This window comes from Peromyscus maniculatus, chromosome 3 (genome assembly GCF_049852395.1).
Source record: "Peromyscus maniculatus bairdii isolate BWxNUB_F1_BW_parent chromosome 3, HU_Pman_BW_mat_3.1, whole genome shotgun sequence".
Lineage (NCBI taxonomy): Eukaryota > Metazoa > Chordata > Mammalia > Rodentia > Cricetidae > Peromyscus > Peromyscus maniculatus.
The window spans coordinates 145,161,445-145,231,937 of record NC_134854.1 but is presented as its reverse complement, the minus strand read 5'-3'; the positions used below and the strand labels follow the sequence as shown (position 1 = coordinate 145,231,937).

At 45.9% G+C, this 70,493-nt stretch overlaps 3 protein-coding genes and 1 non-coding gene across 4 annotated transcripts; 2 read left to right on the top strand and 2 right to left on the bottom strand.

Moving 5' to 3' along the window:
- Positions 1 to 533: 533 nt before the first annotated feature.
- LOC121828387 (U6 spliceosomal RNA) lies at positions 534 to 640 on the bottom strand. Its single transcript, XR_006070871.1, has one exon. It is a non-coding gene; the product is annotated as a U6 spliceosomal RNA (small nuclear RNA).
- A 12,915-nt stretch (positions 641 to 13,555) lies between these two features.
- Dppa3 (developmental pluripotency associated 3) lies at positions 13,556 to 17,237 on the bottom strand. The gene is made up of 3 exons (XM_076566109.1): positions 17,150 to 17,237; positions 14,752 to 15,005; positions 13,556 to 14,023 (listed from the first exon to the last, which is right to left on the bottom strand). The coding sequence occupies exons 1-3, from the start codon at positions 17,235 to 17,237 to the stop codon at positions 13,934 to 13,936; spliced, it is 432 nt and encodes a 143-aa protein (XP_076422224.1). The 3' UTR covers positions 13,556 to 13,933.
- Positions 17,238 to 31,811: 14,574 nt separating this feature from the next.
- Positions 31,812 to 37,921, top strand: Gdf3 (growth differentiation factor 3). Its single transcript, XM_042274060.2, has 2 exons — positions 31,812 to 32,082; positions 37,046 to 37,921. The coding sequence occupies exons 1-2, from the start codon at positions 31,812 to 31,814 to the stop codon at positions 37,861 to 37,863; spliced, it is 1,089 nt and encodes a 362-aa protein (XP_042129994.1). The 3' UTR covers positions 37,864 to 37,921.
- Positions 37,922 to 52,268: 14,347 nt separating this feature from the next.
- Positions 52,269 to 64,925, top strand: Apobec1 (apolipoprotein B mRNA editing enzyme catalytic subunit 1). The gene is made up of 5 exons (XM_015987734.3): positions 52,269 to 52,479; positions 56,792 to 56,819; positions 60,733 to 61,130; positions 61,684 to 61,802; positions 63,863 to 64,925. Exons 1-5 carry the CDS (start codon positions 52,464 to 52,466, stop codon positions 63,989 to 63,991), a joined length of 690 nt encoding a protein of 229 aa, XP_015843220.1. The 5' UTR covers positions 52,269 to 52,463; the 3' UTR covers positions 63,992 to 64,925.
- Positions 64,926 to 70,493: the final 5,568 nt, after the last annotated feature.

Sequence of the window (70,493 nt, the reverse complement as noted above, 5' to 3'; positions counted from 1 at the left end):
TCATGAGTATTCTTTTTCTTTTTAAGATTTATTTATTATGTATACAGTGTTTGTATGCCTGCAGGCCAGAAGAGGGCACCAGATCTCATTACAGATGGCTGATGGCTGTGAGCCACCATGTGGTTGCTGGGAACTGAACTCAGGACCTCTGGAAGAGCGGCCAGTGCTCCTAACCTCTGAGCCATCTCTCCAGCCCCAATGTCACTGGTATTCCTGCTGGTAGCTATTCTGACTGGGGTGAGATAGAGTCTTCCTTCCTTCCTTCCTTCCTTCCTTCCTTCCTTCCTTCCTTCCTTCCTTCCTTCCTTCCTTCCTTCCTTTCTTTCTTTCTTTCTTTCTTTCTTTCTTTCTTTCTTTCTTTCTGTCTCTCTCTCTCTCTCTCTCTCTCTCTCTCTCTCTCTCTCTCTCTCCCTCCCTCCCTCCCTCCCTCCCTCTTTCTTTCTTTCCTTCCTTCCTTCTTTCTTTCTTTCTTTCTTTCTTTCTTTCTTTCTTTCTTTCTTTCTTTCTTTCTTCCTTTCTTTCTATTTTTAATGAAAAATACAGAATACTTCCTGAATCTGCATGCTAGCCTCAAGTAGGGGCCATGCTTATCTTCTCTGTATTGTTCCAATTCAAGTCCATGTGCTTCTGAATCGAGCACTGAGATGAATCCGAAAGAGGTCTTAATCTTCATTTTCCTAATAGATAAGGATGGTGAACACTTTTAAGGGTCTCCTGAGGAGGCAGAGGCAGGTGGATCTCTGTGAATTCAAGGCCAGCCTGAAGGGAGCAGGCAAAAGCAGCTGGCTTGAGTACTGCCATTTTGACTTCAGACTCCATTTTACCTGTAGGATGAAATAAAGTTGAGGTTCCCAGGCCCCAGAGGAGCTGAGAACTTTCTAATGGCCGATCAACCTCCTCCCTAAACCATAGAAATAGTCGCCATCCATCTTTAGTTCTCTGAAACATTATGGCTGCCCCTAACAACAGAAAGAACAAATGCATCTGATTGGTTGGACTGAAGGCTTGCATTGTATGTCGGTTGACAATGACGGACCACACAAGGGAAGTCCCTAACCTTTGATTCCTGATTGGTGAAAATTGTCACTGTAACTTGGTGACAAATGGGTTTGTGATTTTTGTGCTTATAAACCTCACTTCTGCCCCTGCTCGGGGATGTCGGGAGGAAAAAGACTCCCGAGTCCTTGTCCTGCAGCCCTGATGGATGATCAGTGCCCTGCTTATGTGGTGGTTTAATAAAATCTTTGGAACCCATAAGCGTTGTTTCTCTCCTTCTTCGTGGCGCAAAACGGGCCAGGTGTAATGAGCCAAAGCTATATAGTGAGATCCTGTCTCAAAACAAAACAAAACAAAAATGTCTCCTAGCCATGTGCATTTCTTCTTTTGAAAACGTTGTGCTTAGTTCTGTAGCCCACTTCTAACTGGGTTGTAAAGATTCCCATCAGGGCCGCCTCTTCCTCCACTGAACGTCTCCTTTGCTGTGCAGAAGGGTTTGAATTTCCTGGGATGCTGCTGTCAGCAGCTGGTCTTCTTTCCTGGGCTATTGGAATCCTGGGTAGAAAATTACTACTGGACTGGAGAGAGAGCTCAGCTGACTGCTTTTCCAGAGGACCAGGGTTCGATTGCCAGTACCCAGCTGGGAACTCAGCCAGGAGGCAAAGGAAAGCAGATCTGTGAGTTTCAGGCGAGCTCTGTTTACATAGTGAGTTCCAGGACAGCCAGGACTATGTAGAAAGACCTTGTCTCAAACAAACAAACAAACAGACAAACAAAAACATTCCTAACACACACACACACACACACACACACACACACACACACACACACACACACACAGAGCTGTTCACAACCAACCTGCCCCTCTAGTTGCAGTGGATCTATTGCCCTCTTCTGGCTTCTGGGGGTACTGCACACACACACACACATGGGCAAAACACCTACAGATATTAAATATATAGATAGATAAATAGATAATATAAATAAATAAATAAATAAATAAATAAATACATTACCTATACCTACATGTTGGAGCACACTCCCTACCTTTTTCTCTAGCAATTTCAGAGTATCCAATCAGGTCCAATCCACTTGGGTTTGAGTTACAAGGTGAGAGACAGGGATTTGGTTTCATTCTTCTATGTGCTGACATCCACATTTTCCAGCATTGGCTGCTGAAAATGCTGTCCCTTTCTCAATGTTCATTTTTTGGCAACTTTGTCAAAATCAGATAGTTGTAGTTTCATGGACTTATATCTGAGTATTCTCTTCCAGTGATCTATATATCTGCTTTTCTGTTATTAACATGCTGTTCATAGTACTATGGCTCTGTAGAATGATCTGAGATCAGATAGAATGATAGCTTCCATGGTGTTATTTTTGTTTAGGATGGCTTTGGTTATGCTTGGTTTTTTGTTTGTTTGTTTGTTTGTTTTCTGCTTCCACACAAACTCTAAAAGTATTTTCTCAGTTGGTTAGTGGTGCACACCTTTAATCCCGGCACTTGGGAGGCAGAGGCGGGTGGATATCTGGGAATTCAAGGCCAGCCTGGTCTAAAGAATGAGTTCCAGGATAGCCTGGGTTGTTACACACACACACACACACACACACACACACACACACACACACACACACACACACTAAAAAACTAAAACCAAAACCCAAAAATAACCCTGTCTCAAAAAAAAAATGTTTTTTCTACCTGTGAAGAATGGCCCTGGATTTTTTTTCTGGGCAGGGGATGTGGCATGTTCTAGTCAGGGTTATCATTGCCGTGATGAAATACTATGATCAAAGCCACCTGGGGAAGAAAGTGTTTCTTTGCTTACACTTCCACAGCACTGTTCATCACTGGAGGAAGTCAGGACAGGAACTGAAACAGGGAAGGAACCGGAGGCAGGAGCTGATGCAGAGGTCACGGAGGGGTGCTGCTTACTGGCTCAATTCCCCTGGTTTGCTCAGCCTGCTTTCTTATAGAACCCAGGACCAGCCCAGGGATGGTACCACCCACACTGGGCTGGGCCCTCCCCATCAATCACTAATTAAGAAAATGCCCTACAGACTTGCTTACAGCCCCATTTTATGGAGGCATTTTCTTTTTTTATTTATTCTTATTTTATGTACATTGGTGTTTTGCCTGCATACACGTCTGTGTGAGGGTGTCAGATCTTAGAGTTACAGACAGTTGTTACCTGCCATGTGGGTGCTGGGAATTGAATCCTAGGCCTCTAGAAGAGCTCTTAATTGCTGAGCCAGCCCCCTGGAAGTATTTTCTTTCTTTCTTTCTTTCTTTCTTTCTTTCTTTCTTTCTTTCTTTCTTTCTTTCTTTCTTTCTTTCTTTCTTTCTTTCTTTCCCTTCCTTCCTTCCTTCCTTCCTTCCTTCCTTCCTTCCTTCCTTCCTTCCTTCCTTCCTTCCTTCCTTTCTTTCTCTGTGTAGTTTTGGTGCCTTTCCTGTATCTCGCACTGTAGACCAGGCTGGCCTTGAACTCACAGAGATCCGCCTGCCTCTGCCTCCTGAGTGCTGGGATTAGAGGTGTGGGCCACCTCACCCAGTGGCCCTGGAATTTTACTGGGATTGTGTTGAATCTGTAGATTACTTTTGGGTAAATTGGCCACTTTCACAATATTAATTCTTCCAACCCACGAGCATGGGAGGTCTTCTCATTTCTGGTGTCTTCCTCAGTGTGTCAACTTGACATGCCTGAGAAGAGGGAGCCTCAGCTCTCAGCTGAGGAAGCGCCTCCATCAGATAGGTCTGGGAGGCATTTTCTTGGTTTGTCCTCGATATGGAAGTGTTCAGCCCACCATGGGCAGTGAGTGACATCCCTGGCCAGATGAGCCTGGGCTGTATAAGAAAGGAAGCTGATGAGCAAGCCAGGAGAGTGAAGTCAGAGCAGCAGTCCTCTACGGTCTCTGCTTCAGCTCTGGCCTCCAAGTTTAAAGAGGAGAGATCTCCTTTGGTAGTCTTGAGACTGCTTTCAGACCCCCACTCTACCCCACCTCGTCCTGCCCTGAGACTGCCTGCCTGAGAAGGGTGATCAAGCTTCACGTCTCTTAAATCTCCTCTCCCTCTCTAAAATCTAACAGTCTGCAATGACCTGGCATCCAGGAGGAATTTACTTTCCTGACACAGAATTAAACTGCTGAACTGTTGATGTCTGCTTTTGTAAGCCAGCTTGCCTCTTCCTCTTTCTGGGGAAGAAAAAAAAACAACAAAAATAAAAAAAAAAAAAAAAAAAAAAAACAAAAAACATAGGTCTGTTCTTCTTCCTTTGGTGACCAACACCAATAGCTGCTTAAACAGCAAATTCTGTTTGCTAAAATAAAATTGTTCTAAGGAAACAAAACCTGTGACCTCTGCTTCGGTTAAGATTGCCTCGGGACAGGGCGGTGCAGTGCATGCTTTTAATCCCAGCACTGGAGAGGCAGAGGCAGGCGGATCTCTGAGTTTGAGGCCATCCTAATCTATAGAGTAAGTTCCAGGACAGCCAGGGCTACACAGAGAAACCCTGTCTTCAAAAACCAAAAACTAAAGGAAAAAAGACTACTTATACATTGAGTTTTGTTTTGGAGATAGTAAAGATGTTTTTGTAAATTTTGGTTTGGTTTTTCCCCCTCTTTGGTTTTTGTTTTTTTTTGAGACAGGATTTCTCTGTGTAGCCCTGGCTATCCTGGGATTTGATTTGTAGACCAGGCTGGCCTCAAATTCACCGAGGGCTGAGATTAAAGGCCTGTGCCACCACCTGGCCAGGAGCTAAACCATACTTGTGGGGGATAGAGAGATGTCTTAGAGGTTAAGAGAACTGGCCGCTCTTCCAGAGGTCCAGAGTTAGATTCCTAGCACTCATATGACTCATATTCTTCTATAAGTCCAGGCCAAGGGTATCTGATGCCTTCTTCAGCCTTGAGGGCACTAGGCATGTACTCGGTGCACAGACATACATGCAGACAAAACACACACACATTAAATAAATAAAATTAAAAACAACAACAACATGCTTTCGGAGCCAGAGAGATGGCTCAGGGGTTAAGAACACTGGCTGCTCTTCCAGAGGACCCAGGTTGAATTCCCAGCAACTACATGGCAGCTCACAGCTGTCTATAACTCCAATTCTAGGGGATCTGACACCATCAGGTAAATGTGCAGGCAAAACACCAATACACATAAAATACAAATAAATAAATAAAATATTTTTGAAAACCTTTGTTTTGGAGGAAGTGAGAATTTTAAGCATATAAGTAAAATATTTTTTTTTCATTGTGTTGATTCAAATGATTCCAAACATAGGAGAATGAAGAGATGGATTTTATGCTGTTTGCACACAAAAAAAACCCTGGCCAGTTGTGTGGGTTCACAAAGAAAAGGACAAAGCCTGACTGATCTGATGTGTGCGACATCCATAACTGGAAAGACTGGAAAGATGGTTCAGATGAAGACTTGGCTAATGTGACCTGTTATGCCCAGATCACCACCCCAAAGAGACCACTGAAGACCAAGGATGTCCAGAATGCAACAGCAAGGTTTATTCTATAGATACAAGCCTAAGCAGAGAACTCATTCCTACACCCAATACAGTGAGGCAGGGAGGAGTTGTTCTTTCTTTGTGAGGCTGGCTTTTTAAAGGCAAAAACCACAAGCCCTTCAGGGTGGTCGGGGGGGGGGGGGGGTTGGGGGTTTGGCACAGGTGCAACTCGGATTGGTTTATTTTTATTTTTGAAGATCTCTGTTCTCTTTTAATTGGGTGAGGGTATGTAACCTTTGAATTTACTGGTTGAGGTTTACAATTATCATTTTGGGGGCTGTCCAGGACAAGTCCCAGGCTCTGTCCTTAAGCTGCCATGGAGGCTGGCTGGCCTTGCACATGCTTACTGGGGGTGTGTGTGTGTGCTGACTCAGTGGCCCAGACTCTGTCCTTGAGCTGCCTAGAGGCAGGCTGGCCTAGCATGTTCACACTGACCCATGCATGTAGCTCTAAGTTGGTGAGGGGTCCCAGACAGTAAACAACTGGCTGAACCTTGAACAGTCAGAGTACGTGCAGAAAGGGAGCTACTGCAAGGACTGTGTCTTTTGTTCATGGCCCTCCCAGAAACTGCTTGCTTAAGTCTCAGGAAACTGAAATTGAGGCCTGATCTCTGAGAGAAGACTGAGCAGCCTGTTATGGCATCTGCTTGGTCCTTTCAACTGTTTTTCCCATATGTTGGACAGACACATGGTGGTGTGTAGATGTAGATTTGCCAGTAGGTGGAGCAGATGATTCACAAAACAGCGATAGTTAAAAAAAAAAAAAAAGAAAGAAAGAAAGAAAGAAAAGAAAGCTAGATCTGATGGGAGTAGGGACTATAAGGTCCACTGTCATCATCAGGATTTTGAGAAACTAGAATGACTCCTGCAAGATTTCACAATTGAGAGAATTCCTGGCTTGATACCCCTAAAAGCAAACGCTGTATTTATCTCCTTTATCCCATTTTCAATATCTCTCTCTTTTTTTTAGACTTGATATCAATTATGGGTTGATAATGGATCACTGTATGGGGCAATTCAAATCAGCTAAGGCAATATCCTTATGCATGAATAGTCCCCAGAATTCCATATGTTGAGATCCTGGGCAACCAATTCAGCAGCTGTGATGAGTGAATGAATTTCCCCCAAGTCTCCTTCCTTACCTTCACAAAGCTGCTGACATGGCAGCCGGCTCTTAGCCTAGGGAAGGATAAGTACCTTGAGAGGCTAGGACATGGACTTTAAACGGGCTGAAACCAACTGATGGATACCTTAAACAGATGCCCTGTTAATCCTCCAGTGTATCTTTCAGGATCATTCCACTCGTGTATTTTTCAAAAACAAATGATGCATTTATCTAAGTTATTCTAATATCAATAAAAACTCAGGAGTCGGGGGCTGGAGAGATGGCTCAGTGGTTAAGAGCATTGACTGCTCTTCCAGAGGACCTGAGTTCAATCCCAACAACCACATGGTGGCTCATAGCCATCTGTAATGAGATCTGGCGCCCTCTTCTGACCTGCACTCATACATGCTGTATACATAATAAATAAATCTTTAAAAAAAATCAAATATCCAGATAAAAACTTGACTGATTCTAGAATCACCCATGCCCCTCTCCCTCTTTCTCCCCCTCCCTCCCTCTCTTCCTCTCTCTCCCCCCTCCCTCCCTCTCTCTCTCTTTCTCCTTCCCCTATCCAAAAGGCCCTCAAATCTTTCTAAGCTCCTCCCTACTACTTCCTGTGTCTCTCTAAATGTATCCTGGGTCCTCCAAAACCTCTGCAGCTAATTTCGGTCAGCCAATCACTGACTTGACGCTCTGATTCAAGGTAAACTTTATTGGCTGTCTTGAACAATAATCCTGCAACACCATGTGCTTCACATTATTGTATGTAGATGACTTGTCAGGGTCTGATGTATGTTAGCTAAATGTAATGGACAGCCTGAGACTGTTGTTGAAACCCATATATTTGGGATCATTTGGCCTTTAAGCTTTTACATCTCTTGGCATGGAGGACAAAGAGAGCTGTACCCTGTAGCTTAAGAGTCTACATTTTAGACCAGATTTATATTTTCACTGTCAGAAGGGCAAATGAGTGGAAAAAATTGTTAGTACATTATTGAGTTTTTAAATTTTCCTGTTTTGTTTTCAGCTTGTATCTTGGCTGAAAAAAAAAAAAAACTTTTTTTTTTTTTTGAGACAGATTTCTCTGTCTCAATTTATGTTAGTTAATAAGTATTTTTTTTTTTAATGTCTACATTCTTCCTAATAAACTGTTGCAAGATTTCTTGGGGGGAAAAAAAATTAAAACCTCTAACAATCTAACAGACTGTGAAGTAAGCAGCTTTTGTTACCATGAGCAGATACTCCAGAGAATCAATTATTTGGGGTGCCGAATTTAAAAATTTGAAGCTGGGGGTGGGGGATTGAGGATTTAGCTCAGTGGTAGAGCTTGCCTAGCAAGGCCCTGGGTTCGGTCCTCAGCTGGGGGGGGGGGTGTTGAAGCTAGGGTCATTACCCCTGCTGCTTTGGGGTCTGTGGTGAGGCATTACATCAGGTGGCAGTGTAGACGGAAGAAATGATTTACCTCACGGCGGCTGGACAGGAAAGAGAAAGAAAGGAAAGGAAAGGGCCAGACTCCAATACCGAGGCCACACCCCGGAGACCCTACTTCCCGGTACCAGGCTACGTCTAGAAGGCCCACCACTTCCTAAGTTTCATGGATGAAGTTTAAGTCTTACACTCATGGGCCTGGGGAAATCTGCAGAGCTTAGGTTTGGCCCTAACGCCGTAGTAAAAACAACAACAACAAAAAACCTCAAATTAAAAGAAACAAAAGTTAAGCCAGGCATGGTGGTACACACACTGGGAAACATGAGGATTTTAAGTTTGAGGACAGTCTGGACTACACACTAAGACCAGACATAAAAAAAAAAAAAAAAAAAAAAAACCAACAACAAGCCGGGCGAGGGTGGCGCATGCCTTTAATCCCAGCACTCGGGAGGCAGAGCCAGGCAGATCTCTGTGAGTTCAAGGCCAGCCCCGGCTACAAAGTGAGTTCCAGGAAAGGCATCAAAGCTACACAGAGAAACCCTGTCTCGAACAAAACAAAACAAAAACAAACAAACAAAAAAAATCAACTATAGGCCAAGACACCAGGCTGTGCTTGGCCCTTGTCCAGTGGGTGTGGCTGAAATTGAGCAATTATATGGTGGAGAGATGGGAGAAAAAGAGAAGCCAAGTCTGTGTTCTGTGAAGAGAGGTGGAAATGGAGTCACGATGGCGGTGAGGAACACGTACCTGAGGCCACGTGATGTCTGGGCCTGTGCTGCCGACCGTGTCTGTGTTCCTACTGCAGCCGGGGTCAGTGGAGATGATGTCCGTGGCTGTGTTACCTAGGAAGCCTGCGGATGTCTGAGGTCTGTACTGTAGCCTGAAGCAGTGTTGATGTCTGAGGGCTGTGCTGAGCTGGCTCCTCCCATCCCGGCCACCTCCAGGGGGCACCACAGGTGATGTGGGTGTGGGAGAGCTGGCCCTTTCACCCCATAGCAGATGGAAGGAAATGTGGCAGTGGCCATGAGCCCAGGTGTAGAGATTTTTTTATAGGAAAAAAAACCACAAGCTGGGAATTGGCAATTTGGGATTGAATAGAAGGGATTTGGGGCAAGGTAATTTTTTTGAAACTATTGGTCTAGAATTTGGGCGCAAAACCACATTTGAAACCGCTGGGTTAGACTTTTGGCAGGGAACCACAACCCGATGGACAGGATTATCTGGACTGCTCAGCAGGATTATCTAGATATCTTCAAGGGCCATAAACCGCAGACAGGAGGATACTGCCCTGTGTCTGTTCTAGTCGTCATGGCACGTTCCTGAGGTCCTTCCTGGAACTGAGTACAGCAGGTGGTCTGAGACGGGGGCCCTCTCCCTAAGATGGAGCCTGTGCAGTCAAGTCTAGGCCATCACACTTCCCATTCCCAACCTTGCTTCCTGTCAGCTGCAGGACCTACAGCCTGTCTAACCCAGGGCTTCTTTTGTTTTACCTTTAAACTCTAATACATTGTCCTTCTGTTTTGATCATTCTTAACTTCTTTCATTACCGAAAGTAAGAACCTCAACAGGGGACCCTGCTTCCCCGGTATCATAAAATGGCTCTCCCCAAGACTTTCCGTAACTTATTTTTCTGGGGCGTGGGGTGGGGTGGGGTTTCAAGACAGGGTTTCTCTGTGTAGCCCTGGCTGTCCTGGAACTTGCTCTGTAGACCAGGCTGGCCTCGGACTCAGAGATTGGCTTGCTTCTGGCTATGTTGGGATTAAAGGCTTGCGCTGCTGCTGCTGCCGCCGCCGCCACCGCCACCACTGCAGGGCGGTAATCCTTTCCTGCCTTTTAATTATTTAATTAACTAGCTCCTGAGTGCTGAGATTAAAGGAGTGTGTCACCACACCCAGCTATTATTTTTGTTTTTTGGTTTTTTTTTTTTACTCTTTTGGGGAGCCCTCCACCCAGCTCCCAAATAAATCACACATGAGGCTTATGATTATTTATAAATGTCCAGGCTTAGTTTAGCTTGTTTCTAGCCAGCTTTCCTTAACTTATCCTGTTTACCTTTTGCCTCTGGGCTTTTCCTGTTCTCTTACTTCTGTAAATCTTACTCTTACTCCGTGGCTTGCTGTGTAGCTGGGTGGCTGGCCCCTGGATCCTCCTCCTTCTCTGGCTCCTCCTTTTCAATCCCTCTTCCCAGATTTCTCCTTCTATTTATCCTCTCTGCCTGCCAGCCCCGCCTATCCTTTCTCCTGCCTCGCTGTTGGCCAGTTCTTTATTAGACCATCAGGAGTTTTAGACAGGCACAGTAACACAGCTTCACAGAGTTAAACAAATGCAACATTAAAGAACAAGTAACACACCTTAAAATAGTATTCTACAACTTATTTTTGTGTATGGATCTTTTGTCTCCATCTGTCTGTGTACCAAAAGCCACCCCCTCCACCAGCAGCAGCAGGATGGGTGACAGCCGAGAGCTGGGAACCTGGTGCACTCACCGAGAGTAGTCTCAAAACCCAAACGGAATATAGCTCCGTAGCAATGCGCTTACTTAGGTGTGAAAGCCCTGGACTCACAGCATCACAGTGGCCATTTCCAACTCACTGTTTTAGAGTCAAGATGGAATATGTGCTTTAATAACAATGCAAATAGAAACTGATAACACGTGGAGAATTTTTATCTGTAGACCTCGTGAGGCAATGTGGAAAGCACCTTGCTCACCCACGCTCTTAAACACTAAATCCCATTCATAAACTGAGTGTGATTGTAGCCAAAATAAGTTGGCTGTTTTTACCAGTCAGCAACTCAAATTCATACAGAAAAAAAATGTTAAAGGTGGAGCACTTTTTCCACACTGGTGACTTGGGCTATTCTGAGTAGGGCAATACCTACTGATGTAGACTGGTGATGAATGTCAGTATTCCTAAAGCATCTCCGTCAGTGTGGGGCTTTGGCCATTGTTAGAATCAATCCCCTGGGTCTGTACCTAGTGTTAACTGTTCTGACCTCTTTTCTGGATACCAACAGGCCAAAACTTCCTTATCCATCATCCTGGCCTTTGTTTACAGTGTTCTGCCTGCATGTCTGTCTGAACCACTTGCAAGCCTGGCATCCAGAGGCAGAAGAGTTATCAGATTTCCGGAACAGTAGTTGTGGAGCACCCTGTGGGTGCCAGGAACCAAACCTGAGTCCTCTGCAAGAGCACCCAGTGCTCTTAACCACGGAGCCTTCTCTGTATCTCTTCACCTCAGTTCTCCAGCTGCTTCTCTGGTACTGTATTTTTTTTTTTTTCATTCCTAGCACGGAATTGGAAGGCATAGGACAAAGTTTAAAGAACATTGGGTTTAGCCCGGCGGTGGTGGCGCACCCCTTTAATCCCAGTACTTGGAAGGCAGAGGTAGGCAGATCTATGTGTTCGAGGCCAGCCTGGTCTACAGAGTGAGTTCCAGGACAGCCAGGGCTACACAGAGAAACCAAGTTTTGAAAAACCACACATAAGCCGGGCGTTGGTGGCACACACCTTTAATCCCAGCACTCGGGAGGCAGAGGCAGGTGGATCTCTGTGAGTTTGAGGCCAGCCTGGGCTACCAAGTGAGCTCCAGGAAAGGCGCAAAGCTACAGAGAAACCCTGTCTCGAAAAACAAAACAAACAAAAAACCACATATACACACATACACAATGTTGAGTCTTATGTATTCATTCTTACAGATTCAATTCCCTCTTGTGATACTAATAACTGTATTTGTCCTGACTCCCCACTTCATGTGCATTGCTTCCCCCTATCTACAAAGGGATAGTCCAGACCCTAGTGGATGCCTGGAAACACTTAGTATTGACTCTTAACACTGTTCACTCCTAGGCTTACACACCTATTATAAACTTACAATTTGGGCACAGTAAGACATTGTTAAAAAGAACAATTTTCCTAGTAACTTATTTCTACAACTTCCCATGTTGCAATAGTCCCTAACTCCAATATTTTGGAGACATGGGAAGATCAGAAGGTCAAGGTCATCCTTGTTATAAAGCAAGTCTAAGGACAACTTAGAACATGTAGACTTACAATGTTAAAGATGGCTGGGCAGTGGTGGGCCCAGCCTTTAATCCCAACACTCGGGAGGCAGAGCTAGGCGGATCCCTGTGAGTTCAAGGCCAGCCTGGTCTACAGAGTGAGTTCCAGGAAAGGCACAAAGCTACACAGAGATAAAGAATGCTAACAGAGTGAAAATGCAAAACAAAACAAAAACTGTAGTTTCCCTACCCCTCCCCTGCGAGCTACAGAGAAACCCTGTCTCGAAAAACAAAGTTAAAGATGTTTCTGGGGAGGTCTGCAAGGGTTGATAAACTAATTGGTCAGTGATTAAGTCCATCATCTTTGTAATGCTTCTATTAAACAGGAATAAGTTCTGGGCCGAGCTGGCTGGTGGGCCAAGGGGCCTACTACCGAGCCTGATTTGATAACCAACTCCAGCAGGCTGTCCTCTAACCTCCTCCTGTTCCCAGAGGTGCTGTATGTCGCCTTTTCCTGTACCTTTGCCTGTGTCTCTTCCACCTGGCTGCTTGTCTACAGGCTTTGCATAGCCTTAAGCATTTGCCCAAGGACTACGAGCTACTCCAGCACATTAGCTCTCTCTCCTCCAGAAGAGGGGTCATGAGATTACCAGGTACAGCTGTTTGGTTGGACACTTAGGCCACCACCCTGGGCTTGTAACATCTGAAGCGGTGGCCTCAACCTGAGGGCAGAGCTAATCTCTAGGAGTTTTAATCAGGACACCTAGCTGGCCTTAGCTCCGGACTCACCTAGATCCCAAGGAAAACACTATATATATCCAGCAAGTGCCTGGGGCCATCTTTCTAACTCCTTTCTTGACACTCCTTGCAGAAAGTTAAAGAAAGCAGGAAATTGTTGTGCTCTGCCTTCTAGTGAGACAACCACAATAAGATGCCACATACTTGCAACTTAGAATCTATTGATTGATAAATTGTGCTTCAAGTCAAGATATGGCAGATCTTGCTGACATATGCCTGTGGTAGAAAACTTGGGAGCTAGAGACGAGACCAGGAGTTGAAGACCAGCTAGTCCTTGTGGAGACCCTGTCTCAAAACTAAGCAGGGTTGGTAGCACACTGCTAATCCCCAGGACCCTAGAAGCAGAGGAAAAGATTTCCATTTAATTTGATCCTCTCACCCTCCTTGTCTTACAGAATGAGTGCCAGCCAGGGCTGCATATTAAGACCTGTCTCAAACCTATCAGGTTGCCAATATGGCTGGAACACTTGAGTTTGATCCCCAGATTTTACAAGGAGAGAACTGACTCCTGACACATGTCCCCATGGAGTACACACATGCATGAACAAGAGGCTATCTAGATTACTCAGTCATGTGCTTGTACCAAGCCTGGTGACCTGACAACCTGAGATCAATCCCAAGGATGAAAAATACTGACAAGTTATTATGACCTCCACATGTACTCTGGAATGTGCATACATACAGTAAATAAAAACAAGTAAAAATAATTCCCAAACTCCAATGGTTCACTTTTATTTGTTCTGGTTATTACTAAAAATTAAGATAACAAGAATTTATTGCAAAATTGCCTTTATTACAAATTTCTGTGAATTAGAATATACAAAGATCTATTCCATCCAGTTATTACCTTCCAAACCAAACCATCCCCAAATTCTACTGACATTCTTTAGAGTCATTGTATTTAACCCCAGACTTTGAGACTCATTCTTGTTTCTTTGGGTCAAACTAAAGGCATTCTTGTGCATTCCAACTTCACAAATCTTTACGGTTTAATGATCTTTTTAAAAAAAAAAAGCTTTTCACACCTGCTGTATGGCATCAGCAGCAGTAAGGGCAGTGCACACGTCAGCCCTGAACCGGCTGTCCTAATTCTGACCTATTTTAGCGTTCTCAGCAGGATCCCACCCTTGATACACGCAGAAAGTGCAGAGGCATCTGAACGGCTCACTCTCATCCTGAAACAAATAATGCCATACATAGGTTAATCAGGATATTGAAACCCAAATAAACAAATCCTCGACTGTGTGTGTGTTAAGTACTGGGTTTAATAACCAGAATTCCTAGGGGTTGAGAGCAGACACTCCCCCCTACACCCACCCACCCACACCCACCCTATCCAAACCAAATAAAACAGACACCCAAATCACCAACATGTATTAGCAATAAAAAGTTATTTACCCTCTCTCCATTACGGCTTCTTAGTCTCTTTTCAATCTTCAGGAGAAAAACAAAAACAAAATTATTTAAAACTCAAGACAAAGTCAGAGCAACTTATGATGTGAGAAGTTGGTTTTTGGCAGCACTGTGAAAGCAAACGGGAGGACCACCCCCAGATTAAGGCCAGCCTGGTCTACACAGAGCAACGGGCCAGCTATGGCTCCGAGATCCAGTCTAAGTTTAGCCATGCATGGTAGCTTAAAACCTGTATAATCCCAGCACTGGGAAAGAACAAGGGGCAAGAATTGGAGGCCAGCCTGGGCTACAGTGAGACTCGCAAAAAAACAATAAAAGTTATATCCAGAGTGACCTATTGCTTACCACTGCTTATTTGCATGTAGCTCAGGCTGGCCTAAGACTATGTAGCAGGATAGAAGCAGTTACTACCTTATCATGGTAATTTAGGCTTCATTCCCCAGAGGTTGGGATTGCTATCTAATAAACCCTGTCCACAAATGCAACTCACCCGCATAAATCTTTTCATCCTTGCTACAGGATCTCTCTGCACAGACAGCAGCGTGCGGACTCTTCTCTTGGGAAAGGCACTTTGGACCGCTCTCAAGATTTTTTCACTGTTGTTCTCCACCACCCTCATCTTCGGACGGGGGCGGCGATGCTGGCGGCGACGATAACGTACTGGCTGCAAAGAAGAGGACTTCTCGGCACTGGGGTTGAGCGTCAGCTTTTTCAGGTCCTTTGCTAACATTTCTGACTGTGAGACTTCAGAAACAGAAGTAAAGAGCCATTAGTGTGAGGTGCTCCGTTCTCCAAGGCATTACTCCAGACAGATACCCATTCTTTTCCTTCTCAAGGGGCCAACCAGATGTACTTCATGAGCAGAGGGTCCGTGGCCGCAAAGCCCAGGCAGACACCCTAGAGTCTGTGTAGAGATCCAGGACTTCTTTGCCCTGTGCTATCCCAGGCACTACATTGTTCTAGCGGCCTATCTGCCTGTCACTAGGTCCAGGGGTTCTGAGACCTGCATTCATGTGCAGGAACACACACACACACACACACACACACACACACACACACACACACACACACACACACACACACACACACACACTTCCAGAGAATCTGTACCCTAAGCCAACTGTGCTGGGAATGTGGCTTAGTTGGAGCTTCCCCAGGTGGGGCTCTGGAAGTCTTCAAAATAAAAAACCTAAATAGAATTTAGTTGTCCAAATGCTTCCTATTAGACTCTAAACAGCATGTTTTAGGAAACCAATTCTGCTTTCTCCCATTTGAACCATTCACATCTAGTAGATAGACCTGTCTTAAAGATGGGCCTGGGCGTGGTGGGTGGGGTGGGTTTAATCCCAACACTTGGGAGACAGAAGCAGGCAGATCTCTGAATTCAAGGCCAGCCTGGGCTACAAAGCAAATTCTATGACAGCTACAGAGAAACCCTGCCTGGGGTGGGAATGGGTAGGGGGAGGAAGAGGAAGGTCACCAAGTGTCATCAAGGTTGAACTGTCACAAGATTAAGTCAGGTCATGGTGGCTCACCTTTATTTCCAGGTTTGGGACACAGAATTTGGGTCTAGCCTGGCCTAAACACAGTGGATTTTAGGCCAGTAGGGGCAACAGTCTCAGAAATAAAAACTAAAGCCCCAAAACATAAGGGCAAAAGAATTATCACATGGAAATAAGGAGGCCACATGCAGCTGTCAGGTCGGGCAGAGGTGGGGCAAACATTTCTTTTCCTCTCAGATTGGATTCTTTCGAGACAGGGTTTCTCTGTGTAGCTTTGTGCCTTTCCTGGAACTCACTTTGTAGACCAGGCTGGCCTCGAACTCACGGAGATCCACCTGCCTCTGCCTCCCGAGTGCTGGGATTAAAGGCGTGCGCCACCACCGCCCGGCCTTCAGATTGGATTCTTAACACGAAGATCTAGTAGCACAACAGAGGGCCCCTCCCTAGTAACCCCCACGCACCCCAGGGCCAGGAGATGGTAAACCTGGAGGTCCTCAGGCACAACTTCACCTGCAGCTGTTCCTAACCACCCAAGTACATGACTCAGCTGGTCCTGGGACATTTCCCCTGGAAATCCATTCACCTGAAATGTAATTTAACTAGAAAGCCGCTACCAGAAAAGTGGGTGAGAATAAAAAAAAGACTAAATTCAAGTTAAGTTTAAGATTGCTGTGTAGCCGGGCTGGGGTGGCACACGCCTTTAATCCCAGCACTCAGGAAGCAGAGGCAGGCGGATCTGGGTCTGGTCTACAGTTAGTTCCTAGACAGCTGGAGCTACACGGAGAACACAGTCTCGAAAAACCAAAGATTCCTGTGTTTGAAATAAAAACCTGCAGCCGGGCCGTGTTTAATCCGAGCACTCTGGAGGCAGAGAGGCAGGAGGATCTCGAGTTTGCGGCCAGGCTGGGCTACAAAAAAATGTTCCAGAATGGGGCTGGAGATGGCACTGGCTGCTCTTCCAGAGGACCCGGGTTCAAGTCCCAGCACCCACATGGTAACTCACAACAATTCAGTTCCAGAGGATCCAACACCCACTCACAGACATACAAAACATCAATGCACTTAAAAGTGAATATAAATCATTGGGGGCGGGGTGGTGGTGAAGTCATAGGATACCCAGGACTACATAGTGAGACCCTGTCTCAAACAAAAAGGATTTTTGCGCCAAAACAGAGCAAGAAAACACAGAAGCCCGTCCACACCTTTAATCCCAGGACTCCACCTCTGTACCCCACGCCAGGTCCTGTAAGGAGAGTGACCTGGAACTCCTGGTCCTCCATCTACACGTGTTGGGATCCCAAGCACCAGCGGCCTACCCGCCCAGCAAGAGGAGGAAACATGGCGGCCCAGCGACTTCCCGAACCCCGGGCCAAAAGGCCGGCCTACCTGAATCATCACAGGAGTCTTGATCATCGCTGGTCTCAAAAGGCTCTGAGTTCAGAACTGGCTCGAACATCTCTGATGTCTCCTCCATGACGATGGGCAGAAGCCTCTAAAGCTCCAGACAAAACCGCTTTGTCTGGAAAAGACCGAAAGCAAACTGGCTCGCAGGGACGGTCCGCTTGCTTTTTATATTCCAAGCCAACCACTCCCCCAGGCGACTCCAATGCTAATGCGGCGGAGATTAAAGGCTCCACCTGAGTTCAAGCCTTTGAGTTCGCCTGCTCCGCCTTAACACGAACTCCAACAAAACACTAGAAATTTGGCTGGGTGTGTCAGTCTCCACCCGTTCTAGGGAGGCTGAGGCAGGGGGATCTCTGTGAGTTCTAAGCCAGCTTTGGTTTACACAAAAAGTTAGATCCTGTCACAAATAGAAAAAAAAGGCAGGCAGTGGTGGCACACGCCTTTAATCCCAGCACTCGTGAGGCAGAGCCAGGCGGATCTCTGTGAGTTCGACGCCAGCCTGGACTACCAAGTGAGTCCCAGGAAAGGCGCAAAGCTACACAGAGAAACCCTGTCTCGAAAAACAAAAACAAAAACAAAAACAAAAAAAAAAAAAATAGAAAAAAAATTGTGAAAATTTTATCTAGAGTCACTTTTGGTTTCCTGAAATATGGATTTTATTTTGTTTATTACACTCTTGGAGGTGGCTAGTGATGGGAGAACTGGACTTAAATGTTCTAAAATAAGCATGCAGTTCTCTGTCCGCTGATTCCTAATTAAGTTCATTTGAAAGTTTCCTTTACCTGCCTCATCTTAAATCGTCAGAGACTGTTCACTTTGTAATGCTACTAAACATGTATGCTACACACACTTAAATAGGTTGACATTTTATTGACATATATATATTTAAGCATGGAATTTAAGCATATATAATGAATTGTGAATAGTGAATTGTTTCATACATAGAAAATACATTTGAGACTTTGTCTCAAAAAATAATAAATAATAAATTTAATTTTATAAATTGCTATCTCTCCGCTCCAAAAATACTTGGCTTGAGTTATGTCAAAGTATGGGCCACTGTCCTCAGAAAGTAGAATGAAACCCCAAATTCCCACAGCTTTTGTTTTCTTTTTCTTTCTTTCTTTCTTTTTTCTTTTTTTTTTTTTTTTTTTTTTGTTTGTTTTTCTTTTTTCTTTTTTTATTTTTCCAGAGCTGAGGACCGAATTGTTTGTTTTTCAAGACAGGTATCTCTGTGTATCCCTGGCTGTCCTGGAACTCACTCTGTAGATCAGGCTGACCTTGAACTCACAGAGTTCTGACTGCCTCTGCCTCCCAAGTGCTGGATTAAAGCCAGAAGCCATGAAGTTTTTTGTTTTCCTTTAGACAAGGTCTTTTACTGTGTATCCTCAGGTGGCTTGGAACTTAAAGACTGGCTTTGAAGTTGCAGGAATCCTCCTGCCTCTGCCTCTTCTGCCTCCCACAAGGCTGGGATCATAAGAGCGAGGCGCCACCAGGATAGCAAACTATTTTTCAGTACTTCATTCAAGTAGTTTTCTGGTGTTGTTTTCAAAAGAAATTATCAACAGGACCTGGCTAACTTCTTTGGTATGCAAATTGGAATCCCTAGGCTGAATCTTGTTAAAATGCAAATGGTCTACTAAGTCCTAGACAGGAGTCCAGGCCACCTGTGCTAGAGTTTAAGCAGAACTTAGTGCTTTACAGCCCCTTGGACCTGTTGATCCTCTCTCATCTGAGAATTCCATTGGAGAAGCTAGAGAAAAAAAGTCCACAGTGGGTGCAGGTGTTCTCCTGAGGCTCAGTGATACAGAGCTTGCCCGGCAGGCAGGAGGCCTTAGTTACAGGTCTCAGCCCTACCAAAGTAAACAGGCAAGCACAGCTAGCTGAGATGCCACAACTGTCCAGTTCACGTTATCTTTATTTGGTTTTACATCTTTAAAGTTACATTTATTTGTGTATGTGTGTGGAGGCCAGGAACAATTTGTGGAAATCATGCTCTCCTATTGAGTGGGGCCCAGAATGGAACTCAGGTTCGAGAACAACTGCCCTGGAGCTAAAGGTGAGCTCCATCCTACCACAAGGGGCAAAGAAATCTCACTCTCTACCACACTTGACCCTCCCCACCTCTTTCTCCTGCTGCAGAGATGGGTGGGAAGTGTGGCCTGCCTGACAGTCGACTTCCCATTTCTGTCACCAGCTACTGAATAAAATTTTCCTTGGACTACAGAGAACTCTGCTCTTATTATGGGCTCTCCTCTACAAAATGAAAGGCCGAGATCTGACCGGGTGAAAAGTGGTTTACAGCTCTCTGTTTGTATGAAATCAGATTTTTTTTCTTCTTGAGACAGTCTTGCTCTGAAGACCTAGCTGGCCTGGAACTCACCATATAGACAAGGTTGGCCTTGAATCGTCCTGCTTTGCCTCCCTGAGTGCAGGGATTAAAGGACATGCCGCCGTGCCCAGCCCAGTTTCCAGCTGTGTCCTCTTCTGTCACTTCTTCACAGTACCTTAGCCATAGTTTATAACTACAGTCATTGCTACCGACTGCTGCATGTGTGAGCGTGTTCTTTTTAGCTTTTTCTTTTCACTGCTTTTGGCTTTTTGAAACAGGGTATTGATTTGTAGCTCTTGCGGGCCTCAAACTCCCAGCAATTCTCCTGCCTCTCAACTTTCCAAGTTCTGGCATCACATGCATATACTATCATGCCTGGCTTAACTTTCTTTCTTTTTCTTTCCTTTCTTTCTTTCTTTCTTTCTTTCTTTCTTTCTTTCTTTCTTTCTTTCTTTCTTTCTTTCTTTTTTAATTTCACTTAACATAATGATCTCCAGATACATTCATTTCTGCAAATGCTGTGATTTTATTCTTTTTTCCCCAATTTTTATTTATTTATTTTTCTATTATCAGCTTGATACAGTGTAAATTCTTATCCTAATAGTGAAATGTTTGATTGAGGCTTGCCCAGTAATTGAGTAAAACCAAAATTTATTATAAACCACAGTCATCCTAGGGTGCCCCCTGCAATATAGCCTCCCTGGTTCTGTGGGTTGCGGTCTGATTGTTTTTTGCTTTATATCTAGAATCCACTTATGAGTGAGTACATATCATGACTGTCTTTTTTTTTTTTTTTTTTTTTTTGGTTTTCGAGACAGGGTTTCTCTATGTAGCTTTGCGCCTTTCCTGGGACTCACTTGGTAGCCCAGGCTGGCCTCGAACTCACTGAGATCCGCCTGGCTCTGCCTCCCGAGTGCTGGGATTAAAGGCGTGCGCCACCACCGCCCAGCCATGACTGTCTTTCTGGGTTTGGGTTGCCTCACTCAGGATATTTTCTAATTTCATCCATTTGCCTGCAAATTTCATGCTTTCATTGTTTTTCTCTGCTGAATAGTACTCCATTGTGTATATGTACCACATTTTCTTTCTTTCTTTCTTTCTTTCTTTCTTTCTTTCTTTCTTTCTTTCTTTTCTTTTTTTTTTTTTTTTTTTTTTTTTTTTTTTTGGTTTTTCGAGACAGGGTTTCTCTGTGTATCTTTGCGCCTTGCCTGGAACTCACTCTGTAGACCAGGCTGGCCTTGAACTCACAAAGATCCGCCTGCCTCTGCCTCCCAAGTGCTGGGATTAAAGGCGTGCGCCACCACCTCCTGGCTCACATTTTCTTAATCCATTCTTCATTTGATGGGCATCTAGGTTGTTTCCAGGTTCTGGCTATTACAAATAGTGCTGCTATGAACATAGCTGAGCATGTATCTTTGTGGTATGATTGAGCATTCCTTGGGTATAAGCCCAAGAGTGGTATGGCTGGGTCTTGAGGTAGTTCAATTCCCAATTTTCTGAGAAACCACCATACTGATTTCCACAGTGGTTGTACAAGATTGCATTCCCACCAACAGTGGAGGAGTGTTCCCTTTGCTCCACATCCTCTCCAACATTGACTGTCATTAGTGTTTTTGATCTTAGCCATTCTGACAGGTGTAAGGTGGTATCTGAGTCGTTTTGATTTGCATTTCTCTGATGATTAAGGATGCTGAGCATTTCTTTAAATGTCTTTCAGCCATTTGTGATTCTTCTTTTGTGAATTCTCTGTTTAGCTCCTTAGCCCATTTTTTAATTGGATTGTTTAGTATTTTGATGTCTAGTTTCTTGAGTTCTTTATATACTGTGGAGATCAGTCCTCTGTCAGATGTGGGGTTGGTGAAGATCTTTTCCCATTATGTTGGCTGTCTTTTTGTCTTATTGACTGTCTTTTGCCCTACAAAAGCTTCTCAGTTTCAAGAGGTCCCATTTATTAATTGTTGTGCTCAGTGTCTGTGCTGCTGGTGTTATATTTAGGAAGTGATCTCCTGTCTGGCTTAACTTTCAAAAATCAAAATGGGCTGGGTGGTGGTGGTGGTGGTGGTGGTGGTGGTGGTAGTAGTAGTAGTACACCTTTAATCCCAGCGCTCATGAGGCAGAGGCAGGTGGATCTCTGTGAGTTCAAGGCCAGCCTGGTCTAGCGAGAGAGTTCCAGGACAGGGTCCAAAGTAACACAGAGAAACCCTGTCTTGAAAAAACAAAACAAAAAAAGAAAGAAAGAAAAAACAGAACAAAACAAATCCAAATCAAAATGGCCTCAGGATATATTTTAATAGTCCAGTATCTGTCATGCACACGATGCCTGGGACTCAATCCCAGGAGGAAAGGGGGTGGGGGAGAAAGAGTGAGAAGGAAGGAGTCACCAGAAGCTGAAAAAAAAAAGTTAAAAACAACATGGTGGCACATGGATCTCTGTGAGTTCGAGGCCAGCCTGGTCTAGAGAGAGAGAGTTCCAGGACAGCCAGGACTACACAAAGAAACCATGCCTCAATAAACATATACATTAATTATATCAACTAACCTGGTGGCAAATGCCTTTAATCCCAGCACTCCAGAGTCAGAGGCAGGTGGGTCTCTCGGAATTTAAGTCCAGCTGAGCTAGGACTACAGTGAGACCCTCTCTCAAAAAAAAGAAGCAAGCAAACAACCAAAAAGAATGAAGTCCTTTGGGTATGCATATTACATTCATACCCTTACCTCAGATCACATCACAATACTCAAAAAAGTGGACAAATTTCTCATTTCTCTTAATATTTTTTCTTTTGTCCCCCCCCCCTTTAAACTAGTAAATCCCTTTGGTGTTTGAGTTGGGCTCATATCACCTAAGCTGGCCTCAACTCAAGCACAAGCAGTTCTTCTCCTCAGCGTCCAAACTGTGGGACTACACTCAAATGCCAGCATTCTTTTCCCCACACCCACCCCGTGTGTGTGTGTGTGTGTGTGTGTGTGTGTGTGTGTGTGTGTGTTGGCATGTGTGTGCCATAGCTAATATCTTTCTGAATGGCTTATCTTTGAGATGGAGACCTACGAAGAAGCCATCCTTGCGGTAAAAATGACCCCTCTGGTTCTTATCAGCTGCAGACTCGGGGAGGGGAGGACCACTCTTTGGTTTCCTCCGCTCTCCCGTTATCAAGGACATCTTTCCATCTTATTTCTGTAGTCCTCGGGAGGGAGCTAAGCAGGCCTGTCTTTTAGATGAGACAGGCCCTTTTCCTTACAACAGTATCTGGTAAACTGTAGACCAGGCTGTCCTTGAATGGCCCATACTCTTGCTTCAACCCCCTGAGTGTGAGGTTACAGTTCAACACCCCTAAGCCTGGCTGGCAGTGTAGACAGTTAAACAATATCTTGTATCGTTAGCCCCCAGAGAAATAGAGGAGTAAAGTCTGTTATCCTGAGGAGAATTGATTCAGACTTTTTTTTTTTTTTTTTTTGAGACAGGATTTCTCTGTGTAGCTTTGCGCCTTTCCTGGAACTCACTTGGTAGCCCAGGCTGGCCTCGAACTCACAGAGATCTGCCTGGCTCTGCCTCCCGAGTGCTGGGATTAAAGTCGTGCGCCACCACCGCCCGGCTTTTTTTCATTTTCTTTCTTTCTTTCTTTTTTTTTTTTTTTTTTTTTCGAGACAGGGTTTCTCTGTGTAGTTTTGGAGCCTTTCCTGGAACTCACTCTGTAGCCCAGGCTGGCCTCGAACTCACAGAGTTCCACCTGCTTCTGCCTCCCGAGTGATGGGATGATTCAGACTTCTTTGCTTAACATTTACATTGCCAACAGAGAACATACCAGAAGATACTGATCGAGGTCTGCATGGCTTAGGGGTGTGTGTGTGGTAAAACTTCCATCTGGGTGGTGATGAGCTTCATGGAGGCATGGACCTTAATGAAAGATGGGAGACATCACAATGACAGAGTTCTGTAATCCCAGGGCTCAGGAGAAGCCGGCTTGAGAGTGACAGAAGAATAGATACCCTGTCAGAGAGAGAGAGAGAGAGAGAGAGAGAGAGAGAGAGAGAGAGAGAGAGAGAGGATGGAATACAGGTGAGCACTGATGCTCTCACACACTTAAAGCCTCAAACCTTCCTCACCTAAGTGGGTCCAGAGAGATGAGATGGTGCCCCACCAAGGCAGCCAGCTAGAGCCAGGAGAACGACACTGGGCCTCTTAGGCTTGGTGTGTTTCTGCATGGCATTCGTCATGTGCTACATGGCCGGACTGCCATTTGAGGACGTCAGGTTGACATGCACTCAGTTGCCCCGAAGTTTCTCACTGTAGGGGTCCCCTGTAGACTGTTCTGAGTGGCAAGAGTTTGCCGGGACATAGCTATTACCAGGGGCTCTTTACAAAGTTTTCTTGGGCTTAACACAAGAGAGAGGCAAGAAAATCCAGAGTTCAAGGTCCTCCTTGGCTACATAAAATTTAAATAGCCACTTAAGAAACGACATCCAGGAACTGGAGAGGTGGCTCAGTAATTGCTGGTGCAGAGGACAGGGGTGTGGTTTGTAGCACTCACTTTGGTTTGGCTCACAACTGTCTGTCACTCCAGTTCCAGGGGATCCAATGCCCTATTCTGGCCGCCTTGGGCATCCACACATGTGTGTGCATATAGACACACAGACACATGAATGAAAAAAGAAAAAAAGCAACTACTTCTAGCTAGGCAGGGATTAAAGGCATATGCATTCTGGAGGCAGAGGCAGCTGGATCTCAGTGAGTTTGAGGCCAGCCAGGGTGCATAGTAAGATCTGTCTCAGGAAAATAAAATAAAATAAATTATATATATATATAAGTGTGTGTGTGTGGTGGCCCACACCTTTAATCCCAGCACTCAGAAGGCAGAGGTAGGTGGATCTCTGGAGGCCAGCCTGGTCTACAGAGCAAGTTCCAAGGACAGCCAAGGCTACACAGAGAAACCCTGCCTCAAACAAAACAAAACAAAAGCTGGTGGTTTGAGCAGATGTCTCTGCTGTTTAAGAGCACTGGCTGCTCTTGCAGAGGACTAAGGTTTGAGTCCCAGCACCTACATGGTAGCTCCCAACCTTCTGTCACTGCAGTTCCAGGGGGTAAAGTGCCCTCTTTCAGCATCCACGGGCATTGCACACGTGTGGTACACAGATACACTTGCAGACAAAACATCCATACACATAAAATAATAATAAAATAATAAGATAAATGCCAGGCATGGTGGCACACACCTTTAATCCCAGCATCAGGAGGCAGAAGCAGGAGGATCTCTGGGTTTAAGGCCAGCCTAGTCTACAGAGTGAGTTCAAGGACGGCCAGGGCTACACAGAGCCAAACAACAACAAAAATCAACTAAATAAAATAAAATAAAATAAAAGAAAGGATGGGGACGGGTGGGGAGGGACGGATGGGTGGAGGGAAGAAGGAAGGAAGACAGTTACCAGAACAGAACAGGAATTGCTTCTGCACAACAACAATGTTTCTCAAGGCTTCCCAGGCACCAAGAGATGAGTAGAACCCTGGCTGGTGTGGTACAGATCCAGGTAGCACATACCACCTGTGATCTCAGCAACTCAGGAAGCCAAGGCACGAAGGTGGCTAAGTTTGTGACTCACTTTGGTCTACACAGGGCTTTCCAGGCCAGTCTAGGCTATGTAGCCAGCCGCTGCTTCAAAAAACAAAAACAACAGAAAAAGAAAGCCTGGAAACACCCCAATACACAATCCCCATCAATAGGGGATCCGCTAGGTAATTATTGAACAGAACAGGAAACAGCTGTGGGGGATAATTAAGTGCTGCTGCTGCAGCTGAGAGGGTAACGCTGTCTTAGAGGCTTCCCAGCACATGCCAAGACCCTGGGTTTGATTCCCAGCACAGAGCGGGGTAAAGCTAATCGAAACAGAACTGCAGTTGAGAGGTGGTGGCACACGTCTTTACTCTCAGCACGCGGGGTGGGGGTGTGTGGGGTGGGAGTGTGGGGGGAGGCAGAGGTAAAAAACTGAGTTCAAGGCCTGCTTGGTCTACAGAGAGAGTTCCAGGACCGCTAGGGCTGCACGGAGAGACCCAAGTCTTGAAAAAGCCCGTCTTTATACTCATTTGTTTTCCAGTCAACCCCCAGTTTTTATATGGGGAGGATGACCTTGAACTTGAAAAAAAAAAAAAAAAAGAAAGAAAAGAAAAAGATTTTTGTTGTTTTCTTTGTTGATAGAGTGTCTTGATGTAGACCAGGCTGGCCTGGAACTCCCTGTGTAGAGCAGGCTGGCCTTGAACCCACATAGATCCTCCTGCCTCTCTGGTTCCAGTGCTGAGATTAAAGGTATTCACCACCACCCTGGCAAATTTATTTTCAAAGTCAGTTTACAGGGCTGGGAAGGAGGATAATGGATAAAAGTACTTGGGCCAGTGGTGGTGGTGGTGGTGGTGGTGACAGAGGCAGGCAGATCTCTGTGAGTTCAAGGCCAGCCTGGGCTACAGAGTGAGTTCCAGGAAAGGCTCCAAAGCTACAGAGAAACCCTGTCTGGAAAAACAAAACAAAACAAAACAAAAAGTACTTGCCACCACACCTGACACCTAAGTTCAATCACTGGGCCCCACATGATGGAAGGAGAGCACACACACACACACACACACACACACACACACACACACACACACCTGTACTTGCACAGGTTTACACACATGTACATATACACATCATACACAAATGTAATTAAATTAGCTTACACGCTAACTCTGAGTGTAAAACTGTGTTTAAGGTTACCTACAGAAGCATTGGTGAGAGGTTATTTATAGAATGGACTATATTAGTGGCTATAAGAAGAAAATGTCTCTCCCCCACCCCCAGCAATTAACTGCTGAGACACCCCAGGGAGAGGGGCCAGGAGAGTTGCTCCACCCAGCTATATTACCAAACTATAAATAGTTTATTTATTTATTCTGGTTTTTCGAGAAAGGATTTCTCTGTGTAGTCCTGGCTGTCCTGGAACTCAATTTGTAGACCAGGCTGGCTTCAAACTCACAGAAGTCTGCCTGCCTCTGCCTCCTGAGTACTGGGATTAAAGGTGTGCGCCACTACACCCAGTGACTTATTTATTTTTAAGTTTTATTATGTGTCTGAGAGTTTTTGTTTGTTTTTTGAGACAGGGTTTCTCCGTGTAGTTTTGGTACCTGTCCTGGTTCTCAAGCTGTAGACCAGGCTGGCCTCAAACTCAGAGATCCACCTGCCTCCTCAGTGCTGGGATGTGTCTGAGGGGGGCAGAGGCAGGTGGATCTCTGAGTTTGAGGCCAGCCTGGTCTACAGAGCAAGTTCCAGATCAGCCAGGACCCTCTTTCCTCTATCTCTCAAGTGCTGGATTACAAGCATTTGTTCTCACTCACAGCTAAATTGAAAAAAAAAAAAAGTAATAGAAGAAAATGGGCAACAAAATTAATAAAACAAATTTAAATAAGACCTGACATGATAGTCCAGGGCTGTAATCGCAGTATTCCAGAGTCGAGGCAGAAGTATGATGAGTTCTAGGGCAGCCTGGACTACATCTAGAAGGGCCCATTTTGAGAAGCAATAAACAAGCAAAACTGAGTGACGTAGAGTCAGGGCACACAAAGGGAGACGACATTCAGATGCTGGCAGTGGGATCCACAAAGTGTCTACCAACTGTGGTTCTGACCCCAAGGGGCACTGTCTGAGAGGGTTTCAGCAGACACAGTGACGGCCCGATCAGTATACAGTTGATCACCTGGGAGCCTCAGTGGGAAGAAGGATCTAAATCTATCCTGCAGAGCCACGGAGGTGTTTGCAGTCTCCAAGACCTTTGAACTTGCTCTTTGCAGAGGCTGAGGCGAAGGGCGCTCACAGGACAACAGCTAGGTCAACAACACCGGAGCATCACCATGAGGATGGAGGGGGGTCAGAAGTGAGACTGGCGAGGGGCTGGAGCCAGTCGAGGCCAGACAGGAGCCTCAAACGCCCTGCCGAAGATTCGATCCTGTGACCAAAAATCAATAGGTATTAAAAGCAGCATTTCCCCCCTTTCCGGTGGAAACAAGTTCTTCTAATAGAATAAAACAGTTCAAAATGTTAACATTTCAGTTTCACAAAGCCATGAGCAGTGTTTGGGGAACAAATTAGCCGGTTATTTTTGCAGTAGACGTCATCAGCCCTAGTACCTTTCATACATCAGGCAAATACTCTACCATGGAACTCAGTGCCTGGCAATTTAATGAGTTAGATTTTCAATAGGGTCTGAAGTCTTTCTAGTCATTTGTTTGGGGAAAAAAAAATCAAAGACAGAAATTCCCTGAGGTGGCAGAGTGCACTGGTAATCCCAGGAGCTGGAAGGCAGAGACAGGAGGCATCACCACAAGTCAGAAGCTAGCCTGGGCTACACCAAAAGTTTCGGGAAGTCCTGGGAGATGGCTCAGCTTAAGAACACTTGTTGCAGCTTAGATGCAAGATTGTAAAACATCAGTAGCGAACTTCTGCCCTCCGGGGTTCTCCCATTGTGCTGTAAGCCTGTATTTAAGACCTCTTCCCTCCTTCAATAAACAACATTCAGCATTAAATAAAAAAATAAAAATAAATAAATAAATAAATAAATAAAACGAACACTTGTTGCAGAAGACCCCATTTGGTTCCCAGCACCCACAGGGTGGCTCACAACCATCCATAACTCCAGTTCCAGGGGATCCGATACCTTCTTCTGACCTCCTTTGGCACAAGGTACATGACACACAGGCAGGCAAAATAGTTACATAATACAATAAATCAATCTAAAAAAGTCCCAGGTCACCCAAAGCTACATAGTGAGATCCTGTCTCAAAAATACAAACTAAACCAAACAATCCCCACCCCCACCCCCAAACAACAGCAACAACCCCCAAACCAAACTAAAAAAAAAAAAAAACCTGATCTGGGACTTGCTAGGTAGCAGAGGATAACCCTGAACTCATGATTCACCTGCCTGTGCCTCCCCAGTGCCGGGATTACGGGTGTGGGGCACCCGTAGTTGGTCCTCCTACATGCTGGGTCCACACCTTCCCTTTGACCTTGTCAATAATTCTGTGCTTTTTCACACAAAGCTCCTCTAGTCAAATGCCTTGTTGTCCTTCTGAAAAGCGAAAAGCAGTGCATAACCCCCCCACCCCACCCCACCCCACCCCCCACCCCCAACCCCCGCTGTGATGGACAGTGTGTGAGTCCTAACCAGCAGACTGGACTGAGCCCCTCAAAACATTTCCATGGCAAACATATTCGTTTTATTTTTAGTTGAGACAATATTTAGTGAGACGAAATGAACTATTTGATGTCACACAGCTGAGAAGTGAGGGGACTAGAGTTGACCCAAAGACAGTGAGCCCTGGACAGGAGAAGCAGACGCCATAACAGGCTGCTCAGTCTTCTCTCAGAGATCAGGCCTCAATTTCAGTTTCCTGAGACTGAGCAAGCAGTTTCTGGGAGAGCCATGAACAATTAATCACTGATGTCCCTGCCAGCAGGGACAGGGAGATAGGACACACCAAGCCTGGGCCACTGAGGCAGCCCCCACAGTCAGTACATGCTAGGCCAGCCAGCCTCCACAGCAGCTCAAAAACAGAGCCTGGAACTTGTCCAGGCCTTCTCCAAATGAGTAACTGTAGCCCTGACAGACCCCCAACCAATGCTAGCCAATTAAAAGTTACTAGCATGATTGCCGCTCGAAGAAACCAATCCCGAGTCTGTTCCTATGTAGTCTGTAGACCCCAAGCTCCTCCTTGGCTTTACCCCCTATAAAAACCCTGTCCCTTTGCTACTCGGGATCTCTCCTGCTCTGCCGTTGCAACAGATGGACTCAAAAGAAAAAGACTCTTTGCTTTTGCATTGAATTTGGTCTCTTGGTGGTCTCTGGGGGTCCAGACTCTGGGCACAAAGTCCTAATCAAGAAGAATGCAGGTATATGATAATTTAGAAGGGAATGCCGGCTTTTTCATTGGATAGACGGAGACAGGGTCTCATTCTGCAGCCTAAGCTGCCAGGAATTTAGCAGCAGAAATAGATTCCAAACTTCTGATCCTCCTGTCTCAGCTTAGCTGGGCAGTGGTGACACACACCTTTAATCCCAGCACTCAGGAGGCAGAGGCAGGCGGATCTCTGTGAGTTCCAGGACAGCCTGGTCTACAGAGCAAGTTCCAGGATAGCCTCTAAAGCTACACAGAGAAACCCTGTCTCAAAAAACAAACAAACAAAAACAATAAAACCCCCCCGCTACGCCTGGTTATGAGTTCTAGGACAGCCAGGGCTGTTACACAGAGAAACCCTGTCTCAAAAATGAAAGAAAAAAGAAAAACATTTCTCTCAATGAGGAACTTTTTTTGCAGTGTTGGCATTGAACCCAGGGTCTTGAGTATCTACCACTGGGCTACACTGCCAGCAAGTGTGTCATTAGACTATGAGCTATAAAATCGTAAGAAAGTATTTATTTTTATTATTTTTAATGATGTGCATGTTGTATGCCTGCCCATGGGTCTGTAAACATGAGTGCAGGTGTCTACTGAGGCCAGAGGCGTCAGAGCTGGAGTCACAGACAGTTATGAGCCACCAGATACGGGTTCTAGGAATCAAACCTGGGTCCTCTGGAAGAGCAGCAAGTGCTCTTAACCACTGAGCCATCTCTCCAGCCCAAACATAACGAACTGACATGGCAGCACACCTATAGCTTAGTCACAGCCATTCTGTGAAGCTGAGGCAGGAGGATCACCTAAGCCCAGGATTTCAAGAGTCCCCTGGAAAAGACAATAAGAAACACACACACACACACACACACACACACACACACACACACACACTCCCCGCCCCCCCTTCCCCCCACCCTTTGAGATAGGTCTTATGTAGCTACTCCCCCACACACACTCCATGCGCCCCTCTGAGATAGGTCTCATGTAGCTCAGGCTGGTCTCGAACCCCCTATGTAACTGAAGCTGGTCTTAGATTTTGATTTTCCTCTCTCCACTTCCTGAGTACTGAGATTACAGGTTTGCAATTACCCCCTGCAAGAACCCATCTCTTTTTTAGAAAGAAAGGAAGGAAGGATGGAAGGAAGAAAGGAAGGATGAGAGAGAGAGAGAGAGAGAGAGAGAGAGAGAGAGAGAGAGAGAGAGAGAGAACAATTATAGGGCCAGGGATGTAGCTTAATGGGCAGTCTGCTTGCCTACCATGTACTAGTCCCTGGATTCCTTTTTTTTTTTTTTTTCTCCAGACAGGGTTTATCTGTGTAACAACTCTGGCTGTCTTGGCACTCGCTCTGTAGACCAGGCTGGCCTTGAACTCACAGAGATCCGCCTGCCTCTGCCTCCCGAGTGCCAGGACTAAAGGCATGTGCCTCCACCGCCACTTGGTGACCCTGGATTCCATATCATGCATCTCATCAACCAGCTATGGTGGCTCATGCTGGGGCCCCGGGAGTAATGTGTAGGCTAGAGCAGTTCAAAATATTGGGCCAGCAAGATGGCTCAGTGGGTAAAGGTGCTTGCCACCAACCCTGACGACCTGAGTTTGATTCCTGGGACCCACATGGAAGGAGAGACCAACTCTGGATAATAGTCCTTTGAGCTCCACACCTGTACTGTGGCATGCATTCCCCCACTCACATGCACAGTAAACAAACAAATAAATAAATGTAATGTAATGATGTTTCTTTTTGTTTGTTTGTTTGTTTGTTTGCTTGTTTTGTTTTGGTTTTTTTTTCGAGACAGAGTCCCTTTGTGTAGCTTTGGAGCCTGGCCTGGAACTTGCTCTGTAGACCAGGCTGGCCTCGAACTCACAGAGATCCGCCTGGCTCTGCCACCCAAGTGCTGGGACTAAAGGCGTGGGCCACCATCGCCTTTAATGTAATGTAATGTTACAAGAGAAAAAATTTGAAGGTCAACCTAGGATACATGAGATCCAGTCTCAAAATACATATACACATATTTAAAAACAAAAAATGCATAATAAATTGTTCTCTAATATGCTTCCTGTTGCTGTCTCATTGCCTTGCGCATCACAGACACAATCATGTCTGTGTGTGGAGTGAGTGTGTATCCCTTTTCCACTCACCCTGTCCACTGCTGACAGCCCCCAATGGTAGTATTTTACCCTCTTGGGAGAGCAGAGCAAGAGAAGGAGCACGGGGCGGGGCGGGGGTGGGGGCAGGCAAGGGGAGCCACATCAGTCAGTCTGTCTTCACATCCAGTTGCCTCTGAGGAGCTGGGAAGAGAGCAATTCACACCTGATTACCTCCCTAGCTGAACAGCGCAGCAGAGGCTGGACCGCCCGCCCGAGCCGCGCTCCCCAGAGACTGCGCTATTCCACCCAGTCCGCCATGCAGCCTCCCCTAAGGCTTTCGACTCTCGGCTTCCTCCTGTTGTGTCTGGCCTGGGGCCAGCCATCCAAGTTTCAGGAATATGACTTTTTGCAGTTTCTGGACTTGGAGAAAGCGCCTTCGCCTCGCAGGTTCCAACCTGTGCCCCGCATCTTAAGGAAAATCTTCCAGGCTCGAGAAGCTGCTGCAGCCGGCGGGGCCTCGCAGGACTTCTGCTATGTGAAGGAGCTTGGTGTCCGTGGGAACCTGCTTCGGCTTCTCCCAGACCAGGGTAAGGAGTGTTTGTCGGAGAGGAATCTCAAGTGGGTGCTGTGGAGAAAGGAGGAGGGGACAGACGGGCACCGCGGCTGGTAGGAGTCTGAGCTAGGATCTTCATATTCTGTCTCAATTCCAAGACCAGCCCAGAGCAAGGCGCGTGTTCTTGTCACCCGGGGCCTCTCCACGCGGGTCTGTCTGCCGCTGAGCCCTTCGGAGAGTGTAACTCACTGTTAAGAGAGAGTGGGCTCAGTAAGGTCAGCGTTCTGAGAGCCACACGATCACACGTTGGGTGGGACCGAATGCAAGGTAGGTCGGACCCCCCCCCCCAATCTCCCTTCTATCTTCTCCTTCCTCTCTACCTCTTTTTAGTATGTGTTTGTGCATGCCTCTCCAAAGAGTCCGGAGGAGGGCGTCGGATCCCCTGGAGTTACAGCAGGTTGAGAGCAGGCCAGCAGCATGGTTGCTGCGGACTGAGTTCTGGTCCTCTTAATCACTCAGAGACATCTTTCTAGCCCCTCTGTGGTGTTACTTTTGTTGGATGTAAATGTCATGTCTTGACGTTTTAATTAATTTTGAGGCAAGGTCTTTTTGTGTAGCTCTGGCTGTCCTGGAACTTGCCATGTAGACCATGGCAAAATCCACCTGCCTCTGCTTCCCAAATACTGAGTGCTGGGATTAAACACCAACACATCTCTTGATTTTATTTATTTGTTTATATTTTTGGTTTCTTCAAGACAGGGTTTCTCAGCTGGGCAGTGATGGCGAACACCTCCAATTCTAGCACTCAGGAGGCAGAGGCAGGCAGACCTCTATGAGTTTAAGGCCAGCCTAGTTTACAGATAGAGTTCCAGGACAGCCAAGGCTACACAGAGACACCCTGTCTTGAAAAACCAAACCAGAAAGAAAAAAAAAAAAGTGGGTGGAGGTGGGGAGGTGTTTTCTCTGTGTAGCTCGGGCTTAAACATGGCCTTAAACTCAAGAGATTTGCCTGCCTCTGCCTCCCAAGTGCTGGGAATAAAGGTGTGCAACTTGATTTTTTAAAATACAGACCAACGGTATGAACCTGAGCCACAGTCAGACTCTTCCTTTGTAGGAAAATCAGAGTGATTGCCATCAGAGTTTCTCAAACGGCCTCCTACCGAATTACCGAGCCATCTGGTTTTTAAAGTAGGTTCTTCCAGCCCAAGGCTGCCTGTCTTTCCTTCACTTCCTACTTGATTCTTATTCAAAGTTGGAGATGGCGGTGGAGCATCCACATTCCTGCGCCTCCGCCTTGGCATTCAGATGCATAGCCTTCCTTCCTACTTCTTGTTTTTTTCTTTTCTTTTCTTTCTTTCTGCAACTCACTATGTGGTCTAGGCTGCCATAAACTGTCAGCAATTCTCCTGCTTCAGCTTCCCAAGTGCTGACATTATAGGTGAAAACCACCTCTGAAGACCAAGGATATAGTTATACCGCAGATGAAGGGAAGATTTGGATGTGTATTTGTCCCTGAAGCATTTAATGTATACCTACAGTGAGCTGGCCTGGGAATGGCCTTGAGAATGTAGATATTTTCAAAAGTTTAACTGGTTTAAGAATTTTTAGAGCAGTGCAGTGGTGGTGGCGCACACCTTTAATCCCAGCACTGTGGGAGGCAGAGGCAGGATGATCTCTGTGAGTTCAAGGCCAGCCTGGGCTCCAAAGAGAAGCCCTGTCTCAAAAAACAAAAACAAAGAAACAGTTTTCAGAAGGGAACTATTTAAAAAGAAGTAAAAATCCAAGGTTGTCCTGAAGAGGAAGCTGACAGAGAATTGCCTTCAATGAGGTTTGTTATGATGAAAGGACCTCCAAGTCACGGGGCAGGGCGTGGGTGGCAAGGGGGGGAGCTGGAGGGGGGACATCAGAAACAAAACAATAGATGGAAATTCTAACCAAGAGCCTTAAGGGGAGGGGAGGCCTTCCACTAAAGCCTGGAGAGGAGGAGCGTCACTAAGTCTCAGCAGTTCAGAGCACTGGCTGCTGTTCCAGAAGATTCTGGTTCAGTTCCCAGCACCCACATAATGGCAGGCAACTGTCTGTGACTCCAGTCCCAGACGCCCTGGTCTGGCCTCTTAGACACTGATGTCTGTGATGCACAGACATACATGAAGGCAAAACATCCTCATACATAACTTCTGTAAAGTATAACCGTGAGAGTGAGGGGGCTGGGGAGACGGCTCAGACTCAGCATTTACTGTTCTTAGCACCCACATCAGGCAGCTCGCAATTGCCTGTGTGTAACTCCAGTTCCAGTTCCTGTGGCCTCTGTAGGCACCTGCTCAGATTCAGTGCACATACACATAAAAAAAAAAAAAATAGTGAGACTGGGGGCAGGTATGGTAGCATTTACCTTTAATCATAGCACTCGAGGCAGAGACAGTTGGATCTTTTTAGAGTTCTAGGACAGCCCACGAGACATAATAAGACTTGTCAAAAAAAGAAAAAGAAAAGAAAAGAAAACAAAAAAGAAAAAAATGTTGGGCATTGTGGTGCACGCCTTTAATCTCAGCATTTAGGAGGCAGTGGCAGGCTGGTCTCTGAGTGTGCACCGGAGGAGCCCTTCAGAGAGCAGCCTTCATTTCCAGACCCAATTCTTGGGCAGTCTCTGGACTGTAATCCCTCACCTCTCTCTTTTTCCATGTCTGGCCTCTTTCACTCAGCCCCAGGTTTGTGGGATTGAGCCAGGCTATTTGAGTTTGTAGTTCATCCGTCCTGACGTGTAGTATTTCATTCAGTTACTGTGTGAACGACAGTTTACCTGTCCATGTTACTCGGGTCGACCACTGTGGAGCTGTTTGGTATGGAAGAGCAGTCCCGGGTCCATTGGAAAAGAGGATGAACTGGGCAGTTGGTTCAGTGATGCTTTTATCCCTTTTAGCTTTACATTGAACTAATGTGGTAACAAAACATAGTTACACTATTTACACCTCACCCCCTCGGCCCCCTTTTTGAGATAGGATTCCACTTTGTGTCTCAGGCTAGCCTGAGTCTCTCTATGTAGCCCAAGATAGCCTACAACACAGACAATGCTCCTGTCTCAGCATCCTTTTTTTTTCTTCCTTGAGACAGGGTTTCTTTTCTTTCTTGTTTTTTTTTTTTTTTTTTTTTTTTTTCCTCTGTGTAGCCCTGGCTGTCCTGGAACTCACTCTATAGACCAGGATGGCCTTGAACTCAGAAATCCTCCTGCCTCTGCTTCCTGAGTGCTGATATTAAAGGCCTGTGCTATCATGGCGCAGCTGTGTCTCAGCCTTTTAACAACTGGGGCAAGCCGGGCGGTGGTGGCGCACGCCTTTAATCCCAGCACTCGGGAGGCAGAGCCAGGTAGATCTCTGTGAGTTTGAGGCCAGCCTGGTCTACAAAGTGAGTTCCAGGAAAGGCGCAAAGCTACACAGAGAACCCCTGTCTTGGAAAAAACAAAAAAAACAAAAAACAAAAAACAAAAACAAACAAACAAACAAAAAACTGGGATAAAAGGATGAGTCACCATGCTCACTTCATTTGTATTTCTTTTTTTATAGTTTTCTTTTCTTTTCTTTTCTTTTTTTTTTTTTTTGAGACAGGGTTTCTCTGTGTAGCTTTGCACCTTTCCTGGAACTCGCTTTATAGACCAGGATGTCCTCGAACTCACAGAGATCGCCAGCCTCTCGAGTGCTGGGACTAAAGGCATGCGCCACCACCGCCTGGCTTCATTTGTATTTCTTTTCTTTCTTTCTTTTTTTTTAAAAATATTTATATTTATTTATTATGTATACAGTGTTCTGCCTGCATCCCTGCAGGCCAGAAGAGGGCACCAGATCTCATTACAGATGGTTGTGAGTCACCATGTGGTTGCTGGGAATTGAACTCAGGACCTCTGGAAGAACAGCCAGTGCTCTTAACCTCTGAGCCATCTCTCCAGCCCCTGTATTTCTTTAATTGGGAGTAATGTATAGTAATGTATAGTTTCAGTATTTTAAACAATTGCCCATTGTTATACTATGACCAGTTTTCTATTGAATTATATTTTTCATAATGATCTCTTACTACTAGGCCTCTTGATCGTTTGTAAGAGGATTCTGTGTGTGTGTGTGTGTGTGTGTGTGTGTGTGTGTGTGTGTGTGTGTGTGAGAGAGAGAGAGAGAGAGAGAGAGAGAGAGAGAGAGAGAGAGAGAAAGAAAGTGCTACACATGGTGGTAAATGCCTTTAATCCTGGCACTCTGGAGGCAGGAGGATCATGACGTCTAGACCAGCCTGGGAGACTATACATAGGAGACGACCTCAAAACAAAACAAAAACAAAAGTGTATGTGTGGGGGGGTGTGCTGGGCATACGGATCAGCTGGCATGGTGTTTGCCTTGCCTAGCACCCATGAAGTTCTGGGTTTGAGCCCCAGCATAGCATAAACCAGGTACGTAGGAGTGTGTCTGCAACTTCAGAACTCTGAAGGTGGAGGCAGGAAGATCAGAAGTTCAAAGTCATCCTTGACTAAATAATGAATTCAAGGCCAGCCTTGGTTACATGAAAACTTTTCTGGGGAAAAAAAAGAAGAAGAAAAACAACAACAACAAATGAATAACCAGAAAGTTGGGTCTGGGGAGACAGTTTAGTCCATGAAGACATTACCCTATTTACAAGCACGAAGACTGAGTTCAGCAGCCAGGTATTACACGTACACCTGTAACCCGATATTGTGGGGTACAGACCAGCAGACCCCTGGGACTCACTGGCCAGCCAGTCTGAGTAAATTGGTGACTTCTAGGTCGATGAGACCTTTTCTGAAGAAACAAAGTAGACAGCTCCCGAGGAACGATATGGCACACACACAGTATCGGGACTGGAATGAGGACTGGGAAACATCCTCCCAAAAGGGAGGGGTGGAATAGAATCCAGACTTCTGCACATGTTGACATTTATATCAGGTGGGTCTGAGGTAGAAAGGATTACCGTGACTCTCACACGTCCCTTTTTGCTTCTAGGTTTCTTTCTTAACACACAGAATCCTTCCCGAGACGGCTCTTGCCTACAGAAGTACCTCTACTTTAACTTGTCTGCTATCAAAGAGAAGGGAACGCTGACCATGGCCCGGCTGACTCTAGACTTGGGACCCAGGTCCTACTACAACCTGGGGCCAGAAGTGGAGGTGGCTCTGTCTGTGGCTGAGGAGCCTGGTTTGTGGGGGCGATCCCTCCCGAAGCCAGGCAGAATGCTTGCACTACAGTCCGTCCCAGGACCCCAGGGGCCTCTTCATTTCAACCTGCAGGATGTGGTTAAGGATTGGAACGGCAACCGACTGGAGAATCTGGGCTTGTACTTAGAAATTCTGGCCAAAGGGGACAGGCACTCTGGGGTCGAGAACACCTGTGACCGGCTGCTGCGTTCTCTTCATGCCTCTCTGCTGGTGGTGACCCTCAACCCCGATCATTGTCCCTCTTCTTCCAGAAAAAGAAGGGCAGCCATCCCCGTCCCCAAGGGTTCTTGTAGGAATCTCTGCCATCGTCATCAGCTGTTCATCAATTTCCGGGACCTGGGTTGGCACAAGTGGATCATTGCCCCCAAGGGGTTCATGGCAAATTACTGTCATGGAGATTGTCCCTTCTCAATGACCACATATTTGAATAGTTCCAATTATGCTTTCATGCAGGCGCTGATGCATGCGGTTGACCCCAAGGTCCCCAAGGCTGTCTGTATCCCCACCAAGCTGTCTCCCATTTCCATGCTGTATCAAGATAATGATGAGACAGTTATCCTCCGACACTATGAAGACATGGTGGTGGATGAATGTGGGTGTGGGTAGAGTGTCGGTAATAGGATAGGAATGTTCTCAGGGTAAATCCTTTAATAAAACTGCCGTTCTGCTCGTGACCTTTTGAATCTGACATGTCCATCATCATGTTTAATAGCTCCATAAGTACATGTATTTGTGTACTTGCCGAGGATCCCTGGTGACCTTAGCAAATTTGTGTTCTAACATACTCTAACATGCTAGACTTTTTGTTCCAGGTCTTCCCCCCCCCCCCAGACAGGGTTTCTCTGTGTAGCTTTGGAGCCTGGCCTGGAACTCACTCTGTAGCCCAGGCTGGCCTCGAACACACAGAGATCCGCCTGCCTCTGCCTCCTGGGTACTGGGATTAAAGGCGTGCGCTACCACCACCCGGCCTCTCCTGGCTTTGAACTCAGCAGGCCTCCTGCCTCTACCTCCTGAGTGCTGGCATTACAGATGTGCAATCAGGACCAAATAATTTTTTTTTTTTATTGAGACAAGGTCTCACAATTTAACTATGACTTACCCTGAACTTACTACATAGACTGAGGTAGCCTCAAACTAACAGATAGCTACCTGGATGTAGATCAGTTTATTCTGTAACTCACTGTGTAAACTAGGCTGTGCTGTAACTCAACAGAGATTGGCCTGCCTCTGCTTCCTTAGTGCTGTGATTAAGGCGTACACCATACCGTATACCGTATCATATAAATATGGTATATATATGCATACACACATACATATATAAAAATTATGTAGCTGTAATATTTTGAAATTATTTGAGAAAATAATTTCAAAAATATCAAGGAAAATAATGTAGAAAAACTCATAATTTTTAAAGATATTTATTTATTCATTTTTATTTATAAATGTGAGCCTGTGTGAGCCGAGAGCACCGTGCACATGTAGGAGCCCCTGGTGGCCAGAAGAGGGAGTCAGTTGCGAAGTTACAGGTAATGAGGAGTCGCCATGCGGATTCTGGGATCTAAGTGGGTCCCCTGAAAGAGCAGTAAGTGCTCTTAACTGCTCAGTCATTTCTTTTTCTTTCTTTCCTTCTTTACTTACTTATTCATTCATTCATTTATTATTATGTATACAATGTTCTGTCTGCATGTATACCTGCAGGCCAGAAGAGGGCACCAGATCTCATTACAGAAGGTTGTGAGCCACCATGTGGTTGTTGGGAATTGAACTCAGGACCTCTGGAAGAGCGGCCAGTGCTCTTAACCGCTGAGCCATCTCTCCAGCCCCGCCCAGCCATTTCTTTAGCCCCAGATCTTTCCTTTGATCTTGTAACGTAGATTACCCGCTTCCTTCACTAGTATATCACAGACTTTCTCCGTATTTTGTTTTGTCTCCTTGAGACAGAGACTCAGAGTCCAGGCATTCCTCAAGACCCTTTGTAGTGGAGGATAGTCTTGAACTTCAGGCCCTCCAGCTTTCACCTCTCTGGTGCTGGGCTTGTAGGTGTGTGCCACCATACCCAGAGGTTCTTTTGTTTTGGTTTTCTTCAGACAGGCTTTTGCCCTGTAGCTCAAGCCGGCCTCCAAGTTTTCGGAATGCTGGTTTTTTGTTTGTTTGTTTGTTTGTTTGTTTTTCTAGACAGGGTTTCTCTGTGTAGCTTTGCGCTTTTTTGGAACTCACTCTGTAGCCCAGGCTGGCCTATGAACTCACAGAGATCCGCCTGGCTCTGCCTCCCCAGTGCTGGGATTAAAGGCGTGCGCCACCACTGCCTGGCTTTTTCTATCTTTTTTGAGACAAGAGCCTCATTTATTCCACGTTAGCTTAAACGTACCTGAAGTGACCCTGGAAGGGATGACCTTGGACTTCTAACAGTCCTATTGGAATGTTGCAGCTATTGGCATGTCCCGCCATGCCGGGCTTGCGTTTATGTGGCCCTGGGGTCTATGCCAAGCAAGTGCTCTACCAACTGAGCTACAGCGTCAGTCCTCTTTGGGGGTTTTGGGTTTTGAGATGGTATCTTATGTATTTTACTGACCTTGAACCCTTGAACCTTTGGACTCTGGAGAGCTAGTATCGCAGAGTCAATCGCCACACCTGGCTTTGGTTTTTGTTGTTGTTTTGGGTTTTGTTTTGTTTTGAGACAGGATCTCACTAGGTAGCCCTGCGTGGCCCGGAACTTTTTGTGTGGACCAGGCTGGTCTCCAGCTCACAGAGCTCCATCCACCTCTGCCTCCCCGGTGCTGAAATTAAAGTCATGCACCACACCACATCCTACCATACCTCCCCCTACTTTTTTTTGTTTTTTTGTTTTGTTTTTTCCTGAGACAGGGATTCTCTATGTATCCCTGGCTGTTCTGGAACTCACTTTGTAGACCAGGCTGGCTTCGAGGTGCTGGCCACTTTTTTGTACAGGGTCTTACTGTGTAGTGCAGGCTAGAATGGAACTCAGATATGTAAACCAGATTGGCCTCAAACTTAGAGTGATCCTCCTGCCTCTGCCTTCAGAATGTGAGTGCTGGGATAACAGACATGTGCCACCAGGGAGGGTTCATTTATTTATTTGTTGGTTTGTTGTTTACTTATTTATTTTGCAGTTGTGCTGAGGTTGAAACCAATGGCCTTAACAATCAAGCAAAGACTATTAATGCACTATGTCCTAAGACCTGGGATAATTTTTTTTTTAACTTCAGGTGTGTGCCTAAAACTCAGTTGATCAAAATTCTTGGGGCTGTCTTAATAAGTTTACTATAACTGAATTACTACAGCGAGACCTTGTTAGTGTGTTTAAATGGATATTGGATCACGTGTCCATGTGTTTAATACTTTCCTATTCTAATAAGCCTTAGCTGTCAGCTTGACACCAGGAGTCTCAATTAGGAAATTGTCTCAATCAGACTGGCCTGAGGGTATGTCTGTGGGACATTTTATTGATGGTTGATCAATATGTGAAGGCCCAGCCCACTCTGGGTGGTAATAACCCTGGGCAAGTGGGGTGGCCCTGGGCTGTATAAAAAAGCAGACTGAGGGGCTGGAGAGATGGCTCAGTGGTTAAGAGCACAATCTGCTCCTGTAGAGAACCAGAGTTCAGTTCCTAGCACACACACCAGGCAGTTCACAGCTGCCTGTACTCTAGCTCCAGGGAATCTGACATCACACACACACACACACACACACACACACACACACACACACACGCACACGCACACGCACACGCACACGCGTGTGCGCGCACGCGCACGCGAAACTAAAAATAAAATAAAAGCAAGCAGGCTGAGCAGGCCAGTCACCAACACTCATTGCTCCATGGTCTCGGCTTCAGCTTCTGCTTCAGGGTCCTCCCTTGAGCTCTGATTTTCCTTGGTGATGAATTGTTCCCTGGAAGTGCAAGAGGAAAAAAACTCTTTCTTCCCAAGTTGTTTTTTGCCGGAGTGTTTGCCACAGCAACAGAACACCTTTCAATAAAAGTTATTGAAATACAGGCTGGAGAGATGGCTCAGCAGTCATGAGTGACTACTGCTAAATCCTGAGGTCCAGAGTTCAGATCCCAGCTCCCATGTAACAAGCTTGGTGTCCTGCAAATACCTCTAATCCTGGCTCTGAGGGATCCTACCCCCTCTTCTGGCCTCCACACAAGAGAAGGTGTGTGTGTGCATCCACCTACCCCCAGCCACACACAGTCTTTTTACACACGGTTAATCTCAGCACGTGGGAGACAGGCAGGTGGATCTCTGAGTTGGGGACCAAGTGGCCTACTTAGAGAGTTAGAGTTCGAAGACAGCCAGGGCTACATAAAAAGACCTTGTTTCCAAAAGAAGAAAGAGAAAGAAAAGAATAAGAAGAAAAGTAAGAACCTTGTTGAAAGGATAATGGTTCCCACCACCACCAGCCCCCGCCCCAAACCCCGCCCCGAACTGTCTTTGGTTGGTACGTTCTGCTCCTGGATTCTTTGTATTAGCTCCCAGGACATCATGAGCCAGGTGCGGTAGTATACCTCCGCCTCCAGCCCCTATAATTCTAGCACTTGGGAAATAGAGGCAGGAGGATTGGGAGTTCATAGTAAGTTCCGGGACAGCCTGAGCTACACAAGACTGAGAAAAAAAACAAACAACAACATAAAAATCTGAATTAGTGAGCTGACTCATTGGGAAGAGGTGGTTGTAACTGAGCCTAAGGACTTGTTGAGTTCCCAGAATCCAGTGCTGGAAGAAGAGAACTCACTCCCCAAAACTGTCTCTGACTCCTCATGGGCACCGTGGTGTGTGTGTGTGTGTGTGTGTGTGTGTGTGTGTGTGTGTGTGTGTGTGTACACCTGTGGGTCCTCTCCTGCCACCACATGGGCCCTTGGGATAGAATTCAGGTCTGGTCTTTGGGTTTGGTGGCAAATGCCTTTACCCACTCACTCGTCTTGCTGGTCATCTTTTAAATTTTTAATTAAAAAATATTTATTATTTATTTATTTTATGTTACGTGTGTTTCAGTGTTTGCCTGCCTCTGCCTCCGTAGTGCTGGGATTAAAGGCGTGGCCACCACCACCCAGCTAGTGAGTAGGTTTTAAACAAAATGTGTAGTATTTTATGCAACATTTTATTAATATGTTAAAAAAGACAATGATGTGGTACTTGGACAAATGCTCCTGGCACTGCCTAGCAGTCCACGTGCGGCTTCACTACATTGTATCCAAACAGGTACTTCCGAAACTCTTCTTTTTGAGACAGGGTTTCTCTGTGTAGCCCTAGCTATCCTGGAACTCATCATGTAGACCAGGCTGGTCTTGAACTCACAGAAATCCACCTGCCTCTGCCTCCTGAGTTGCTGTGATTAAAGTCAGATGCCGCCATCGCCTGGGATCCCTATTTTTATTTCTTAATAAGGAATGGGACATTAATGATTGTTCAAGGGTTTTCTTATTTTATTTATTATTTTTTGAGACAGGGTCTCATGTAGCCCAGGCTGATCTTACATTCACCATGAAGCCCAAGGATGACCTTGGCCTTCCTGCCTCCATGTCCGATCGTTGGAATTACAGGCTTGCACCACCACACCTGCCTGAACCTTTATTTCCTCGTCGTTTTATTCTCCACTTAGAACAGTGTTGAGCACTTCCTCTACTTTCAAGCACACACATGCTTGACTACGAGCAGAGAAACCGGAGCAGGTGTCTGCAAAGATCTGACCCTGGTGTGTTGGCTCTCAACAGTGGCCAGTGATACACACCCCAGATGATGCATCCACGTAGAGGGTTTATTATAATAGAGAGACAAAAAGAAGATAGGAAAGAAGAGGGGGGTGGTGTCGAGGGGTGCACACCTCGTGGGAGTGGAGGAAGAGAGAGAAAGGGGCAGAGTTTTTCCTTAAAAAGAGATTTTTACCTCAGGACACAGCATGGCGCCAAGGAGCGGGATCAGACTATTAACATTCTCTCCTTGACTCTGCTGGCCAGGCTTTTCTGAGCCCCACCCCCACCCCCACCACTCCACATAGCTGGTCTCCGGAGTCACAGTAACTCCCACTGGGTCTCGGCGACCTTGAATTTCCCCTCTCTGACCTTCAGAGCACTGGACGGGAATTCGGCTGCAGTATCGGGCAGAATTGGGATCCTGTGTCTGATTCTGGCAAACATTCTACTGGATTTGGCCAGATGGCCCTGTTATGCCAGGACCATGGGGACCCCCAAAAGACCACCATGGAGACCGAACCCCATATGTGAAAGCAGAGAGTGTTTCAAGCTGGGAGCTTGGTCCGTCTGTCTGTCCGACACAGCGGTGAGAGCAGAGAGCCCTGAGCCAGGGCAGGGTGGGGTTCTTATCATAGCAGAGGTTGGGGTGAGGGGATGTCCAGGGTTCAGGACCCTGATTGGCTGACATTTGTCTAGGGGTATAGGGAATTTTTGAATGTCAGGTTAGATTCAGGCCCTCCCTGGGTGGGGTCAGGCTATGGCTTTTCCTGGGTCTGGGTGTTGCCTGCCAGTAAGCCTGTCACAGAAGCTGTGTCTGGGCCTCTAAGCCAGTCATGGCACCTGTGTGGTCAAGCTGTTTTGGGTCCTCACAGCCCCACCCTCCTTATCTGACCACCCAGAATGTCTCGGAGCCTCCTCATTCCCTCTCTTAGATGTCAGGGGGTCTTGTAACAGGCCCCCAGAGCTTAGCACAACTGACTCCATGATGGAGGTGCCATTCAGGCCATAAAACTCAGCATGTAGACAGCATCACCAGCCAAAACTAGAACAAAGAGCTAATCCATCAAAGTCCATAGTTCTTGGAAAGTCTCTAACTGTATTAACCTTGCTTTTTGGCTTCTTTATTTCCACTTTCAGCTTACTGTTCTTGTTAACTTAAGTATGTCAATTCAGAACACGATTTTGTGCTTAAAAGCTCACCCTGAAAGGCTTGGGTTTACACTGGGATCCTAAATACCCAGTATTGTCCACAGCTGGCTAATGAAGACTTTCTATTGGCTTAAACCCATGTCTGAGCAGTCTTTTCTGGTGGATACCCCACAACAATGTCTTATCATCCTGATTTGCTTCAGGGTGAATCCTGTTTGGGACTTGACTTGTAGCAAGGTGGTTCACAACCATCTGTAATGAGATCTGGTGTCCTCTTCTGGCCTGTAGTTAAACATGCAGACAGAACACTGACTACATAATAAATAAATAAATCTTAAAAAAAAAAAAAATAAAGCAGAATTTTGTTCTAATTTTTTGTTTGTTTGTTTTCAGTTTTTTGAGACAGGGCGTCTCTGTGTAGCCCTGGCAATCCTGGATCTCACGCTGTAGACCAGGCTGGCCTCGAACTCACAGAGATCCATCTGGCTCTGCCTCCCAGCTTTGTTCTAGTTTTTAAGTTATTTATGTGTGTGTACGTGTGTGGGAGACAGAAGACAACTTTCAAGGGTCAGTCTCCTTCTACAAGTAACAAGCGTGTCTTGGGGACAGAACTCATGTCATCAGGCTTGGCTGCAAGTGCCTTCACCTGCTGAGCCCTTGCTTTGTTTTTGAGACAGGGTTTCATTTATCCCAGGCTGGCTTTGAAGTTGCTATGCATATGTAGCTAAGGATGATCTTGAATTTAGGATCCTTCTCCCTCCACCTCCCAAGTACTGAGACTACAGGTGTTCAACTCGACTTCCTGTTTATAAGGTGCTGTAGGAGAGCACCTAGGGCTTCATGTATCCTAGGCAACCACTCTACCGATCGAGCTACATCCTTAACCCCAGATACAATTCGTTGTGAACAAAAAATTTTATCACCTATAGTTCCCCCCCCCCCTCGGTTTTTAAGACAGGATTTCTCTGTGTTGGGTTTAAAGAAGTGTGCTACCATGCCTGGCCACCCCTAGTTTTTAACCCTTGCCCCATTTCAATACAATTTGTCATCCAGAGAAAGAGCACAGAGAACTACTATTAAGAATAATTGCCTTAGCAGAGCAGTGGTGGTGCATATCTTTCATCCAGCACTCAGGAGGCAGAGGCAGGCGGATCTCTGTGTTTGAGGCCAGCCTGGGCTACGAAGCGAGTTCCAGGACAGCTAGAGCTACACAGAGAAACCCTGTCTCTGAGAGTGGGGAAGAATAATTGCTTTAGGGGCTGAAGAGATGGCTCAGTGGTTAAGAGCACTGGCTGCTCTTCCAGAGGACATGAGTTCAATTCCCAGCACCCACATGGTGCCTCACAACCATTGATAGTGGGACCTGATGCCCTCTTGTGGCATGAAGTAGTAAATACAGATAGAGCACACGTACATAAAATAAATAAATCTTTTTAAAAATGAATAATTGATTTGGACTGGTCTTGGTGTACACCATCAATCCCAGCAGTCATGAGGTAGAGGCAGATGGATCTCTGTGTCTGTGTGGGGGTATCAGGTCCCCTGGAACTGGAGTTACGGACAGCTGTGAGCTGCTATGTGGGTGCTGGGAATTGAACCTGGGTCCTCTGGAAGAACAACCAGTGCTCTTAACCACTAAGCCATCTCTCCAGCCCTATTTTCAACTCTTAAAAAGTAAATAATAAGCCAGGCAGAGTAGCTCACACCTATAATCCCAACCACTAGAGAGTTGAGACAGGAGGATCGATATGAATTCAAGGCCAGCCTGATCTACATACTGAGACCCTTAAAAGTCAAAAAGTAGGGCTGATAAGGCGCTCAGTGAGAAAGGTACTTGCCACCAAGGTGATGACCTGAGTTTGGTGCCTGGGTGCCACAAGATGGAAGGAGAGATCCCTGCAAATTGTTCTCTGCGCTCCACAGGGATACCCTGACACGTACTTGTGTACCTGCACACACACATGTACACATAAATTTAAAAATGTAATAACTTTAAAAAAAAGATTTTTGTTGTTCTTTTTTGTTGTTGTTGTTGTTGATTTTTTTTTGGGGGGGGGGGCGACGGGACACAGCATCTCTCTACATAGCCCTGGCTGTCTTGGAACTCACTATGTAGGCCAAGCTGGCCTCCAACTCACAGAGATCCTCCTGCCTCTGTGTTATGAGCATAGTTAAAACATGCCTTTTAGACATGAAAAATAGCTTAGTCAGGAACCCCACTACACCCAAGGCTGCACCTGATAACCCAGTGACATCACTTACTTGAGATAACCAGACACAGGACTTGAACTCCACCCTTGACATCCACTTGGTACTTCCTAAGCAGAGACCAAGAGCAAACAATGCAGTGTTCTGCACATCTTCAGGATTACTGGAGACTGAGGAGACATCACTTTGATCTGCCTTGGGGCTGGAGAGTCTCCAGCAGGATCCTGACTCCCAAATCAGAGGCTTCTGTTAGAGACTGGACCTGACAGGTGAGTGAGTAGCCTTGGGGAGATAGACTTAGGACCATAGTTAGGAATTTAGAGTGTCAACCTAGTGTGTTGGCCCTCAGCATAATAATAATAATAGTAATAATAATAATAATAATAATAAGCAACCAACTACACATACCTACCTTCTTGCTTGTGACACTCTGCTTCCCTAGTGCTGGGATTAAAGACATATGCTCCCATGCCTGACTTAAACATATCTTAAAATCAAAAAGTATTAATAACATAGTGGACGATATGGACACTTCTGGCTCCTTACGGGCCAATTGTCCAAAGACTCCCAGAGAAATAATAATCATTTAGTAATCATAAGCCACTGTGGAGGGTGACTATTACAACTACCGCAGGAACAGAGACCAAGTGAACAACAGGAGGAGAAACTGGGCTTGATAACGGGCATGGGGGCGTGGGAATCCTTACAGAGGAAGATGTGGGGCGGCCAGTAAAGGGCGCCACCTAGTGAAAAGCCGGAGCAAAGGCAGGACACAGAAGAACCTGCGGATTTCCAGCCATGTATGTACCGGGTCTTGGTGCAGCCAATTGTATTGTTTTTCTGCCCTCGCTGGCTAAAAAAAGGATGATCAAGCTGGACACAGCTGTTAGGGAGGCTGCCATAGGAGGCGGCAGGGTTGGCTGCCTGTGTACTGGAGTTTGAGGCCAGTATGGGAAACAGAGAACTAATCTCAAAAACAAAAACACCAAAAGGATTCCACAAACAAAAACAAAAACAAAAAAACCAAGAAAAAAAATTCAAACCCCAGACTCCTCACACACAACAAGCAATAACAACCAAACCCACCCATTATGGTATTCCAGGTCTCTGGAATTCCTCCTAGGCTTGCAGCAAACAGTTCCCCAGAAAGGTGGGTGAGCTGGTGGGATTCGGGTTTTTAGGTATCGTCTGCCTAGGAAAGATGAGTTTTACTCACTGGTCATTTTCTGAAGACTGTCGTTTGAAAACAGGTGAACCTATGTGTCTTCTATTTCAAGTTGTTTGTTTTTACAAGGTTGTGACTGTGTAAGCCCCAACACACACATGCTCCTGATGCCTCCAATGTCGCCAGGTATATTTCTGTAGTGAGGGGCATCCCACCTGGATTGGGGGTCCTGTATAAGCAGGCATAAGCTTTAACACAGATTGTTTGGACCATATTGTTCTAGACCGAAGCAACCTATTCCCAAATTTGAAATTCTGGGACTTTGCTTGTTTGGAGATAGTCTCATGTAGCTCCGACAAAGCCAGAGCTTTGTGCTCACCAGGCAGTGTTCTACCTACGGAGCCACGTTCCCAGGCCCTTGACATTATAATAGAAGCAGAGGTGGGGGCTGGAGCATTTGCTCAGTGCTTAAGAGCACCTCTTACAGAGGACCTGGGTTCAGTTCCCAGCAGGCACATGGTAACTCCAGTCTCAGGGCATCTTACACCCTCTTCTGACCTCCTTGGGCACCAGGAAAAGCAGTGCATATATGCATGCAAGCAAAACACTCATACCCATAAGATAAAATTATCTAATGTACATATTAGATTATTTATTATATATTATACGTATCATATATTATATAGACATTATATTTTATATATTGCTATGTCTAAATATAATATATAGACACATTGTATTAAAATTATATGTGTATATTATATATATATATATATATATAAATATATATAATGAGTTATGACTAAAAGAGTGGAAAGAGAGCTGATTCTAAGTTTTCAGGAAGCATGGGTAAAGTACCCAAGGAACACTGGAGAAATATGAATCCAGGGAAGATTGTATTTTCCAGAAGTTTAAAGGATGAGTAGTGAAGTAATTCTGTTAAAATATTACATCATCTTGTTTGGCTTATTCTTCATATCAATCAAATGTTCAATAAAACACACTTTGTTTTAAGATTTATTTATTTATTATATATACAGTATTCTGCCTGCATGTGTCCCTGCAGGCCAGAAGAGGGCACTAGATCTCATTACAAGTGGTTGTGAGCCACCATGCGGTCGCTGGGAATTGAACTCAGGGCCTCTGGAAGAAGAGCCATCTCTCCAGCTCCCCACACTTTAAGAACCAACCAACCTGCCTTAGCCCGGGAACCAGAGCAGATCTCAGATACGGCCAAGATAGTGAGCACACCTGGATTCCTAATGGAGATATCTCTCAAGGAAAGGATATTTAAAATTGATTCTACAGTGCCAAAAAGATCTTTGCTTTCTGGATGCAGCTAGCCATAGTAGCTGAACAACCTAAAAGCAGGTAGGCTGGCCAGGAGTGTTGTCTACTACGTCCAGGCCGTCTCGCCCATGCTAAAAGCTGTTGCGTAGGCCCTGACTAACATAGGTCTTAAGAGCTGGGGATGTAGCTTCATTGGTAGAATGCTTGCCTTACATGCAGGAAGACCTAGGGTCCATCCCTGAGATCACATAAACTAGGGGTGGGGGCACACAGCTGTAATGCCAGCCAGAGGTGGAGGACTGAAGGGTCAGAAGTTCTAGGACATCATGTCTACAGAGTGAGTTGGAGGCTAACCTGGGATAAATGAAATTCTCTTTAAAGAGCCACTGATGTCTTACTACCTTGTAACTCCGTCTCTAGGACTTTATTCTAAGGAAGTGATTATCTAGAGATGGAGGTATAAGGAAGATGATTGGGACTTTATTTATCTATTTATCTATCTATTTATTTTTAATTTTTTTCTTTTCTTTTCTTTCTTTCTTTCTTTTTTTTTTCTTGGTTTTTCGAGACAGGCTTTCTCTGTGTAGCTTTGTGCCTTTCCTGGAACTTGCTCTGTAGACCAGGCTGGTCTCAAACTCACAGAGATCCGCCTGCCTCTGCCTGCCAGAGTGCTGGGATTAAAGGTGTGCGCCACCACCGCCGCCGCCGGCTGGGATATTATTTATAATGCGTAAGCATTAGTTTAAAAAAAAAAATCTCCCGGGTATAGAGGGTCACACCAGTTATCCCAGCACTCAAGACTGAGGCAGGAGGATTGGCAGGAATTTGGTGCTAACCTGTGCCACCTAGGGAGCTTCAACTCGAAAGACAGTGAACACAATACATTTTGGCACATCCACAGTGGAAGACGACCTATACATAGATATTAAAGAAAAGAGGGCTTTAAATCATGACCAAGATAGCATTGTGGATGACATTCATGGGGGAAAACAAGGGACCCTTTTACAGCAATCTCGTAGATAAAAGAATTAAGAAGAAAAAAAAAAAACACAAGCAGGAAACTCAAGAACAATTTTATTAGTTTAAGAGAAAAGTGACAACCCAGACAAGCTAGAGACCTCGGTAACTGCCAGGTGGAGAGATAGGGCTAAGTGTAAGAGAAGAGGTCATGCTCACTGAATTAGCCTTTTGTTTCTTTACAGATGGTTGGGAGCCACCACGTGGTTGCAGGGAATTGAACTCAGGACCTCTGGAAGAGCTGTCAGTGCTCTTAACCTCTGAGCCATCTCTCCAGCCCAACCTTTTGTTTCTTAAAGAATAATATATATGTCACTAGGTGGTGGTGGCACACGACTTTAATATCAGCACTTGGGGGGCAGAAGCAGGCAAATCTCTGAGTCTGAGGCTAGCCTGGTCTACAGAGTGAGTTCCAGGACAGACAGGTTTACACAGAGAAACCCTGTCTTGAAAAACCACACACACACACACACACACACACACACACACACACACATGCACGCACGGATATATGGAATCAGGCAAGCTGTGCATCCTGGTGGCTGAGAGGAGGAGAGATAATCATGGCTTTTGAGTTAGTGTCCAAGAAAGCAGGAAGAGTCAGCAATGGAGCTCGGCAAGGGTCGTGGTGAGGAGATAATTCAGAGAAAGAGTGAGAGGGTCCAGAGGATGACAAAAGGTATACTTAGGGTGTTGGCTGGTATCCAAAGAAGAGATGGGAAGGGGGAAAGTTATGCTTTGTGAATTAGAACTCAGAAAGCAGGCAGGCTTAGCGGTGAAGGGCTGCAAGCAATTGTGTCAGGGGAGCAGCTTCCGGGAGCTCACACTTCTTCCTCCCCCCTCCTCAGCATGTCTTCAAGTGAATCAGCTTTTTGTGGAGCGCTCCTTGGTAGGTGATTGACAGGCCCTGTTGTATTAACTCTTAAGATAGCAATGGAGCTAGACAGTGGCTGTGGCGCACGCCTTTAGCCCCAGTACTTGGGAGGCAGAGCCAGGCGGATCTCTATGAGTTCGAGGCCAGCCTGGTCTACAGAGCAAGTTCCAGGACAGGCTCCAAAGCTATACAAAGAAACCCTGCCTCAGAAAACCAAAACCAAACAACAAAACAACCCCCCCCCAACAAAACAACAACAACAAAAACCAAAAAAGAAGAAGATGGCAATGGTGTGCAATGTTCTAATCTCCTGGTCAGACCAGAATGCTATGTCACCACCCAGGCAGAACTCAGATTTCATTCTTTTGACAGGAGGAAGTAACTTTTCTTTAACAGCCCTTAACAAAACCTTGATAAACTCCATCTTCATATATTTTACAACCTAGGAAGGGCACTTATAATGCTTTCCTTCCTAGTTTTACCAGGAGAGTGGGAGTTGAGGACTGAAACTGTTATCAAGGGTGTGTGCATAGAGCGTCATCCTCAGTGGTCTCCAAGCCACAGAGGTAGGCAGGCCTACAGAAGTCCGGACTGTGCTAGGAGGCAGGAATTCTGGGACAGGAGGGCAGTACAAGCTAGAGTTATCTGGAAAGAGGGACCCTAGAGTGAGAAAATGCCCCATCAGATTGGCCTGTGGGGAAGTCTGTGGGCATTTTCTTGACTTGATGGATGTGAGAGGGCCCAGCCCACTGGGAGCAGTGCCGCTCTTGGGGAGGTGGCTCTGGGGTGTATAACGAAGCAGGCTGAACAAGCCAGGGAGAGCAAGCCAGTAAGCAGCACACCTCCATGGCCTCTGCCTCAGCTCCTGCCTCCAGGTTCCTGCTTGAGAGCCTGCCCTGCCTTTCCTCAGCGATGGAGCGGGACCTGGAAGTGTCAGCCAAATAAACCCTTTCCTCCCCCAGTTGCATTTGGTCTTGGTCTTTCTCACTGCAATCGACACCAAACTAGGAGTAGGCCCTAGTGGGAGTCTTGGGTCTTGAGAGGACGGTCTCGGTTCTGAGGGATGACGCTGAGCCCCAGGGGGAATCCGTAGCCTGACTTGACCCGAAGTTCTGACAACAGAGGCGGTGGCTGTGGAGAAGAACAGCACATTGACTTTTTAAAATTAGGGGTTAAAAATTCAGGAGTGGACTTAGTCATCCAGTTAACCTTCCCTTCAAGGGCCCCAGACCAGCACACTGTTATCTGACTCAGAGGCCAAGGTCTCTCTGCGTTTGCATCTTCAGGTGCCCCTCCCTTTTCCAGCAGAGATCCAGCACAAAGAGTAAATGAGAGGAAGTAATAGGCGAAAACCACGATATTCTCCCTGGGTCACACTGAGGCCTTTCAAGTTACAGACAGTTTCATTCTCTCTGACCTCTGTACTGTCTTCTCTCCCGGTCTCCCTTGAACCTGGAGGAAGCAGGAAGCTTTGTAAATGTAGATGTCACCAGCAAATACCTGAAGTTTATTAACCATGTGAAGTTTCCTGTCACGCGTGTTCTGCTCAGCAGAATTGATGGTTACTGTGGCCACGGGCTTCCTCCCCATGGTGAGCGAAAATCCAGATACAACTTCCTTCCTCATTTGCATAGAACCGATATCAAGTAATACTCACACGCAGAAATGAGTCACTCTGTCCCTGCAGCCGGCTGTGGGCACACCCAAGGAAACGAAGTCCAGGCACACAGTTGGCAGAAACCATCCTCGCCACATACGCTCCGGAGGAAGGAGTCCAGACACACAGCAAGATGAGCTCCGGGACAGGTGAAAGGGGATGCCAGGTCCCAGCAAGGCGGGCAGTTAATTTTTTCCTCTTTACTTTGCTTCTTTCTATACAAACAAAGCAAAGCTTTGTTTAGCTTTGTCTGGTTGCCCCAGGTTGGTCCCCAACTCCTGGCCTCAAGTGATCCTCCCGCTTCATTTAGCCTCTTGAGTACCTGGGAATACAAATGCCTGCTCCCATGCTTAGCTTGGGTCCACGGTCTTAAAGAGTGCATCCGTTGTATGTATAACCTACCTATGCTTGGGTCTCTGGGTGCTTTCCAACTTTCCTATTATGATGAATACATTCATATTGTTCTTAAGATGAATTACTATCCTGATGAAGTATTTATACCTCTTAATGATTTTGACAAGTAACACTAAATCAATGTTGGTTTCATGGCAACAAAAAATTTAAGTTAGTTGAGTCTGCTGATATAGGCTTATAATTCTAACTACTTGGGAGGCCGAGGCAGGAGAATTACTAGTTGAGGGCCTTTGTGCACTATAGGGCAAGTTCAAGGCCAAGTTGGGTGGCTGAGTAACAACCAGCGTTTTGAGAAGGTGGGCGAGCTGGAGGGCTGGCTCAGCAGTTAGGAATGCTTGCTCTTCTTACTTGATTCCCAGTGCCCCCACGAGGCTGCTCACAACTGCCTGTAACTTGAGCTCCAGTGGGCTCCTCTGGCCTCCACAGGCACCCGTACACACACACACACACACACACACACACACACGCACACACACACACACACACACACACACACACACACACACACACACACACTTTTAAAAGCTTTGTTTTAGCTAAGAAGAGTAAGGAGATAGCTTAGCAGTAGAGAGCTTGCCTAGCGTATGTGAGGCCCTGGGTTCAATAACTCAGTCCTGCCCACCCTTCCACCCAGAAAAAGGAAAACTAAAACTAATTAAGGTAAAACAGAAGCAGCTGCATATGGTCTGTATGCTGGTTGACTAACTAGACAATGACTAATTAATGTTAATCAGGTGTGGTTATTCCCGCCTGTCATCTTAGTAGTCTAGAGGCTGAAACAGGAGGGTTACAAGGAATCTGAAGCTAGCCTGGGCAATATAATATGTTTCAGACCAGCCTAGGTTACAATATGAGATACCCCCTACCCCCAAACAAACAAACGAACGATCTGGGGACGTAGCTCAGTTGGTAGAGATTTGACTAGCACGCAGAAAACTCTGGGTCCCACCCCAGCACCGCATACAACACACAGACATGGTGGCTCATGCCTGTAATCCGAGCATTTGAGAGGTGGGATACGAAAAATTACAGGAGGGAGACGTGCCTGGTTTGAAAGGAAATGATTTCAGATGAGGTGGGATTGGAGCCAATTCCTAAAATTGTTTTTTATTATTGTCTTTGGTAGAGTTCAAATCTTTGGAGATTTAAATTTTTTTTATTTATCTATTATTTATTGTTGAGACATGGCTCAATAATGTAGCCCAGGTTGACCTTGAACACAAAGTAGCTGAGGGTGACCTTGAGAATTTCTGAAGCACAGCGATATGACTGAACTAGTGCTTTGGGCATATTTGTCTACTATTATATTGATTTGGGGCTGGACACAGAAAAGAGTGGGGGAAAAACCCGAGGCTACTTGCCCTATTTGTTATAATAGACTCTCAAAAATGACAGAACTCAAGCCAGGGCAACAGTGAGCCAAGGTAATGTTGAGCCAGGGCAGTGGTGGGCCAGGGCAGTGGTGAGCCAGGGCGGTGGTGAGCCAGGGCGGTGGTGAGCCAGGGCAGTGGTGAGCCAGGGCGGTGGTGAGCCAGGGCGGTGGTGGGCCAGGGCGGTGGTGGGCCAGGGCGGTGGTGAGCCAGGGCGGTGGTGAGCCAGGGCGGTGGTGAGCCAGGGCGGTGGTGAGCCAGGGCAATGGTGATCTAGGGCAGTGGTGAGCCATGGCAGTGGTGAGCCAGGGCAATGGTGGAGCCATCTAGGAAGGAATGAACCTTTCCTTCTGTACTACAGTCAGGGAGACAGTGGTTCTGATAATTACAAATCAGATACAAAAAGCTGTAAAAACAAATAAATAAATAAAAAAGAGATCAAAATTTTTAGGAGCAAAAGCACCATACTGTAGACAGATTTTTCTTTTGTGCCACCAGCTCACACACAAAAAAAAATGATCTGGAGATTTATTATTATTTATGAAAGCTCAGCATTAGCTTAGGCTTGTTTCTAACTAGCTCTTATAACTTAAATTAACAAATGTTTTTAAATCTACATTTTGTTAGCTTTTTTTTTTGTGTGGTGCAGTTACCGTTGCTCTGTACTGTTCATCATGCTTCCTCTCTGAGTCCTCTCTGTCCCCAGAAGTTCCACCTAATCTCTTTCTGCCTAGTCAATGGCTGTTCAGCTCTTGATTTTTTATTTTATTTTATTTTTTCATTTTTTTGAGACAGGGTTTTTCTGTGTAGCTTTGGTGCCTGTCTTAGATCTCGCTCTGTAGACCAGGTTGGCCTCGAACTCACAGAGATCCTCCTGGCTCTGCCTCCCAAGTGCTGGGATTAATGGCGTGCACCACCACTGCCTGGCTGTTCAACTCTTTATTAAGCCAGGCACAGTGACACATCTTCACACAGTGTGAAGGAACATTCCACAACACCCTACTCAACAGTTTACATGCGGTGGAATCGAAGTTCTTCCAAGGACAGTTGTCTGTGGAAGATGTAATCATGACGGTGCTTCATAAACTCATTTCTGTCCTTAAAACCTCTGACTCTGGAAAAACTGGAGAATATACAGAGAGCAGCACAGGATAGAATTCACCAAGAAATGGCCAAAAAAGGAAGAACGGCAAATAGCCCACTGACCAGCAGCACTGTAGGGGACACCCCACTTTAACTGCTTAATAACCCACTGACCAGCAGCACTGTAGGGGACACCCCACTTTAACTGCTTAATAACCCACTGACCAGCAGTACTGTAGGGTACACCCCACTTTAACTGTTTAATAACCCACTGACCAGCAGAACTGTAGGGGACACCCCACTTTAACTGTTTAATAACCCACTGACCAGCAGAACTGTAGGGGACACCCCACTTTAACTGTTTAATAACCCACTGATCAGCAGCACTGTAGGGGACACCCCACCTTAACTGCTTAATAACCCACTGACCAGCAATGCTGTAGGGGACACCCCATCTTGCTTTAACTGTTAATAACAAAGACTATATTGTATCTGTAGGCTGGAAGGATGTAATCAAACTGGACATTCAAAACATCTGATGAGCACCGACAAAACTCAGGGCCTTTCACATTGCTTTGTTTTAAAAGCAAAACTTTAAACCAAGTTTTATGGAATTCTGAAAAAGTTTGCAAAGTTACAAATTATTATTCACTGTTTCTATCGTTAACGGCTGTAAGAATTGAGAAGCAGCTTTCATGGATGCAGGGTCTCTCTGTGTTTATTAGAAACCCAAGTTTGAAAATAGACTCTATAAATCTTGAATAAAGTATGTTCAGTTTTTACATTACCCCAGAACAAACTTAAAAAACAATAGAGGTGGGAATAGCATATGCTAGTAGTAGACGTTAGTAAAGTCCATTCACTCATTATTCAATACTTTGCATTGCTAGCTGCTATGTGTTGGGTAGAATGACAGAGTCTGGAATAAGATAGGCATAATCTGTATCTCAGAATTTCCAAATTGTACCTCTTGGATCCTTTGAGAAGTGACTTTCCCATTAGACTGATTATTTTTTTGAGGTTGGATCTCAAAGTGTAGCCTAGGCAGACCTTGAACTCCATCTCCTCACGCCGCAGCATCCAGTATGCGGGGATGGGAGGTGTGGGCCACCGTACTGGCTTCTATTTTCTGATATTATTTATAGATCTGGGTGTAAACTGAAGTTTCTCGGTTCTGCCTGGCCCTCCTGGGCAGCAGCCATTTTTATAAAATGATCACTCAGAGGCTTAATATTAATTACGAACTCTTTTGTCTATGGCTCAGCTTTATTGCTAGCCAGTTCTTACGTCTTAAATTAACCCATTTCTATTAATCTGTATTTTACCACATGGCCGTGGCATTACCGGTCTGCTGGCATCTTCTTCCTTGGGTGGCTGGATGGCGTCTGCGCTCTTCTGCCTTTCTTCTTCCTGTCTCTCTCTTGGACTTCCTGCCTGGCTATAACCTTTCTTGCCACAGGCCAGAGCAGCTTCCTTATTAACCAATGGTAGCAACATATATTCACAGCATACAGAAAGACGACCCCACAGCATTTGGGAGACTAGAACATGTGAACTGGGGTGTTATTTAACAAAGCCGTCTCTTGGTTTACAGGTCCTGCAGTTGTTGATCCTACTCTGAGGTAAGACAGATGTAGTGCCTCCCAATTCAATCATGCAGAAATGGACATTTAAAAATTACAGAACTATAGTTTGTTTTTCAGTGTGCAAATTTCCTTGTCTTTATTAGATAGTTAAAAAAATGAATCTCAGCCACTTGTGAAGGGGACAGACAATACTCATACTTACTGTAAAGGGAAAACTAGAGGATTTTTAAAAAAATAAATGAGTTTATTTGCTGATTTTCTTTTTACATACTCTAAAATTAATTAATTAATTAACTAATTAATTAATTAAAATTATTTTTTGAGATAAGGTTTCTCTGTGTAGCCCTGGTTGTCCTGGGACTCACTCTATAGACCAGGTTGGCCTTGAACTCAAAGACATCTGTCTGCTTTTGCCTCTTGAGTGTTGGAATTAAAGGTGAGCACCATCACAGCCCCATTCATTCCACATCACTTTAAAAATAATGTTTTCTATGTTAACATTATTCCGGATATCCGGCTTTCACAGGCCATGCTTGGGTGTGCTGAGCGGGAAGTCTCATGCTCTAATCAGAGGGATTTTAGTGGTGCCCCTGAGCAAGCACTGAGTAGTCAGCCCGCCCCCCATCTCCCTCTCATCCCCCTCCCATTCCCCTCCCATCTCCTTCTCTGCTCCCCTCCCCCCAGTGTCTTTAGGGAATGAGACATGTCATTGTGCCTCTGTCATGTGGAAAATCGTGTTTCCCGGTGACACACAGAGGTAAACATGAGCACGTTTCAACCATTTGCCTTTTTATTATTTATTTAATCTGCCATTGTGTGTTTTAAGAGTCTGTTTTGCTTCTTTCTCTTTAAGAAAAAGAAAAGCTTGTAACAGTCTAACCAGCTACATCATTACCATTAAATTTATTTTGTTTTGCAACTTAGAAATCACCTACAGTATGGCCCACTTAAAACAATCAGGAAATGCCGTGTGTGAAAGGGGTTGTGGATGATAAAAGTTTAAAAAGCTGGGCTAGGAACATCTTCCTTGCTTTAGGATCCCCTTGTCACCTTTACATGAAACACTCACTCTAGTGTGAGTGAATGCCCAAGTGCTGATGTTTTACCAACCACTGTGTAGCTGGTCCCTAGGATCCATCCATGCTCTGCCCACTCTCTGGCAGAGTTATTACCTATTTGTCATCTACCTGTCTATCTGTCTATCTATCTATCTATCTATCTATCTATCTATCTATCTATCTATCTATCTATCTATCATCTCTCTACCATCTATCTATCTTCATCAAGCTGCCCTAGAAACCAGAGTTAAATCCAAAGGCTTAAGTCCATGGTGAAGCATTGTTTTCTCAAAATATTTCTCAAGAAGCTCACCATCTACCACACGGGTGTGTGTTTGCCTTTTCCTAGTCCCCACAGGCCCCAGGGGGCTTTCACACCTGAAGGGTCCTTTTCTTGGATGTGCAGTTCTCAAGGGAACGTGAGTCTCTGTGTCGGTGTCTGGCGTGGCCTGTGTTAGTTCTGAGAGGTCAGGGCTAAGGGTTAAGTCCTGATAGCTGTTTTCCCAGTCTTCTGCTGCTTCTTGTTGAGGGCTCTTTTTTTTTTTTTTTTTTTTTTTTTTGGTTTTTTGAGACAGGGTTTCTCTGTGTAGCTTTGCGCCTTTCCTGGGACTCACTTGGTAGTCCAGGCTGGCCTCGAACTCACTGAGATCCGCCTGGCTCTGCCTCCCGAGTGCTGGGATTAAAGGTGTGCACCACCACCACCCAGCAGAACTCCTATATCTTTCATTTCTGTTTAAGTTACTGGTATGGTAACAGGCCCCCAGACCTTAACACAACTGACGCCATGATGGAAATACCATTCAGGCTTTGGAACCCAGCATGCAGGCAGCACCACCTGCCAAACTTTACGAGAGCTTAAAAGAAAAACCTCAGGACAGACGAGCTGCGAATCTCAGCAGCTGCCCAGAAGGGAAGGCAGAGGAGAGAAGGAGAAAACTTTCGTGATTTAAGTCAGCCCGGAGGTCAGCCACATGGTGGACAGGCAGTCACATGTTGTAGCGGGGAGCTGTAGAGAAAGAGCCAAGCCTACCTTATTAGGGAAGGAAGGCCTGCTTAGGCTCGCTCTGACCACATCGGGAAGAAAAAGGCAGAAGGGGAGAAAATCAAAGTTTTCCCGAGTCAGGATTAAGCAATTTTACCAATAATTTCATTAGTACTGTTAACAAAGTGCAGTGGGGCTGGAGAGATGGCTCAGTGGTTAAGAGCACTTCCAGAGGTCCTGAGTTCAATTCCCAGCACCCACATGGTGGCTCACAACCATCTGTAATGAGATCTGGTGCCCTCTTCTGGCCTGCAGGGACACATGCAGACAGAACACTGTATACATAATAAATAAATAAATCTTTTTTTTTTTTTTTTTTTTTTTTTTTTAAGGTGGCTGGGTTGGGGATTTAGCTCAGTGGTAGAGCGTTTGCCTAGCAAGTGCAAGACCCTAGGTTCGGTCCTTAGCAAAAAAAAAAAAAAAATGCAGTGACTAGGGAGCCTTCAAAACCAAGGCCATAAACTGCTGCCCCTGCCCCTCCCTTGGTTAGAAATGGGTTCCTTCCCTACTCACCTACACGTTAATAGCCACCTCTAAAGCTGTGCCTTTAGGGGAAGACAGTCATTTCCACGTTCCCATTTTAGAACCTCCCGGAGCCCTTTTAATTTCTTTCATTCAAATCCCCAAGGCTTCCTCACTTGAAAACCCCAGCTCCATAGGGCTCCTCGTTAAGTTTTAGATAATGCTTAAGAGAACCGCAGTCTGTAAATATCCTGTGGCCACACTCTTCACCCTTCCACAGCCAGCCCCCAGCCCAACTAGTCAAGAAGATCTATAGTCAGTGGTGAGTGAAATACACACATGCCGTGGTGCTCTCCCTTTTTAAAATTACACTTATTTATTTAGTGTGCGTGCATGCGTGTGCGTGTGCGTGTGCGTGTGCGTGTGTGTGTGTGTGTGTGTGTGTGTGTATGTGTGTTTGGGGGAGCACTGTGCATGCTTTGGCACAAGCGTGGAGGTCAGAGGACAACTCTTGGGAGTCTCTTCTCTCCTCCTACCATGTGGATCCTGGAGACTGGACTCAGACCATCAGGCTTGGTGGCCAGTGCCTTTACCTGCTGAGCCGTCTCCCCGCTCCTGTTCTTGTTTTCGAGGCAGAGTCTTGCTGTGTAACCCAGGCTGTTCTCAAACTTGTCATCCTCCTGCCTCTGCTGCCTCAGTGCTGAGATTCTATGTGTCACCGTACCTGGCAATCTGAAAGATAAACTTTTAAGAGAAGGTAGAGAGGTGTGTCAGTTGGTGGGGCACTTGCCTACATGCATGAAGCCCTGGGTTCCCACACACCAGTGATTCCTGTCTTTTGTGTAGAGGCAGAGACATCAAATGTTCAAGGTCTAGCTGGGAAGATGACTCATTGGATACAATGCTTACCGACCAAGTACAAGTGTTCCATTTTGGATTGCCAGCGCCTTAAAAGTCAGGCCTGGTGGTGTGTCTCTGTAACCTGAGCATTGTAGAGACAGAGACAAGTGGATCCAGGAGGCTTACTGGCCAGTGAGCTCCAGGTTCATCGGAAGACTCTGTTTGGAAAAATAGGGCAGAGGAAGACAGAGGAAGATGCCCAACGTTGACCTCTGACTGTATGTATGAACATATACATGCAAACACACACATTCACCACACACACACACAAACACACACACACACACACACACACGCACACGCACGCGTGCGCACGCGCGCACACACACACACACACAAAATAAATAAATAAAATAGAAATAGAGATCAACATCATCTTCAGCTCCATATCAAATTCCCAGTCAGCCTGGAATATGTAAGATCTGTTTTTTTTTTTTTTTTTTGAAAAAGGTTTCTTAGACTGCATGGGAGTCGTTTTATGTTTCAGGAGAAGAATTGAACCGCAGGACTTTGAAGTCTTCTTCGACCCGAGGCAACTTCGCAAAGAGACCTGTCTGCTCTATGAGATCAGCTGGGGCGGGAGGAACAGCGTCTGGCGGCACACGAGCCAAAACACCAACAAACACGTTGAAATCAATTTCATAGAAAAAATGACTTCAGAAAGATACTTTGCTCCATCCACCAGGTGCTCCATCATCTGGTTCTTGTCCTGGAGTCCCTGTGGGGAATGCTCGAAGGCCATTATAGAATTTTTGAGCCGACACCCCAACGTGACTCTGTTTATTTATGTAGCCCGGCTGTATCACCACATGGATCAGCGAAATCGGCAGGGACTCAGGGACCTCATTAACAGAGGTGTGTCTATCCAGATCATGACCGAGCAAGGTAAGAACCGATTGTTCTGAGAGAGCAGTGGTGGTGAAGGGCAGACACCAGCTGTTGGTGATGTTGGGATGAAATCCCAGAGGTAAAAGTTCAACATAAAGCGAGGAAGGGAGCCAGGTCTCACCTTCACAGCAAAGGATTGATGAGCAATAGTAACTTGTTCCTCTGCTCCAGGCACCTCTGCCCCCCAGCCGCCTTAAATGAACTTTTTAGGGAGCGTGACCACCTCTAGCAGCAAATAGACAGAGTCTTTACATAGAGCGCATGCTCTGTGGTTGTTGCTGCTGGGACTTGAAGCCGAAGCCTTGCACGTGCTGAGCATCCGTGAGAGGCAAGTGCGAAACTACTGAGCTACATCCCTGCTCTTTAGTGTTTATTTCGACAGAGTCCTACTCTGGACTTGTCACATAGCTCAGGCTAGCCTGACTGCAGTTTTCCTGCTTCAGCCTTCTGAATGAATAGCTTGGATTGCAGGCATGAACCACTGTGCCCAGGTAGTTTTAAATAATTTACCACGGTATTTGTGAAATGAACCGAATTGTGTATTTCTTAGAGTACTGTTACTGTTGGAGGAATTTTGTCAACTACGCACCTTCAAATGAAGTTTACTGGCCAAGGTACCCAAATCTGTGGATGAAGCTGTACATACTGGAACTGCACTGCATCATTCTAGTAAGTGACTTTGGCTTTTTGCTTGTTTCCGTTTTGAGACGGGGGTCTTCTATAAGCTGTCCTTGAACTTGCTATGTAGTGGAAGATGGCCTTGAATTCCTGATCCTCTTACCCCCACCTTCTGAGTACTGGGATTATAGTCTCATGATACTATGTCTGGCTTGCTAGTAAGTTCCTCTTCTTCCTCTTTGCATGTGTCTCTGTGAGTCTTTATGAATGGCTGCTACAAGTGTGCAGGTGCCTGCAGAGGACACCCCCCCCCCCCGCCCCCGTCCCGCCTCCGTCCCCCCCCAGCTGGAGTTAGAGGTGGTTGGGAGCCACCTGAGGTGGGCGCCGGGAACTGAACTCTGGGTCCTCTACGAGAGCAGTCTGACCTTGTCTTCGTTACTTTGCTATTGCTGTGGTGAACATCATGACCAAGAGCTGCTGAGAGAAGGAAGGTTGACTTTGGCTTACAGATCCTGAGGTAGAGTCTGGATGTAACGTTGGGGAGGCAAGGTAGCGGGTACAGAAAGCTGAGAGATTAGATCTCTGCCCTATGTAGGAGCCAGGAGAGAGCTAACTGGAACTGGGGAGCGGGGTGAATATAAACTCTCAAATTTGCTCCAGTGAGTGATATATCTCGTAAAACAAGGCTTCATGGCCTCAAAGCTCATGACCCTCTCAAACATACCACCACCAGACACCCTGTGGATATTTCATTCAAACCACCACAGTGTCCTCAACCACTGGACCATCTCTGCAGACCCTCTCATAAGTGGCCTGCCTTCCTTCCTTCCTTCCTCCCTCCCTCCCTCCCTCCCTCCCTTCCTTCCTGCCTTTTTTTTTTTTTTTTTGAGACATGGTCTCACCATATAAATAACTCAGAGAGATCTGTCTGTTTCTCCTCCCAGATGCTGAGACTAGGGTGTGCACCACTCCCTGAATCTTTCTTGTATGTTTATTTAAGGGGTGGGGTGGGGGCAGACCAGAGCCGTGACAAGCTCTCTCTCAGTAGCAGCCCTGACAGAGACCAGGCCTTAGCTTCAGTTTCGATTTCCTGGAACAGGGCTGGAGCTCAGCAAGCAGTTTTCAGGAAAACCACAACTCAGGGGCAACCAATCAGCAAGCATCCCTCAGCCTTCTGCTACTCCGCAGGTGCCCCTCTGCCTTGGGCTGGCTCAGCAGACTCCCACCAGACTTCTGCTAGCTAAAGATAGCTTTCTCTACCCTGCCGCTGGAAAGTCCATGACCATGTTAGAGTCTCTGACCAATAAGACCCCAAAATAATCTTCCCTCCACGCATCAGCCCCAGACGAACCCCTCCTCCCTGGAAGTTCCTTAACTCTGCTTAAAAGGAGCTTACAACCTGCTCCTGGGGTCGCCATTTGCCACCCCAACATGTTGGCAGTTTTTAAATAGCCACTGGTGGTCTTCTTTGGGACTTCTCTCAGACCCTAACACAAGCAAAAGTTTTGCTGCAAAAAGAAGTATCCTTTTTTTGTGTTTCTCTTTTGAGGATTTTCCCATATACTCTCATCACATTTTTTTTTTTTTGCATTTATACTTAAATTTGGTTATTTAACTAGCTAACTCATCTTAAAATGAGAAACAAGATAATGAAAGTCAAGAGGACCCTGAGGGGTTGGGATTTAGCTCAGTGGTAGAGGGCTTGCCTAGCAAGTGCAAGGCCCTGGGTTCGGTCCTCAACTCTGAAAAAAATACAAGAGGATCCTGACTGGGATATAAATCTAGTCTGTGGCTCCAAAATCCTCCCCACCACCGCCCAAACCAGCCTCCTTCAGTGGGAAGCAAGTAGGGGAGGAAATGGGTCAGTCAGGGCAAGGTGTGCCTGGGACACACAGTGATTCCGTTTTATCCTTCTCTTCATGTCACACCTCGGTGCTCCAGGCTCTCTTGTTTCCCCTAGGGGCGGAGGCCAGTCACACTACGGAAGAAAATGTGCCTCGTTTGGATTCTTGTCCAAATGGTAGCTCAACTGAATCCCAATTAACATTTTTAAATGTTCACAGTAATATTTAGTGTTAACTGTTAATAAAATCTAATCTTCTTTGTTTCAGGGACTTCCGCCCTGTTTAAAGATTCTAAGAAGACACCAACACGAGCTGACTTTTTTCACACTGACTCTTCAGGGTTGCCATTACCAGAGGATTCCACCTCACATCCTTTGGGCCTCAGGGTTGATATGACCTCTGGGAGTTGGAGATGAATAAAATGACTCCTTGTGTGTGTACTGTTTTGACAGCAAGCTGTGACGACCCACTAAAAAGTGACTGTCATGAAGAGTCTAGAAATCGAGCTGAGACTAACACTCCTGGGTAGAGTACTGGTTATATGTGTGAGGCCCTGGGTTCAATGCCCAGAACTTCCAGGAAAACAGAGAGAATCTAGAATTGAGCCAGGTATGGTTAATTACAAGATTACACTCCTGTAATCCCAGCACCAGGGAGGCAGGGGCACCAGATCTCTGTGAGTTCAAGGCCAGCCTGGTCTACATAGTAAGACCCAGGCTAGCTTCAGATCACACAGTGAGACCTTGTCTAAAAAACAAAACCCCAAAATCCAGAATCTAGGAATCGAAGGCTCGGGTAATCGAAGTAATTGAGCGGTAGAGGCAGGAGAATGACAAGTTGAAAGTCATCTTGGGCTACACAGTAAATTTGAAACCAGCCTCAACAGATATGAAATTCAGTGTGCTAAGTCCTTCGAGTTATGGCAGCAGCCACCACCTCACCAGCTTGCATAACAGAGCCACTCAGACCAGCTCATTCATTTGCCTGCTTGCCCCTCCAAAGACTGTCATGGCACACAACAGCCCCTGGGCACTGGAAGAGGCTGGACTGTACTAAATTCTTACATTTACATTTTGAAAATTGTATTTATCTATTATTATTATTATTGTGTGTGTGGAGGGGGTTGTGTGTGTATACCATGGCACCCCTGTGGAGGTCACAGAGCAACTTTTAGGGTTCTCTCTCTCTTTCTACTATTCATGCTGGGGAATGAATGAAGATTGTCAGTTCAAAAAAGTGATTTGTTATTATTATTTTTTTTACCCCTGAGCTGTCTCCACAGTCCTATATCTATACATTAAAAAAAAAAACTGCAGTGAAAGATACCATTTATCAAGTGTTATTGTATTTGTTTGGCTCCCAGGACCCACTGGAGTTTGTCTGTGAAAAAAACGAGGAACGGATGTTAGTCCACGTGGGGATCAGGGGCTCCCACCTCACTAAGCCAAACCCAGCATTTTCTTGCTTTGATTTGTTTCTATTTTGAGACAGGGTCTCAAAAAGCTTCCAACTCACTATGTAGTCATGGATGACCTTGAACTCCTGAGCCTCCACATTCTTGTCTTTTATTCATCCACCTGTCCATCTGGGATCTGGAACTCGGCCGTGGTCTCTCTCTCTCCAGCCCACTCCAGCTTATCTTCTCTCTCTCTCCAGCCCACTCTAGCTTAGCTTCTCTCTCTCTCTCTCCAGCCCACTCCGGCTTAGCTTCTCTCTCTCTCTCTCCAGCCCACTCCGGCTTAGCTTCTCTCTCTCTCCAGCCCACTCCGGCTTATCTTCTCTCTCTCTCTCCAGCCCACTCCGGCTTATCTTCTCTCTCTCTCTCCAGCCCACTCCGGCTTAGCTTCTGCTCCCCTCCGTGTCTGCTGCTTCTTGTCACAGAAACTCTTCTGGCTTTGAGCACATTCTCTTGACTCCAGTCTCACACTTCTATCTTGAAAGACATCACAACTGTATCATCGCTTGTTCTTATAAAAAGGTTTGTATTAGGCATGGTAGTATACCCTCTGTCCTCCGTACTCAAGAGGCTGAAGCAGGAGAACCAGCCCTTGGGCTACCTACTGAGACTCTAATGCAAACAAACAATCAATCGAACAGAAGAGGGAGCAGGGAGATTGCTTAGTGGGCAAAGGTGTAACACAAATTGCTAAATGGTCTTATTAATAAGAAACCCAGAGCCAGATATTGGGGTAAAAGCTGAAAGATCAGAGAGACAGAGCAACAAGCCACAAGTTCTTATCCCTATGAAATCCTCTCTCCCTAGGAGCTCCTCTCTCCACCATGTTTTATCACTTCCTCTCTCTGTCCAGGTCTATCACTTCCTGTCTGTCTGTACTGACCTCCAGACCTCTATGGTTAACTAGTGGCTAGCTCCTCCTTCTGATTTTCAGGAAAGCTTTATTTGTTAGAGCACAAATAAAATATCACCACACAAAGGCCATAGCCCTACAAACCCAGGCAGAAAGCCAGGCAAAGTGACTTGTGTCCAGGATTAATGAAACCAAGGACTGTGCACTGAAATCGCTGAATCCGTGAGCTGAAATAAATCCTTCCCCTTTAAATTGCTCCTCCCAAACATTCTGTCACAGTGAAGTGAATAGTGGCAGTGGGAAGCAAAGACATTTGGACAGGTAAGGGATGAAGTCACTTCCCAGGTGCCCTTTCTCAGGGAGTATTTGGAGGGTTTACTACATTAACCCAAGGAAGGGGGAATTACTGGAAGCCAGGCCACAATTCAGACAGAAGGGAAAAACAAAATCCCCCGCAGGACAGTGAAAGAGCAATAACGGGATAATGTAGCCACAGAAAAAACTGTGGAGAGCTCCCGTGAGATTAGAGATGAGCTCTGGGTGCATCTTGGAAGGTGTTTCAGAAGATTCAACAGGGCATGGACACTGCTTAGCTGATGGAACTGGAGGAGACAGCCAGCATGTGAAGGCATCTTCCCTCTGCTCCCTACTCCCTGGTGTGAGCTGCTGGGCTCCACCACACCCTCCCCACCATAACACACTGAACCTTCACAACTGTGAGTCAAAGTGAAGCTCTCCTCACTTCCAGTTGGCCCCGGGCATTTGGTCACAGTGGTAATAAACGTAATAAAGGAGTCACTCAGCTTAGAGCAAGGCATGGAAGTGATACAGAGAGAATGCATTTTTCGAAGATGAAATTAAGCCGGACTTGGATAACAATACCAGTAGCTCTGTAGCCTAAGGCAAGATGATCTTAAGTTCAAGCCTGGCTTGGGCTACAGACTGAGTTTAAAGCCAGCCTGGGCAACTTGGTGAGACTGTGTCTAAAAATAAGGAGTAACGAAAGTGCTCGGGATGGAGGCCTGTGGGCAAGCATTTGCCTGGACTTTAAATTTAATGATTTCCTACATGTGTGGCAGTGTTAAGCATCACCAGAATTTTTTTGTTTGTTTTTGAGACACGGTCTCTTTATGTAGTCTTGGCTGTTCTAGAACTCCCTCTGTAGACCAGGCTAGCCTTTAGGTCAGAGATCCGACTGCCTCTGCCTCCTGAATGTTGGGATTAAAGGAGTGCACCACCACCACCTGAATAATTAATGCAGTCTTTAATCTTCCCTAGTAAATAGCATTTTGAAGTAGCCCTCAGCTTCCTGCGTTCGAGTATGGAAAAATGGATGGTTAGAGTTAGCCTGATAAACTGTAAGATAATCTTTCAGAGTTGCTAAGTTTCTATCAGACTATCCCCCTGAGATGATAGGGATTGTCCCAGGGCCCTGCACAGACAAATGTTCTACCATCTAGCTGTACCACCAATCCATACTAGAATTTTCAAAATGTCCCTAATGAAACCAAGAAAGAAAAGAAATAGCTCTTGGGTATTATGTTCCTCACTGTTCTAGTGCTGTGAGGAGGCACATGATCAAAGCCATTTTATTTTTTGAGACAGGATTTCTCTGTGTAGCCTTGGCTGTCCTAGAGCTAGCTCTGTAGCCCAGGCTGGCCTCAAATTCATAGAGATCCACCTGCCTCTGCCTCCCAAGTGCTAGGGTGAAAGGTGTGCACCACCACCGCCTGGCCTAAGCAAAGCAATTCTTATGAAAGAAAGCATTCAATTGAAGGCTTGCGTACAGTTTCGTAAGTTTAGTTTGTTATCATAGAGGGAAGTACGGTGGCATGCAGGCACGCACTGGAGCTTGTAGCCAAGAGCTACATCTTGATTCAAAGTGTTTTGGGATATTCAATCACACTGTGAACCCTGAGTTTTCATTTGCATTAATTAAATAAAATCAACCTTGGGTCAGGAGGAGGAGCGAGGCCAGCAACTAGTTGACAGGAAGTAATCATAGAGAGTCAGGGGGTGTCTGGAAGATGGATAGAGAGACGTCCAGGAAGTAGCAGGGAGGGACTTTGAGTGGGGCAGTCTTTTTTGGTTTGGCAGAGCAGAAGGACGCTCTTTTTTGGAGATGCCAGCAAAGAGGGAAGGTCAGCCAGTTGCTCCTCAACCTCTTGGAGCTAGCAGGTTTTCACCCCAGCCTCCAACTCCCAAGTCTTATTGATAAACAGAATGATAGAGATTTAGTTAAAACTACATTTGGTGGATCTAGCAGGACATAAAAGTCCCACCCGGCTGCTGCCAGAGAAGTGGGCTGGAAAGTGTGGAGCTGCAGTTACTGGCTGGAACAGCAGTAGATAGATTCAGGTGCAGCTGCTGGGCCAGGGGTAACACAAAGGCAGAGACAAAGAGAGACTGTGCCTGGTCTGGGCTTTTGAAACTCCAAAACCCAATCCCAGCGACACACCCATTCCAACAAGGCCACGCCTCCGAGTCCCGCTCATCCTTTCCAATAGCGCCACTCCCTGATAGCCAATCACTCATATCTATGAGCCTATGGGGGCCGTTCTCATTCAAACAGCCACAGGGGTGCAGATCAGTGGTACAGCACTTGTCTAGCCTGTGTGAGGCCCTGGGTTTAATTCCCAGAACCACAAAAAAAGATAGATAGATAAAAAAGAAAGAGAAAAGAGAATGAAAGAAAGAAAAAGCAAGAGAGAGAGAGAGAGAGAGAGGAAAGTGTCCTTCCCCCCACCTTCTAACGATGTGTTATTCCGGGGTACCCTTTTCTTCCCTGCCACATGTCTTAAAATAGTAATATCCATCCATTACTGCTCTTCATCTTTTTATTCACAGCACCCACATTTGACTCCATTATTCCTAAAAGTTTGACATCTATTACATGCTTCCCCAACCTTTTTAGTTTTTGCTACATTTTAAAAACAGAATTAATTCATTTTACTTTTCTGGTATAAAAGGGGCTGTTGTAGCCCCAGCTAGAGCCTGGATCTTCTGAACAAGGGACTCGGGTGTGAGTTTTCACAAGATGGTCAGTGAATTCCTGATAGGGAGACTTAGTGGACTGTCTCTTTCCAGAGGACAAGGTTGAGTAGTTATAGGTCTTGGAGATGCATCAAAGATGGCGCTGGTGAAGTTACCCAGGGTGGGGGTGAATCAGTACCGGCTGGTCAGCAGCTCTTGGGGCATGGGAACAGAGATGATTCCAGTCCCTCTGGGGGCAGGTATGAGAGGTGCAAGCACAGAGCCACAGAGTCAGGATGGTGTGGAACTTGCCAATCTTGTTACTTTGGTGACACCAAGACCAACATAACCATTGTAGTCCCCAACAGTGACAAAAGCCTTAAACCTGGTCTGCTGGCCAGCCCGAGTCTGCTTCTGCACTGGCATGATCTTTAGAACCTCATCCTTCAGGGATGTCACGAAAAAGCCAACAGTCTCCGATTCCTTGGTGGGCAGGGAAAAAGGCAGATCTCCTCCAGGGACTTGGTCATAGTGTCCTTGACCAGGCGGCCCAGCTTGATGATGGGGATTCACTCCTTGTTTTTGCCACTGCGCCCTCCCAAACCAGGGTCCCTGATATGAGTGAAGAGGCTCAGTAAAGAGACCGCTGAAGGCTGTGGGAGGCCCCAGAACAGCTTGACCAGACAGCTGCCATGACAGACACAGCTTCCGGCAGACCCCACCCTGTGGAGCCCGTGTCTAAGGGGACATACCTGAGGCCCAGACACAGCTTTTGGCAGGCAACACCTGGACCCAGGAAGAGTCATAAACTGACCCCACCAGCATCTAAGAGGAAATACCTGACATTCCAAACGTTCCTTATACCCCTAGACAAATGTCAGCCAATTAGGGTCCTGAACCCTGAAAATCCCCTCACCTCAACCTCTGCTGTGATAGAAATCCCACCCTGCCTGGGCTCTGGGCTCTCTGCTCTCACCACTGCGTCAGATAGACAGAGAGAGATCAAGCTTGGAGCTTGAAGAGAATAAAGGCTCTTTGCTTTTATATATGGGATTCGGTCTTCATGGTGGTCTTTTGGGGGTCTCCGAGATCCGGGCATAACGATAATAAACTGTTCAAGCACACTCTGGTAGCTAGCAGAAGAAGCCACAAACCGGTCAAATTCTACCTCTGTCTCTTGCCGCCGAGGGACCTTGGGCAAGTCAGTCAGCTGTTGGTTTCTGTTTCCTCCTTGATGAAACGAGAATAATAAAGCTCCGGTTGTGAAACAGGACCGTGAAAGCGAAACCTAAGCAACAAAGCCATAGATTAAGTGATGTTCTTCCTCTAAATGTATCCAAAGTGCTTGGACACAAGGAACTCAGTGTGAACAGGCAGACTCAGAAGCAGTGCAAACAGGTCTTGATTTTTGATTATATGTACTGCACTGAATGGGAGAAATACAAACAAAACAAACAGACAAACAAACAAAAGAAACCTCCAGCAGATACCTATATGGCATTCACCACGGACCGAGTGCTGAGTGTCTCATACACCGAACTCATGTCTTCTCACCAGCTGCCTCCACCTGTTACTGTCTTACCTTTGGAAAAGAGAAAACTTAAACACAAAAAGTT

What these genes read in the sequence shown, in the direction of transcription:
- Gdf3 (XM_042274060.2), top strand. Translation starts at nt 31,812, where the DNA reads ATGCAGCCTCCCCTAAGGCTTTCGACTCTCGGCTTCCTCCTGTTGTGT. An exon ending in TCGGCTTCTCCCAGACCAGG is followed by an intron (nt 32,083 to 37,045) that starts GTAAGGAGTGTT and finishes TTTTGCTTCTAG; the next exon opens with GTTTCTTTCTTAACACACAG.
- Dppa3 (XM_076566109.1), bottom strand. Translation starts at nt 17,237, where the DNA reads ATGGAGGAGACATCAGAGATGTTCGAGCCAGTTCTGAACTCAGAGCCT. An exon ending in AGACTCCTGTGATGATTCAG is followed by an intron (nt 15,006 to 17,149) that starts GTAGGCCGGCCT and finishes CTGTTTCTGAAG; the next exon opens with TCTCACAGTCAGAAATGTTA. An exon ending in GGATGAAAAGATTTATGCGG is followed by an intron (nt 14,024 to 14,751) that starts GTGAGTTGCATT and finishes TATTTGTTTCAG; the next exon opens with GATGAGAGTGAGCCGTTCAG.
- Apobec1 (XM_015987734.3), top strand. An exon ending in GTTGTTGATCCTACTCTGAG is followed by an intron (nt 56,820 to 60,732) that starts GTAAGACAGATG and finishes TTTATGTTTCAG; the next exon opens with GAGAAGAATTGAACCGCAGG. An exon ending in CCAGATCATGACCGAGCAAG is followed by an intron (nt 61,131 to 61,683) that starts GTAAGAACCGAT and finishes TGTATTTCTTAG; the next exon opens with AGTACTGTTACTGTTGGAGG.